The sequence below is a fragment of the Erigeron canadensis genome, chromosome 7 (assembly GCF_010389155.1).
Source record: "Erigeron canadensis isolate Cc75 chromosome 7, C_canadensis_v1, whole genome shotgun sequence".
Lineage (NCBI taxonomy): Eukaryota > Viridiplantae > Streptophyta > Magnoliopsida > Asterales > Asteraceae > Erigeron > Erigeron canadensis.
This window is the reverse complement of record NC_057767.1, coordinates 20950881-21022969: the sequence shown is the minus strand read 5'-3', so window position 1 is coordinate 21022969 and position 72089 is coordinate 20950881. Positions and strand designations below refer to the sequence as shown.

General features: G+C 34.9%; 6 protein-coding genes and 1 pseudogene across 7 annotated transcripts; 5 read left to right on the top strand and 2 right to left on the bottom strand.

Moving 5' to 3' along the window:
• Positions 1-1724: 1724 nt before the first annotated feature.
• Positions 1725-9543, bottom strand: LOC122606693 (cellulose synthase A catalytic subunit 2 [UDP-forming]-like). 2 transcript variants are annotated; one of them, XM_043779543.1, is made up of 15 exons: positions 9406-9543; positions 8370-8604; positions 8072-8292; positions 7542-7638; positions 7272-7446; positions 6623-6889; positions 5887-6232; positions 5640-5777; positions 5132-5257; positions 4833-5045; positions 4203-4560; positions 4072-4123; positions 3600-3780; positions 2808-3158; positions 1725-2602 (listed from the first exon to the last, which is right to left on the bottom strand). In XM_043779543.1, exons 1-15 carry the CDS (start codon positions 9484-9486, stop codon positions 2021-2023), a joined length of 3423 nt encoding a protein of 1140 aa, XP_043635478.1. In that variant the 5' UTR covers positions 9487-9543; the 3' UTR covers positions 1725-2020. The 2 variants fall into 2 exon arrangements, with proteins under 2 accessions (XP_043635478.1, XP_043635477.1); XM_043779542.1 differs by lacking the exon at positions 4072-4123 and having other exon boundaries at positions 3600-3796.
• Positions 9544-15838: 6295 nt separating this feature from the next.
• On the top strand, positions 15839-16618 carry LOC122609078. Its single transcript, XM_043782137.1, has one exon. The coding sequence runs from the start codon at positions 15839-15841 to the stop codon at positions 16616-16618; it is 780 nt and encodes a 259-aa protein (XP_043638072.1).
• Positions 16619-51701: 35083 nt separating this feature from the next.
• On the top strand, positions 51702-52097 carry LOC122609077 (egg cell-secreted protein 1.2-like). The gene has a single exon (XM_043782136.1). It carries the CDS (start codon positions 51702-51704, stop codon positions 52095-52097), a length of 396 nt encoding a protein of 131 aa, XP_043638071.1.
• A 4496-nt stretch (positions 52098-56593) lies between these two features.
• Positions 56594-58423, top strand: LOC122609076. Its single transcript, XM_043782135.1, has 4 exons — positions 56594-56915; positions 57168-57656; positions 57836-57985; positions 58233-58423. Exons 1-4 carry the CDS (start codon positions 56594-56596, stop codon positions 58421-58423), a joined length of 1152 nt encoding a protein of 383 aa, XP_043638070.1.
• A 61-nt stretch (positions 58424-58484) lies between these two features.
• Positions 58485-59773, top strand: LOC122609550 (ankyrin repeat-containing protein At2g01680-like). The gene is made up of 2 exons (XM_043782579.1): positions 58485-58915; positions 59020-59773. The coding sequence occupies exons 1-2, from the start codon at positions 58568-58570 to the stop codon at positions 59632-59634; spliced, it is 963 nt and encodes a 320-aa protein (XP_043638514.1). The 5' UTR covers positions 58485-58567; the 3' UTR covers positions 59635-59773.
• Positions 59774-60294: 521 nt separating this feature from the next.
• Positions 60295-67070, bottom strand: LOC122609075 (annotated as a pseudogene).
• Positions 67071-69064: 1994 nt separating this feature from the next.
• LOC122609074 lies at positions 69065-70066 on the top strand. The gene is made up of 3 exons (XM_043782134.1): positions 69065-69316; positions 69358-69550; positions 69624-70066. Exons 1-3 carry the CDS (start codon positions 69065-69067, stop codon positions 69941-69943), a joined length of 765 nt encoding a protein of 254 aa, XP_043638069.1. The 3' UTR covers positions 69944-70066.
• The last annotated feature ends 2023 nt before the right edge of the window (positions 70067-72089 follow it).

Sequence of the window (72089 nt, the reverse complement as noted above, 5' to 3'; positions counted from 1 at the left end):
TTACAAGAAAGGATACTATCTAGCTGACGGTATTTATCTTGAGTAGGCGACATTCGTCAAGGCATTTTCATGCCCACAAGACCTGAAAAAGAAAAAATTCAAGAAGTATCAAGAAAGTGCGCACAAAGATGTGGAACGAGCATTTGGAGTTCTCCAAGGTCGTTGAGTGATCCTTACACACCCCTCAAGGTCGTATAGTGTCAACAAGATTCGTCGAACCATGTATGCTTGTGTCATACTGCATAACATGATTGTCGAGGATTCGGGTTATGTAATAACCTCCTATGATCTAGAAATCCTAGCTGAGCCACCCCGTGTACCTGTTCGTACCTTCCGTGAGAGGATGGCGGTCCACTCACGCACCAATAAGGAGCTTCGAGACCGAGGGGTTCACCATGGTCTTCGTCACGATCTTGTTGAGCATATTTGGCGTCTCCCGTGATCTATTGTTGTTTGTCTTAGTAATAATAAATTGTGAAACTATGTTGTTCTTTTTATTTAATAATGTGTTGTTTTTTAGTATTGTATTGTATGTTTTTTTATTTAATGGAACTTTTAAGTGTGTTTTTATTATAAAATTGAAATTGTATATATTAGAGGGTTAAAAGTGTATAATTAAATAGATGGTAGAATATTGGGTTGAAAAGATAAAGTTAAATAAATAGTGAGTTCTAGACTAGTTCTGGCATTGTGGGTGTTTTGAGGGGATTAGTCCTTGGTTAGTCCTTAGGCTGATGTGGAGCTGATGTGATGCTGATATGGACTAGTCCTTGGAGAATGAGTGTCTACCACTGTGAGAGCTCTAAACGATACTTTATATTCAATATTTTTACTCGGAAAACAATCCATCCAATAAAATGTAGAACTTAACATCAATAGCTTTCCGTCAAAGAACTTTAGATACCGAAATATTCTATTTTACATTTAATTATCTGCTAGCAACTTCACACCAGAAATGGAGCCGTGAAGCATCCAAATTTTACTCACGAGGTCGGTTCAAACCTTGGTACCTTACGAGGTTTTTCATGAAATGGAGGTATATATATGGTTGGCAAGACTTTATGCATTGACTGCTAAAAAAGAATTCTAACTCCATGAAGAGATTATTTGCATGCAATATCTATTGTATTCTATCCTTGAGAGCTTTTAGATTGCCACACTTACTCAAATCATCAAAAGAGTGTTATTTATCAAGAATTAAAGAATTAATCAAAAGGTTTTCTCATATGTTTAATCGTTAGACACAAACTTTTCTTTTCCTTTTCCATTTTACTTGAATCTTAAAATGAGATACGATAAATTTTTGTTTAATTGCTAGACAAAAACCCTTTTTTCCTCTATTTTACTTGAATCATAGAATGAGATTTTAGTTCAAGACTTCAAGTTATGTCAAGTTAATTCCCACTTTTAAAAGTAAATGATAAATTCCAATTTCCAGATATACCTTTATTATTTACTACATACAGTGCAAATTTACTTCCTCAATTTATAAGTAGCTTTAACAACAAATTTATATAAAAGATTAAACCAAAAAAGTAGGCATACTTTTTTTTTAACGTTTTTTTTTTACTGATAGACGCTTAATTTGAAACAAACGACCGTTTAGATAATACGGAGTATATAACTAAAATGATATCTGTACAATTTACAGAGTTTGATAGTTATATTCATTTAGAGTATATTATAACACATCAAATAAGTTGAATAAATATAACAAAAACCAATACATTTTCAACTAAATTTTATAAAAGAGGAACATTATAAAATAATAATAAAATGACTAATCAATCTATGTTCTTCTGGGATTACAAACAGATAAGATTTCTGAAATCCATCCCTTAATCCTCACAAGACTCCCCAAACCTTTATATAATAAGAATCAACTAAAATCATGACCCCAAAAAGTGAACTCTCAATCTACCACAAAATCACCTGCCTGTTTTGTATCTACAAAAACTAACCAACTTCTCTATAATAATACTACTTCAGAACTGCCTGAAAGACCATTTGACTATCATACTCAGTTACAGTCTAACCCGCAAGGGTCCAATACTAGGCCGTCTTTACTAACAAATGGGTTGGACCGAACCCACACTAATGTCAGAATCGAAGATAAAAGGATTGTCCATACGAGTATTATGGTGGGAACAGTCCTTTGTTTTCCCATTACACCCTTGAGGAAAGGGTAGAGATGAAGAATGACCCATATCGCGAAAAAAAGTTTCCCAAAAAGTGGACCCCACGATTCGTACCCATTGTTGATTGCGTCAGAGATCCCGATAACTACACCGATGACATTAAAGGCTAATAAAGTCAATGGTGGGATCAAAAGACTGGTCCACTTGAAGATATAGAGCTCGGCAAAATCTCCATCATCACCACCTTTTGAGGTAACAGTGAAGTTTGTATTGACGCCAGCCAAAACTTTTAGTAGACCTTGAAATAGAGCAAATAGATGAGAGGAGACACCACCGATTACCCAAAATTGCTCGTTTCTCCAAAAGTCGTCTATACCAACTCCACCCCATTGTATCTCTAAGACACTTGTTATGGCAATTGATAAAAACATGAGCATGAAGATAATGCTAGCATAATTGCTTATCTGCAAGATGCAAAAGAAAAAGTACATTAGAAATCACTTCAAAATCATGCCCTTCGTTTATAACAATTGCAGACTTAAAAAAACGTTATGCTAATGCATACCCTGATGAGAAATATTGAATAGGACACAATTGGTTTAGATTGACGTGGCAAGACAATAATGTTCATTAGCATGATTGCGTAAGAATATTTCATATTATTCTTACCTCTGGAACAATGAATTTCCCGCTGAGGAGACAAACAGCCGGAAGCGTGCAGTAAGCAACCAATGGAACAGACGTCAATGGATAGACAACAGAGTTTATATATGAAAGCCTCTCCAAAGGCTTCAAACCGCACCCATAACCATACCATATAGGACAATGCTTACTCAACAAAATTTCAACTGACCCAAGAGCCCACCTAAGAACTTGGTGAAGACGATCGGAAAGATTAATTGGTGCCGAACCCTTAAATGCGGGCCTCTTGGGAATGCAATACACTGATCTCCACCCATGACAATGCATCTTAAACCCCGTCAAGATATCCTCCGTGACTGAACCATATATCCATCCAACCTGCGTTTTCAATAAATTTAAGAATACACATTATAAATATCTCTGAAAGCAGAAACTACCGATGGCTAATTTGACCCATTTAACTAAATGGGTCACCATGGGGCTATATGTTTTCTGCAACACATCATATAGATCAAATACATCAGGGGCCACCAGAAGTATATTTAAACGCTTAAAACACGTTAATTCATTTTTTTAAAAACATTTACTTTATAAACTAATAGTATACATTCTATCATCATAACTGATAATCATATTGATAAAAGTTGAAAAAAAAATTGACAAAACATGCTTGCAGTTAAACCCAACAGGACGTAAGCCAGATCATTTTGACCCACATCTAAACTTTCCCATTTTGATTCGATGAACAACATGCCCATTTTACAATCTCTAACACAGATAGAAACTGAGATGAAACTAATATTGTATTGCTTTACATACCTCTTTTCCCCATTCAGTTTTATCTTCATAACCACAACTTATGACATGAATAGCTTCTTTCAAGAGCGATGCAGACGATGCCCCAGGAAGAACACCACCGTCTTCTATAAGGGTCGAAGCAATAAACACAGGAGACTGCCCAAATTTCTTTTCCAATTTTATCTGAGAAATGGGCAATGATCTTTCACCATCTATCTCTGCAAAAAAAAAGTCCTACTTTGTATAAAAATAAAAACAAAAAGAATAAGACACCAAACCTCCTCAAAACCACTCATTTTACCTTCCATGAACACAGGAGATTGCCCAGCTTTCTTTTCAGACTTCATATGAGGCATGCGCGATGATTTTTCACAATCTATTTCTGCAAAATACACAATTTTTTGTAAAAAATAAAACAACAAAATACTCAAGGTTGAAACTGCTTAAAAACCATTCATATTTACCTTCAGAAGTTAAAGGATATTGTCCAAACTTATCTTCAGGCATTATGTGAGGCATGAGCAATGATCTTTCACTATCTATTCCTGCACAGATACCCACCTATTAACAAAATAAAAACGAAAAGTTTCTAAACTTCAAACCACCTAAAAATCAGTCACTCACCTTCAATCCCCTCTTCGATATTCTCTAGTGCATGTATTTGAGTTGAAGTGTCCATTATTTTCTTCATCTTTTTCATTTTCTTTTTAGCATTCCCTTCTTCGATGTTTTGTGAGTGTTTTTGTATTGAACTTTCCATCATCTTCTTCATCTTTTTAGTTTTCTTTTTTGCATTTCCCTTGATTTTCTTCTTTCTTGATGAGAAACAACACAAACACCATTGAGGCAAGCAATTGCATGTTTTTCCAGGAGGTTTCATTCTAACTGGCGCATCGAAACCATACAATGCCTGTCTCCTGAAAACACATCCGGTTCCAACATATATCGGTCCTTGGATCCCGTCCAGCCCTTTCATATTAATCTATCAAAGTATTACAGAAGATTAAGAAAGAAAAAAAAAACGATTATTTACAAGAATATTGAATATTCCAGTATGAACAACCAGTCTACCATAAACAGTAACTTTTTATTATCGTAAACTAAAGGATAGTCAATAGAAGAGTTCCGAGGTCTGCATTGCTCAATTCAGGATATGTTTCATGTCCAAAAATTAGCCAAAGTGACCTGTTATCCGCCTGGTTAATTTTAGACCTCTATATACTCACAATAGTACTGATGAGAGGAGTGGCTTACATCAAAGAAGACAACGTTGCGATTTGAGTATCTATCATGCCGATCAATCCCATCAAATCTTTGAGGAAATTGAACGTAGCAAATTTTCTTTCCGGATATAGGGTCCATCATGAAGCACATAGACTCCCGGAGAGCTTTACTATTATTTATATAGTGATCACAATCTACATTGAGCATGTAAGGTGCATTTGTAATAACAGCAGAGACTCGGATCTTCAAAATAGATTAAAGTTAGAGATGTTAAAAGGATTGGAAAGTATAATTTTTAAAAGTTTCGTACGGAATTGAGAAGTTCATACGAGAGCATTCATTGCACCCGCTTTCTTGTGGTGGTCAAATCCAGGCCTTTTCTCTCGAGAAACATAAACAAGGGGTGGTAATTCGTTTCCTTCAACATCTCGAACACCATCATTCCCTAAGAAAACCTGTTGAATACAATTCATCAAAAATAAATGGAGTTATCGATATGGTGGCTCCACATCCAAAGTGTATGTGCTACAACATTATCCAGATAATTTAGAATATCACTATGACTGCTAAATGTAAACATATTTTCGGCATGCTTATTAAGAAGTGTAGGATTGTACACACTTGCTCTGACGTGAAATACTTATGCATAGAATTCTAATATGCAGAAAATGTATAATCTTATACTGTTTTTCATATTTAGAAAAGTAACAAAAGCTTAAACATTTATAAGTGTGCCATTGAGAAAAAAAAAATCGATGAGTAACTAATTCCGAAACTTTCAAACAAAGCATATGTCATAAGATGAGAATTAATATAAAGACAAAATTATGTTAGCACCTGAATCATTCCAGGATGATCCCTAACGTTATTTCCGGGCCACGGAGTCCCGTCCTGCATAGTCCATCCATCTTCAGGAACCTTTTGTGCCATGGACACAAGCCCATTTATCCGTACCTTAAACTCCTCGTAATCTCTCTGTATTTCAAATACTTGGATAATAAGTCCATAACGCTTAACATTGCATCTGAATTTGAACATGGCTATAAAAAGCAAGACACAAACTTGATGGATAGTTTAAATTTACCTTCATAGCACGGCGTTCACAGACAAATGCAGGATGTACTTTATCTTTAAGATAATCAACCTTCTCAGCAAAATACCACTCAGGAGCACGTGGTTCTATATTAAATTTCTTGCAGAAAGGGACCCACTTTCTTGCAAATTCAGATGTTTCTGAGAGTGCTTCAAATGTAAGCATGGCAGCACCATCATCAGAAACATAGCAGGCAACTTTATCCACAGGATAATCCACCGCCAATATAGATAAAACCGTGTTTGCAGTGATGAGTGGTGGTTCTTTTAATGGATCCACTGTGCTCACATAGACATCTATAGGAGCTAGCTCAGAAGCCTTCCCTTCTTTCTCATACCTAATTACAAAGTATCAAACTTTTAAACACTACTTCAAAAGTTCGAATATAAGATAGCAAAAGTATGGGGAGACAAGTTGACTAACGGGTCAGACACTTTTGGACTTTCACGTCATACAAGTAATTTCTTATGGTATGAGACCATTTGGGACCAGATTTATGAGATAGGTAAAAATTGCTACCTCTAAATTTGCGAGAGAGGGACAGAGCCACGACAAGACCTACATGGAAGTTATGGTATTGATGTGCATACCGTGAATGTTCATAGTGCACTGCTTTGTAGTGTAAAAGTCGCTAAAATAATAATATTTTAGTGCATTCTGTAACAATATTAATAGTACATGCCTTAGTCGGCATTCCTGAATAGAGAATGGAAAGGGTTGCATATACCTTAATGATAATCGGTCCAAGTATGTTTCACGCTCAATAGGAAGCCATTTCGGAAACTGATCTAAGATCCATGAAACAGCAAACCATATCTCACAGATAACTGAAGTGAGCCACAATCCATATGCATCATTTACAGGATGAAGGATTCTATAATGGAAGAAAAGACCAAGAATCACCATACGCATTAAAATCACCATTCTATACGGATTTATCTTGCTTGAAGGAATCGGCAGCTTCCTTGACAGTGGTTGCCTTCCCTCATCCATCCTGTATGATCAAAGTAAAAAACAATGAATTTGAAACTATTAACATATATTTAGTATTCTCGTCATTCTTGACTAGTGTTATTCACTAGCTTGATCATACTTGTACTTGAAAACACAATGATTAAGGTGCAACCTTTTGCAATCTTGATATATCTTTTTTGTATCTATCATACCTATGGTAATAGTTAATGTAAATATTGTTCTTTTTCTTAAAACAATAAATATAACTGTATCACTTTTAAAGCTGAGAGTGTTTCATTTGTCTGAGAGTCAAAATGGATAGGACATGGATCTTATAACTTATTAACTACCAATGCATTCTTAAAGTAATCAATTGAGTTGTATTGACATGTAATTAAGAAACCATTCGATAAAACACCTACATGGGCAAATCTTCATCATCTAGATCACCATCATGCCCGCCACCACCATCATTCCCCTGGTGCTTCATTATCTGAAGTTTATCGGCCTGTCTTTTCCTCCATTCCTCCATTCTATCCTTCCATGCAACCGTTCCATACCCATAAACTGCTATATCTTTCTTTGGGTCCATTGTTACTGCAACGAAGAACAGACAGTCATATTAAGAGTAAACGAACAAGTATGCAAAACTTACCCTTGAATCAACACCAAACAAGAAAGTAAACACTTACAAGAGACTGACGAAGCGGTATCAAAACACTGTGTAGGATGAACTCGTTTCGAACGCCCCATGAATGGCGGGATGATTAAAGCATGACTATCATCATCCTTCAATATTGAAAGTTGTCACTATTAAAAGTTAGTAATTCTCCACTTTTATAACTGAATTAATTTTTCAGGTTTAGGTAAACAAATGCTGCTTCCCGACATTAATCAAGGGTAAGAAAAGAATACCTATGTAGCCCTTCTTTTCACCTAGATCATGAGAATTTTATTCCGTAATTTATAATCACCTCCCACATGCCCCGCCAGGTACCGTTGTTCTATAAGTGACATTTTGGGCCAATTTATTTTGTTTCTTATAATTAATAAAATTTACCAAAACACTCAAAAAGTTGATCACGGGACTTCAAACAGCAGAAGCACATTCAAACATAATCTCCTATTACCCATATTGTTACAGCTGATTATTTGACTCTAGTTATTTAATGTCACATAACCACTTTTAATATCACAAATATCACAATCGTGTTATTATTACCTCTTGACCATAAGTAAGAAGAGGCATCTCATGACTAGGAGCAGCACCATCTACTTCAGATGCGGTGGCAAAGACAGAAATATTTGAAGCATCAATATTTATGTGTGAAGAGTATTCATAAAGACTATGAGGATTTCTCCTGTCATTGTTTCGGAGATCAAATTCGTTAGCCAAATCATCAAATCCATCCTCTTCTTCATCGCCATCAACTCTTGGACTCCCTAGTTATAATTGTTTTAGTCCTTGTATTTACACAAATACACTAAGAAACACATCAAATGAATGAGCATATCAATACCTTTGATTCTTTTGAATCTGGTTTTGCATTGTGGGCAAGCTTGATTACCATCCCTTCTTTCATATTCATAGCAAGGTCTGCATATAGGAAATGCACATTCGTTGCAAGCCACAAATGGCTCATAGACTAGGTGGGCGGGCTTTTGGGCACATGGATAAGTAGTTTCAACAGTCATTTCGATCTCATCCCCACAAATCTGACATATCTGACCACTTAATTCTGTTACAGAATTCACCTGTTGAAGCAAATATGTTCTCAGTTACCCAATTGATAATTTTTTCAACTTTTCTATACTAATAAATTAAACAAGGCTAAGCTTTAAGGCAATGTGAATACATAACAAGATCATATTATTCATAACAAGAACAAGAACATCAAAAGATTTAAGCTTTAAGAAAATGTGGATATGTAGAAAAACAAAAAACAAAGATTAGATTAACAGCAAAAAATCAAACATGCAAATGGAAAATTTTCAACATTGTAACATAATGAGGTCAAGAACATAAAAAATTTTAAGATTGAAGACAATGTGGGTACCTAGCATTATTTGTAACTTAAAAAAATTTACTTCGCCTAATATAACATTGATATGTAATCAACCTTGACACACATAATTGTGTGACACAATCAAATTTCAATATACATTAACTTACAATAACGGATGCTGTTTTCCTTGTCAGGTTAACCGGGTAAAGCAAGTCTTTGACTTTGACTCACATATACCTGGCCGGGTATCCCCGCGCCTGTTTCCGAACCCCTTCCCTGGCCACCCCCCATGTGTTACCTATTAAAGTTTGAACCTTAAGTATGCCACCTATGAGATGGTTATACATTCACTAAAGATTACTAAACAACTACCAACATAAATCCGTAATGAAAGCACAAACTTTTCATCTTCTGAATGTAGAATATCAATGTAGCACTCAAAATGCACCGCTATATCTCAAATTAAATAACCAAGAAATTGTTCACCCAAATATAATATATACATATATATGTATGTATATATAATGCAAAAGCTAAAAGCTGAACATACCTTTGCATATTCATCAGCATTGATTAGAATAAACTCATTTCTGTTGTGTGAACCAGCAATTAGCCTTCCATGGGTATCCATTGTCTCAACAAAACACACACAAATAATTCACACACTTACACAAAACATAGATAAAACAAAAAATCTTTAACAAGAAAGTTTAAGCCTTTCAAATACCCTTTAGCAAGAACCCTTAAACCCTTATTAGAAATCAAATGTGTGACAATATTATATAAGTAATGTAGAATAAACCCTTTGTAATATTATTTTATTAAATACATTATTATAATCAAGTGGGATTTTTTATGGGATTATTATAATGAACAAAAATATATATTATGAAAAGGTGTCACCAGAAAAGAAAAAAAAAAGATCCACAAAGAAAATAAGAATTTGGTTGTGAAAAAATATTGAATAAATGCTTAATACTGAACAGATGGATACAGACAGATGTATAGATTTAATGGATCTTTAACAGAAGTGTGGGGCCCACATATGGTGGTGGAAAGTGGGTCCCCAACAAAATTGGTACGGTGGTTCTTGATGGACGGGGTAAAACTGTAAAAAAAAAAAAAAAAAAAAAAAAAATATACAAAAGACCAAATCTTGATGATGATGATGATGGTGGCAATGTGTTGTGGGGTTTCAAAGATTGTGACTTCAAACTTACATTCACTTTCTTACTGGCTTGAACAGTTTAAGGTTTTGGTTGGATAGTCACGTGCAGTCAACGTGTTGGGTTGACGAGGTTTTGTATTGTATTCTAGTATTTGTACTTCAATGCATGTGTAATTGTACATTGTGTTTTAGGGTTTTTGTATTTGTATGCATATACTTTTATTTTTATTTTTAGGGTTTTGTTAATGAGGATGTGAGTATAAATTATTTAAGTGAATTAAAATTTGTACTTTGTCATGCGAAAATTAAAGAATGGTTTTAATGTATAAAGCATATATAGTTGTTGACTCGTAATTTTTAATTTGATTCGAAAACCTAAATTTTGAATTGTGACTCAACTCGTAAGAGTCAGGACATTTTTATATACCACATAATATTGCATAATTATATATGTGTGACGTATTTATAAACAAAATATAAGTTAATTATGTTTATACATTAACAAAATATTACATATTTAATAATTTTTGGTCATAAACTTATAACTTATCTCCAAATTAATAGTAAAAGGATAAAAAAAAATACAAATATAACATATAAAATAATGTAACCATAAATATAATATATAATACATAACCATATTATAAAATTACAACAATCATAAGTTGCGACTCGTATTGACTCGTTCCAAATTCACATCGCGACTCGTAAGAGTCATGAGAAAAAAGAGTCGCCCAGCGATTCGCCTCGTTTTTGGTATAAATTGACTCGATTCGTAAGAGCCGATTCGTGACTCGTAAGAGTCTAATAACTATGGTTTAAAGTACTAGTTCTTATGCGTGTAATAACCTACTAATGACAAGCCTTATAATTGTCATTATAAATTTTTATTTTATTTTATTTATTTACTTAGAGATAAATGTATCTAAGGAATAAATGATATAATTCCTAAATTGTTGTTTTGTATGACTAATTTAACTATTATAGCTCATCTTTAACAATTTACTCCATGCAAACAATATAGTCTTCTTCGGATTTAAGTTTTATTGTTTTAAAAGAAATTGTAATTTTTAATTAAATGATAATAGAGTTATGCTATAGTGACAAACATTTTATAAATTAATTTTTACAAACATAAATGACATGTAAGGCAATATAATCAAATTATTGAGAAATATAAGAATATCCACGCTAACTAAAAGTGTGAGTAATTATAACAATTTTTTGTAGTTTCAGCCGTTTAAAATGAAATACAAGTGATTCATGTACAATAGTCTAATCGTAATTTTTTGACTAGTCTAATCCATATTACTATACTTGATGTAACATCCCGATTTATGTTATTCTATTCCGTTAACTTTTACGTTAGTCGAGGTTGACCTATAGTTAGAAGAATTACATAATCTAAGTAGATAAATATAGTGTTGATTATTATGTGTTGTATGTGGATAATTACGTGGTAATTAAGTAGATTAAAGTGTGTCATTCATGTCGAAAACATGTATTGTGTTCCCGTTAGTGTAGTTAGTCATTAAATGGAGTTAATATGTCATTATGAATTTTAAGTGAGGACATGAGGGTCTTTTTACATAATGTTAACAGATGATTAGGTTCCCATTAGTTTCATAATCAATTTTCATAAGCAAAAGAATTAGCCTCCATTGAACCTTAACAATTTCTTTACATTCGTGACAAATTGTGGAGATTTTGAAAGTGATTCGGGTATGTTTTTGGTGTGTAATCCGTCCCTTAAAGTATGTATCATCTTACTCATTCAATTGGGTTCAATTGTATGTAAACAAGTAATTATTTTTAGTCTTGAAAGGTTATAGAGTGGTTGGTAATCGATTAATCAAATTTGAGTTGTTTTTGTAAACTATTTTCCATATATTTGATTTCTGGAACAAGAGATTGTATAAAACAATCAATCACAGTCATAATCTGAATGAAGTTGAGTTCGGTAATGTGTCTTGGATCATGGAGATCATTTGGGGTCGAAATGATTTGGAAAATATAGGTTTGATAGGTCTGAAAATTAAGTTGTTTTCAAATAATCAAAAAAAAATTTTCATTTTAACTCTTCATGAGTTGATTCTTATCTTTCTTAAAGGCTATAGGTGTCTTGTGAATTTGATATGAACTAAGTTTTCCTTGATTTTGCTTCATAATATGTAGAAAACACTGATTTCTAAAAATGTTCAAATTCTAGACGAGTTCAACAAGTCAATTTCCAAAAATTCATAGAAAAAAAAAAGAAATCAAAAATAGTACTTAAGTGATTCCAATGGCTACTGCTAGATAAAAGGATCAGAAACAAAAGGCGAAAATTAAATGGGGCTGCGAAAGGAGATGAGAATTCCAAATTTTTTCATGGGGTTATTAATGCTAAAAGACACTCGGGATATCTTAAAGGGGTTAAACATAATGGTATTTGGATTGACGAGCCACACGACATAAACAATTGTTTTCGTGATTATTTTGTAAATAAATTTGAAGGTTTTAAAGGGGCACAGTTCAACATTGATTCGTCATATTTCAAAACCATTCCGTCTCATGATAGTGCTCAACTCCAATCTAACTTTTCCATAGACGAGATAAAAGATGCTATATGGAGTTGTGGTGGAGAAAAAGCCCCTGGTCCTGATGGATTTTTTTTCGGCCTTGTTAAAAAGTTTTGGAATATTCTAAAGGATGATGTTCTCAAGATGGTCTTGGAGTTTCATGATCGTGCTTATATCCCGGCCGGGTGTAATTCCTCTTTTATCACGTACCCTCATTCCTAAGGTGAGTAATGTGACATCCCTCATCTGAGCGTATTTTCCCGGAATACTTTTCCGATCGTTTATAGTTCATTCCGTTCATGTATGTGACTTTATACTAGAATATGTATTTTAAGAGCATGAACCTCATTAGACTTTAAGAATTTATTGATGTAATAAGTGGATTTATGACTTATTTTGACTCTTTGAGCTTTTAGACTCTAGAAAATTTATGCGTGAACTCGTGAACAGGAGTAATACTAGCTCTCTTGTGAAAATGCCAAATTAAATGAAATACTTCAAATATAATCAATTAAATATTTATTAAACATATATGGTCATATTTATAACCGTTGGAAATCTATTGAAAAGTTACACTTAAAAATGTCGACAAAAATGAATTAACGGGTCTCGAGTTTCTGGAATCGTCGGGTCAAACTCTTTTAAATGAAAGTCAAAGGGAAAATGATTAGTGCTATGAGAATATAAAAGCAAAAATAAACCCTAGCCTCCCTTTTTTCTCATTTCTCTCACAACTTTCTTACACTCCTCCCTCTCCTCTCTATCTTGGCCGCCCCCTCCTCTCTTTTTCTCTCTAGATCGGCCACCAACCACCATCATCCACCACCGTAAACCGCCGTCGAACCACCATCGGTCACCACCCTTTTTCTTTAAGTTTCTTTTTTTTTCTTTTAATATTTGGCTAAACTATGACTAGATTTAATCTTTAAAGGTTTGTTCTTCATCAAAACTTAAGAAATTCTTATATGTATATATAAATATATATTTTCGGATTTGATATGTATATGTGGTTATAAATCCGAAATCTTTTTATAAATATATTCTTCATCCACCGATGCAGAAAATGCTCCAGTTTTCCATTATCATATGAGGCCGAAAAGTTTATTGGCAACAGGTCGACACGTATAAATCGGGTTTCTTTTCTTCTTCCTCCTCTTACATACAAATGTTTTGTATATTATATAGATATTTTCGGTTATATATATGTAAATATATATAGATCCGGATTTCTTGACCAAAAACATATATATTTCGGTTGGATTTGAGTACATGTGTATATATATCCGAAAACCATTACAAATACATTGTGTGTGGCTTGAATCTATTCGGATCCGAGAACCTTGACCTGAAAACCTTTGAATTCGAAATTATAGCACCGAAAATCTTTAAATCCGGGAACTTTGATGCGAAATATGTCATCTTGGGTAGGTTTTGTTGTGTTTATTTATGATTTCGGGTTAGTATGTGTTGTTATGAACCGAGATCTAGCCAAAACTGTGGGTATATATGAATTTCGAATTATTTTTGGTCATTTTTGGTTAGATCTAGTTTAGTTTTGGATGGAAAAGTGATTTGGATTGTGTATCATGTTGGATCTAGACTTGTTCTTGGTTTATGGTTCGGTCAAAGTTGGTCAAACCTGCCGAAATGTATATATTTGGGTTCAAAATTTAATTTGAGTTATGATTTGTGTTTAGATCTAGTTTTGGGAGTCGTGTTCTCGCTGGTCAATGACAGCTTCATTTGGTATTTTTGGTCATGTTTGAGTTTAATTTGGACTTTTGGTAGTCAAAATTGATTAAGGTTTTTTACCCGGTCAAAATTAGGGTTTTCTAGTCAAAAGTCAAAATTTGGGCATTCTTAAATCAGATTTGGATTTATAAATGAGTCCAAATTGTTATAATACCGGAGTTAATATGAACATACATAAATTGATTTAAAGGTTAAATAATATGTATATATATAAAAGTATTACTTTAATATGGACTTATGACTATATATGTAAATATATATATATATACAAGGACTTTGTAAAGACAATACAAATCATACGACTTTCCAAACTTTACATATTATACAGGGACGTTCCATATTAATAATTGACGAAATATAAACATTAAAATGTGACATTATTCAAAGAATTATTTCATTTGGACAATTTTCAAGGACAATGAGACTAGTATATATATTATGACATATGACGAGACGTAATGGCACTTCCTAAGACACTAGTACAGGACATGGACTTGTGCAATTAAGTAAGTACTTATTGGGTGACTTGTGGACAATGTAGGACTTTTGGACAGATAGTGAGCTTGTTTCAGATGTATTTGACTGTTCGTGTTCTTGTGCGTTGATCTAGGGTACTTATACTTGTGTTGTTTCAGGTGAGTTTCGTAGCCCGTATTTTACATGTTTTGGGGTAAAAAGTATACTAGTTCTTTTTAAACAATTTTGTCGATTTCTGTTTATGTTCAATATTGAGCCTGTGCGTATAGAGTTATTTATGCCATTTGACGTGCTTCTGTCTGGTTGTATGTGTGTGATTGTGTGTTTGTGGTTGTGCTTTATGACGTGCTTTTGTGTGTATTGGGAGACTTGAGACTTTGGACTAAGGTAGGTACTGTAAGGCCGGACTTTGAGACATTGAGACTTTTAGACTTATTATGGTGTAACTCTGCTCGTTATATATTGAACTATTACTTGTTTATGTTTAGACTTAAAAAAATCGACAAAAGACTTTTTATTGACTAGACTTTTTGACATAAAACCTACGAACTCACCAACCTTTGTGTTGACACGTTTTAGTATACTTTTCAGGTACTTAGGCTAATCAGGGTTAAGGACTGCTATGCTAGACTTGGACTTTGGAGATTAGTGCTCCTTTATTATTGTCAGACTTTAAGGCTACATGCCTTGGATTATTTCTTTTATGGACTTGCTTGTAATAAGCTATTTTAGCATTGTTATGACTTGAACTCGTGTTTTGGGAATATATTCATTATATTCTATCTCATTTTAGAAGTATCTATGTAATTCCATGTCGTGCTGTACTTTTCATGACACCTCATGTTTCCGCCAATGGTGGGGTGTTACAAGTAACCTGATTCTTATGTCTGACTTGCTAAGGTTATTGACTCTATAGTCAGCCACGAGCAATCTGCCTTCATTAAAGGTAGACAAATTTTGGATGGCCCTCTCTTACTCAATGAGATGATTGATTGGTATAAAGGGAAAAAAAAAAAAGGAAATTGATGTTCTTCAAGATCGACTTTGTTAAAGCTTATGATTATCTGTCATGGGATTTCCTCTTATACATGCTTGAAGTTTTAGGTTTTGGTAACAAGTGGATCTCTTGGTTTAAGGCGTGCCTTTTCTCGGCTAGATTTTCAGTTTTAGTTAATGGAAGCCCCACGGATGAATTTTCCATTCAACGTGGTCTCCGGCAAAGCCATCCGATGGCACCTTTTCTCTTCATTATTGCTATGGAAGGGCTTCATGTTGCCATTAATAATCTCGTCAGAAATGGTCTTTTTTGTGGTGTGCAGATTAAGCAGGTCATGATCTCTCATCTTTTTTATGTTGATGATGTAATTGTTGCAGGTGAATGGTCTCAAAGCAATCTGACTAATATCTCTAATGCTCTAAGATATTTCTATGGCATTTCGGGACTTAAAATTAATTTCCAAAAATCTTCTATCATCGGTATCGGGGTGTTGCATGTGGAGGTTAATCAGCTTGCTAGTAAGATTGGATGTAAAGCTGAAAGTTTGCCGTTTAAGTATCTGGGTATTCCTATTGGTAGAAATTCCAAATGGATTTCTTTTTGGGAGCCAGTTATTAGTAAATTCAAAAAGCGTTTATTGGGTTGGAAAGCAAATCTTCTCTCCATTGGAGGTAGGCTCACTCTTATCAAATCGGTGCTTAGTTCTTTGGGCAATTATTATTTGTCTATTTTTCGTATGCCTAAGTTGTTATTAATTCTCTTGAATCGATTAGATCCTCTTTCTTTGGTATTGGCATTGAGAGTTTGAATGCTATGAATTTGTCTCTGTTGTACAAATGGAGATGACGGGGCTTAAACCAAGATAGTCTTTGGTCTCGTATGATATCTAGCATCCATGGAATGGACAGTTGTTTTAATATGATGGCGAAACATAAGGGCATGTGGAGCAACATTATGTCGGCTACCAACCAATCTCATGTTTTACACCCGCTCCCCAAAGAAGTGATTTGTAGGAAAATTAGGAATGGTCAAAAGACAAGATTTTGGAAGGATATATGGCATAGGGATTGTTCTTTCGCAACTAAATTCCCATGGTTATTTGCTCTTGATATGAATAAGGACTATTTGGTGTTTGATAGGCATCCAAATTTGGATTGGGTTTGGAATTGGAGAAGGAATATAAGATCGGGAAGTGAACAGGAACAACTTGATAATCTCCTATGTTTCTTACCTAATATGAATACTAGCAGGGACGATTCTTGGTCATGGAATCTTGATGGTAAGGATTACTTCTCTGTCCATCCGTAAACTCATTGATCACAATATGCTCCCTAACAATACCATTTATAGTTGGAATAAAAAAGTCCCCAAAAAGTCAACATTTTTGTATGGCTTCTTCTCAAAAATGGCATTCCTACGCATGTCAATTTGTTCGGGAAAGGTGTTGATGTGACTACATTTTGGTGCAACCTTTGCAGTTGTAACAACCCTCAAAATTCGACTAAGACGACTTACTTATATTTATCTAGGTATCTATCTCTAGAAGTGTATTAAGAAAATTGACCTTCTAGACATTAGGGCATGGTGATAATTGCCTTCTGGTACAATGAAATGCCCATAGATGATTAGTTGTCTTATAAATGTCATCCATAATAACTAAAAATTATCTAAGTCAATCTCAAGGTTTATGAAAAACGATAACAATTTTTGCAAGTATATAATCTAAACAAGAAAGTATCCAAGAATCCAAATAACTTAACAACTCAAATAATAACAATGCACATCAATAAAATTTTAAGTCAATTACATATGTATTGATATACTTACATACAACATGCACATATATATATATATAATACAACTTTCAAATAAGTCTTATAATTATAAAAATAAATTACAACTTTAAATATATATAAATATACTTAAACTCTTGTAAAAATCCACCAATCAATATACTCTTAACTCACTTATTCCTACACTCACACAAACGTATACATATATATATGCTTATACATATAGGTAAACACTAGTTAGGACCCAACATATACCACCATGGTTAACCAATACCGCTCACCACACACTTAACTTGACGAATGAATGAGCTCCCAACCCATTTCTTGCCCCCCATTCACGTGATTAAGCATGGGGAAAACAACAATTTCTGATTTTTCTCACATAACCCAACACACACACATCAAGTGTGCTCTCAAAACTCTCTCCAACTCTCTCTAATTTTCTGCACACTTTCTTCATCTTTTTTGGTTCAAACAAGGCAAAATGGAGCTTGAATCTAACTAATCTAATGTAATAATAAGTCCTATTGATCATCTATCATCTAGAGTCATGTATGGTGGAAGCTTGGAGGTGATTTGGAGGCAACAATCACCAGAAATCAGCCCCTAAAGTGGCTGGTCGAACAGCAGCAGAAAAAGGAGCAAAACATCTCCAATCTTCTTCTTTTCTTTTGATTATTGATTATCAAAGGGTACCCAACCTGTTTCTTTGTTTGTTCTTCATCTTTTCCTTCATTTTGTAGCTCATATTCCATTCTTTTTAAGCTTGTTACAGCCAACAAACCACTCATTGACAACCATCAAGAACAAGACCCAACAACACTCTTGATCTTCTTGTTTTGATCTTTAAAGGTTGTTAGCTTGAACTCTCTTGAATCTCACTTTACTAATCTTTAATTTCTTGAACTAAAAACACATAGATGTACACATGCATGCATATTTAAAAGATTGATCTAAAAGAAATATTGGTGAATGCAAGAGATAATAATGGATCTAGTTTAAAAGTGTTAGATCATCACATGTATGTTAAGATTTTCATTAATTTAGGTTTATTTTGATTTGGGATTTGAGATGGATGAAAATACAAGTTTAGTTATGATAAAAGTAGCTTAATATTCTGATTTTGTAGAAGTAACATCAAAAAGTATGAACACAGGACAAAAACAAGCAAGATGATGATCAAAATACAAAACCGAAATGCTAAATCTCACAACTATGAAACAAATAATTTTGTTCATAACATTGGCCATGGAATCTGTAAAAATGGAATAAGATGATGAAGAAAATAATAAAATAAGTTTTGGAGCATTGGGAATTAAGAAAATAAGGGTTTGGTAATTTAAATGAAGCAAAGTCATGATCTCTCATCTTTTTTATGCTGATGATGTAATTGTTGCGGGTGAATGGTCTCAAAGCAATCTGACTAATCTCTCTAATGCTATAAGATTTTTCTATGGCATTTCGGGACTTAAAAATTAATTTCCAAAAATCTTCTATCATCGGCATTGGGGTGTTGCATGTGGAGGTTAATCAGCTTGCTAGTAAGATTGGATGTAAAGCTGAAAGTTTGCCGTTCAAGTATCTGGGTATTCCTATTGGTAGAAATTCCAAATGGATTTCTTTTTGGGAGCCAGTTATTAGTAAATTCAAAAAACGTTTATCGGGTTGGAAATCAAATCTTCTCTCCATTGGAGGTAGGCTCACTCTTACCAAATCGGTGCTTGGTTCTTTGGGCAATTATTATCTGTCTATTTTTCGTATGCCTAAGATGTTATTAATTCTCTTGAATCGATTAGATCCTTTTTCTTTGGTATTGGCATTGAGAGACATCTATGGCCTTGTGTTAGGTGTTGATGATCCAAAGGAGTCAGTTTGCTTATTGACAAAAGCAAACGAATCTGAATCGTTGCTATGGCATAGAAGAATGGGACATATTAATTTCCGAAAGATGAATGATATTGTCAGACATGGTTTGGTTGAAGGTGTTCCCATGAAACGGTTTGAAATGGAAGACAAATGTGTACCTTGTCTGAAAGGGAAACAACAAAAGTCTGCTCATAAACCGAAGCAAGAAAATTCTATTGCCAGCCCATTTGAGCTACTTCACATGGATTTGTTTGGTCCAGTGAATGTAAGAAGTATCGGTGGAATGTATTACTGTTTGGTGGTTACTGATGACTACTCGAGATTCTCATGGATATTCTTTCTTCAATCGAAAGATGAGACTCCACAGATTTTGATCAACTTCTTTGTTGAAACTAAAAACGTTTATGGAGTTCGTATTTAGAGAATTAGGAGTGACAACGGAACTGAATTTAAGAATAAGACATTGGAAGTCTTTTGTTTGTCCAAAGGAATCCAACATCAATTCAGTACACCGTATGAACCACAACAGAATGGAGTTGCTGAAAGAAAGAATAGGACACTAATCGAGACAGCCAAAACAATGCTTGCTGATTCAGAGCTCCCTACTATGTTTTGGGGGGAGGCAGTAAATACAACTTGTCATATTATAAATAGGGTTTTCGTAGTTAAACATCATAATAAGACATGTTATGAGCTTTTACATAAGAAGAAACCAAATTTACAGAATGTTGAACCATTTGGTGTACCATGTACTTTCTTGAAGTATCTACCTCAGTCAAAGTTTGATCCAAATGTTGAAGAGGGATTTTTATAGGTTATAAACCGGGTACTCCAATTCGACGGGTTTACAATAAATTGACCGGCAAAGTTGACTTGGGTACTAATGTCAAAATTGTCAGTCATAAACCCGCTGTACATTCTGGAACTGGCAAGAATTTCGATTATAACAGTGTGTTTCGTTCATTACACGGTCCTGCTTCTTATTCAGATCCTGAAACAGTGGATGATGTTATCATTTTAAGAGATCATATGGATTATTCCACTACTCCCACATCTCCTCTTGCTCAAAATGTTGATACTACTCCAACCAAAGTTCAGTCTATTGTTATTGGTGAAGGTAGTAAGGACAAGAATAAGCAAATAGATTCAGATGACTGTGAACCCAAAAATACTACATCACTTACTCCGTCAAAGGTTTCACTGCCTGATGATGATCCTATTTCTAAAGAATCGAAAGATGATTTTAGCTCTCCTAAGTTTCATATTAGAACAAATTTAGGAGAAAGTCTGAATGTTGATTCGGTTCCTCAATATCGAGTTAATAAGGATCATCCGGTTGAAATTATTCTTGGTAATGCTACGGAACTTGTTCGAACGAGAAATCAGTTGCATAAGGAACTGACTAGTTTGCATTGTGAAGTGAAAGACACTTGGCTAATAACTGAGTGTTTATATTCTGGTTTCATTTCACAAGTAGAACCCAAGAATGTTAAGGCAACACTTCAAGATCCAATATTGGGTTGAAGTTATGCAAGAAGAATTAGCTCAATTTGAAAAACTTGGAGTATGGGAGTTAGTAGATGTACCTAGAAGTAAGGAACCGATTGGAACTCGTTGGGTATTTAAATGCAAACGAGATGACAAAGGGGTCGTTACTAGGAATAAGGCACGGTTGGTAGTTCAGGGGTTTGCACAATGAGAAGGATATGACTATAAAGAAACTTTTGAACCAGTTGCTAGGATTGAAGCTATAAGGTTATTTTTAGCCTATGCAAGTTTCAAAGGTATAAAGGTGTATCAGTTAGACGTTAAGAGTGCCTTTTTATATGGTGGAGTTAAAGAAGAAGTATATGTTCACCAACCACCAGGGTTTGAAGATCCGAATTATCCAAGAAGAGCATATCGACTGGATAAGGCTCTTTATGGATTACATCAAGCACCCAGAGTGTGGTTTGAGAAGTTATCGACACATTTGTTGACAAATGGCTTTACAAGAGGATCGATAGACAACACTTTGTTTATCAAATGCGGGAAGGGAGATTATTTAATTGTAGAAGTTTATGTGGATGATATCATTTTTGGTTCATCTAACACAAAGATGTGCAAAGAGTTCGAAATGAGCATGAAACAAGAATTTGAAATGAGTGCTATGGGGGAACTTCAATTCTTCCTCGGACTGCAAGTTGATCAAAGGAAAGATGGATTTTTCATACACCAGTCTAAGTATGTCGATGGCATCTTGGAAAGGTTTCAAATGTTTAGAATCCAAGACTTATGGTACTCCTATTCAGCAGAATCATAGTCTAGGAGTTCTTGATCCGAAAGATGAACTTGTGGATGCAACTTATTATCGTGCTATTATTGGCTCATTGATGTATCTGACTGCTTCGCGTCCAGATATTATGTTTGCTGTTTGTCTGTGTGCTAGATTTCAAGCTAGTCCGAAAGAGTCACATTTGGTTGCAGCAAAACGTATTCTAGGTTATCTTAAGGGAAACCAAGGGCTTGGTCTATGGTATCCTATGGGTGGAACGTATGATTTTGTTTCATATATTGATTCGAGCTTTGGCAGTTGTAACAATGACAGGAAGTCTACGACTGGAGGTTGTCAGTTTTTAGGAGGAAGATTAGTATCATGGCAATGCAAGAAGCAGACATGTGTTGCTTAGTCTTCATGTGAGGCAGAGTATATGGCTGTTGGTAGCTGTTGTTCCCAGGTATTGTGGATTCAGCAACAACTTCGTGACTACGGTATGGATTTTCTTGATAGTCCTATTAGAATAGACAATAAGTCAGCTATAGACATTACAAATAACTCTGTCATGCATAAGGTCACCAAGCATATTGATATTAGACATCATTTCTTGCGTGATTGTGCCTAAAAAAAGTTAATTCATTTGGAAAAGGTTATAACTGATGATAATTTAGTTGATCTGTATACCAAAGTATTTGATAAGACTCAGTTTGAGAAGTTAATTCTTCTCAATGGGATGAAGAATGCTGATTCATATTAAATCTCTCAAAGAACTAATTTTGTAAGTTTGTGTCTGTAAATAGCTAGAGTCATAAAAATACAAAAAGAGTTCTTAGTGTCATATAAAAATGAGAAAAATGAGAAAATGAGAAAAATATGAAAGAGGTTTAAGTTGATGTTGTCAGATGATTAGACGTGAGGATACTTAGCTTTTAAGTCTGCTTAATCATAATATAACTGCTTAGTTCAGTGATTACAATTTGGGATATATTGGTAGACACAAAGTAGCAAGGTTTCCTTAATCTGAACTTAATTTATATAATGTTCTTGAGGGAAACATATTTAGATATATGGCTGAGAATGCTTGCTTTTCAGTAATGAATTGATCTAGTCCTTAAATTTTGTAAAAGATCTAGCATTACTATAGGATTTGTTCAATGTATAGGCAAAAACCTCCACAAATTATGAGCATGAAAGTTAAATGTGATATTGTTTATGCAAATGAAATGAATGTTAATTAAGGGGATAATGTGGTCTTTGAGATTCGGACAAGTATGTCCCCGGGGTGTCTTTGTATACCTAGCCTAGCTTCAAACTTGGGATAGGTTGTTAGAAAGTTCGCTACATGGGTCTCATAGAAAATCACGGGTTCCTTATAAATAATGTAATGCAAAAGCAAATAATGTTAAATCACAAAGTAATTAAATTTAGTAATCTAAAAAGTGTCTCATGGTTTGTTTAAGGATGTTTTTGAATATATATTGAATAAGTGTTATCTTAGTGCTTGTATTGATTACGAAAGTATATATATTTGAATGTGGGTCACATAAGTTCGCAAAATAATAATGTGGCACGAGTAACTTACTAGGTTACATGGTGACTGTCCTTGGCTAAAGTAATACGAAAGTGTCACAACCCAAAGGAAATTGGAAGAACCTAGTGTTTAAGAGGACAAATATACCGGTAATCGCGGTTGGGTCACTGTTCATAACTAATAATAAGAGAATTATTTCTCACTTGCAGACGTATGTAAATGCTAATCTGATCTAATCCGCAGAAACTTAGAACTTTCTTGTAAATAAATAAAGTAGTTTAGTTTGTAAGTCCCAACTACGAATAGATGAGTGCTGAAGACACCTCTATGTCAACGGTAAGTGTACTTTGTAACACTTTCACTTAATCTGGACGTGACCAGTTTAGAGTGAACAGTGTACCAGGTTAACTGGAGTTATACTTATTAAGGTGACAAGTCAAATAAGTAAATACAATGCAACAAAGTAAGGTACAAATAAGTAAATTGATGAGACAATATGTATTTTTCAAGTGTATTTTATTTATGATTGTTTAAATAAAATACAAGGTTGTTGCGGAACCAAGATAATACAAAGATGTAAATATCCTAACAACCTATGAAATACAATTGATCTAGACTTGGAAATTCTCTTAACAATCGAAACGCTTAGAGTTGTGAAATGTTCCTTTTTGCAATTGAGAGAATATTGCACAAGTTCATCAACAATATTGTAGAATGCATGTGTTTGTAAAGTTGTTGAAATGCTTGGGCAAGGACCTCTATTTATAGTCGAAGGTTGAGCATTAGGATCTCAACTTTGACGTACAAATATGGTTGACAACACACAAAAGTATTAGTAGATAATTCTTTGTGTGTGTGCTAAATAAAGTAAGACAAAAGGTTACTTTATTCAACCACTCTACATCTTTGCACTTTTATCCATAGACAAGATTATTATCCGGGTAAAAGGATGTAGGGTAAAAGGTCCTCCTCGTAATTTGTGTAAAGCTTTGTAAAGGCATTTACAATGGAGGATCTCCAGTTGATTAATCTGGTAGAAAGTCAACTGGGCTTCGCTGCCATTGCCTTTCTCTTTCTTCCACTTGTTGTCTTTGACTTCAACTGGAATGTCTTCAGATTATTGTTCTTCAGATCTCAACTGGAGGAAGTCGTCAGTTGCATAAACTGTACATTGCAACTGGACTTCAAATATTTCGGACAATTCTTCATGCTCTCCAGATGCAACTGGAGAGATCCAGTTTTCAGCAAAACTGGACCTAACAAATTCCCCCTGATTGTCCTGAAATATTGCCAAGTATTTTCAAACTTGTTTCTATACAAGTGTAAGTTTGAAATACTTGTGTTTGATAAAACCTATTACTTTTCCAAGGCATTTTTATAGATCATCAAATGCCTTGGGTTCAAATTTAATTGTTTGTAGATCTTATCAGTTATCTAACTTGTGGATTACAACCTGGCAACTTGTATATACATAATTTTATAATGAAGTTACAAGAAAGTAAATAAAGTTACAAGCAGATAGATAGAAGGAAAACTTATATAGATGGCCCTTCGTCAGTTTTCCTTCTCTTGGCAACAGATGAAATTGGTTGTTTGTCTTCCAGGGAGAAGCCCAATCTTTCTTCAATATTTTCTTTGAACTTGATCAGGTTTTGCAATACATACTCCCAGCCTTACTCTGCCTTGTTCTTGTGTTGCCTTTTTTCCAACAAATTCAGCATCTCCACATGCTCTGAATGACCATACTGATAGACATCCGTTTTCTCAGTTGTTCTTTTGGGTCCACCAAAGTATTGAATCTCAACCAAAAAATGTTTGGCACCAGGTTTGATTGAAACCTTCACATCAGTGATCTTACCTTTATTGTGCCTTCGACGCTGTACATCAGATAAGTATGTGCGAGCCTCTGATTCATTGGTTAGTTTGATCTTGCTAGTGCTCAGTTTGTGAGTAGCAGCTCGAATGTCTTCAGTTGTGGGTTCAGATGGTTCTACCCAAGTCCTCAGGTTTACATCCCTTGACAAAGATTTTTGTTTTCTTCCCTTGGACTTGGGTGGATTCAATACCTGTTTGACAACTTTTTTTACTTGTTCAGTTCTTTTGAGAATCCCTTCAGTTCGTATCTCCTTAGCCCTTTCTACTGATACGTTTAAGCATCTGGCATTGTAATCAGCCTCATCATCCTTATAATGTTTATCCAGTTCAACCTCCAGCATTTCTCTCAAGGCATTAACAATCCTTGGATCTTCTTTGATCTTCTTATATTCCATCAGTTGTAAGCCAAGAAGTTGTGCGTCAGTGGTCTCAAAAAGAATGGGAGAGAGAGTTTTCCTTGATTCAAACTGGTTAGATTTCATTTGTTTCTTTCTCTCCTTTATGACATACCCAATTCTTTCCAGCTTCTGGCTTTCAGTTTTTGTTACTGGAGGCAACTGATCAACATTTCCAGTTTCTAACATTGGTGCATCAGTAGCCAGCTTTGGAGATTCATTAGTGGCAATTGCTTTCCCCTTGTCAACATTCCCCCTATCAACCACATCATCAAACTTTTCAATAACCTGCTCACCAGCATCAGTACTGGCAGCAACGACCATCTGAAGAGCATCAGTACTAGTCCCGGTCCAAACCACAATCTCCTTTTCTGAACCTGAAGCTTCAACAAGAGTGCGAGGGATACGAACAGATCTTTCCCCCTTGGCAACATCTAGTCCTTGCCTTATTGCTTCAAAATCGGCATGACTGGTGGGTAAGCGACCTAGAGGCTGCCATGATTCCATGTTCTTGCACTCTTTGAAGACTCCACATATAAAGCGAACTGTCCTCCACAGATGATTAATTTCTTGAGATTGAGTCATCACATTTCCACAAGTGGTGTCTTGACTCTTTTGAATTGCTTGAAGTATATTTAAATCATCTGGAGAAAGCCCAGTTGCAACAACTTCTCTTACAATCTCCTTCTCCTTGCCAACTTCAGTTGTCAGATTTGTTATTGCAGTAGAGTGATCAGCTACCTTGTTGGTCAGAGTGTCTAGACTGCACCTCAACCGATTGATCTCAGATGTAATGGGAGTGAGATCAACCTGGGGCGCTGCAGTCTTGATGATCTCAGACACCATCTTTTCCAAAAATACTTGTTCTCTAGCAGCCAGGGTGTCTTCAATCTTTTGACCAACTGAAGAGGCCAACTGGTTACCAAGCTCAGTCACATAAAGACCAGGTTTTTCAAATAACAACTTCACCTGTCTTTCAAGTTCCTTCAAGTCAACCTCTAAAGATCTGATAGTTGTATTCAGCAGGTTGGTAATCGAAGATGTGACTCCAGTTTGAGTAAGTGCAAAAGCCTCCCTTAAAGATGTTGCCAGTTGATTGGAGGAAATGACTAACTCATTTAGCTTTTTGAATACCAAGTCCTCATTTTCTAGTAAACTTGTTAATCCCCAAATCTACAACCTTAATATTTGTCAGATGTTCCTTGTTGTATTTGGAGAGGGAATTGGTATTTTTATCAAGTGTCTTTTGAATCTCCTCCACCCTCGTAAGAAGGTTTGAGAGATCGGTTTGTAAAGATACAAACTGGCTATAGGTACAACAGGAGGAGGTAAAACAATCGTTGGTTCTCCAGTTGCAGTAGCACCAGTTGATGGAAGAGGAGTTGTTGAAGAAAGAAGAAGAAGAGATTCAAGTTGACGTTCATGCTGAGAATGCTTAGGTGTGAACGTCGGCGACGGTAGTGTAAGTATGTGCCTATTTCTAAGCACAAAGAGTGAGTTAAGTAGAGATCTGGAGGCATGTGGTGGAATTCCTTGTAGAGATGAGTAATTTGGTGAAACTGAAACTTGTGGTTCTTGGGGCTGACAAAGGAGAGAATGGAGCTGATTAAGTACAGTTGCATCAGCCATCTCCTGGTCAGATTCAGTCTCATATGAATCCGAAGACTCAAGCTGAAACTCACCCTCATTTATGCCAAGATCCATAAATGTTGGGGGTGGCTGAACAAGTTATTCAGACTCCTGATGACAAGTTGTTCAGACTACTGATGACAAGTTGTTCAGACTACTGATGACCAGTTTGAGTTTCTTCAATGGTTTCATCAGTTCTAGGATCCGTTGCCGAAGCATCTTCTCCCTGGAAAGAGGTCACTGGAGCCTCAACTACAACTGCTCTTCCTCAGTTGCAATATCATGGGCTTCAGATTCTGGAACCACGATCATTGGCTGTGACTGGCCAGATGTAGCAAGTTCGGATCTGTTCCTTCGACTTTTGATAAACTTTCTCGCCTTTGGAACAGTCTGAATACCTATAGGGAGATCTCCAGGTTCGGCAACAGTTACAACACCAATAGACGAACTGGCGGCTCCCTCATTATTTTGAGGCCCGCCCAGTTGTCTTTCTGACTCACCTGGTGGTGGTGCATCAGTTTTAGAGAATGCCAGCAATATTCTCGGAGGAATCTGGACCTCATCAGTTGTGGACACAATGTTGTCCAGATTCCTCAACAATTCTGGCACAGAGTATAAAGATTGTGTATTTTTGTATTCTTCTCTGCCCAGAATTAACTTGAAACAAAGAGATAGAAATCGCGATAAGAGTATGCAAGGACCCCTGTTACCTTTCAACTTGAAGACAAGGCTTCTGAACAATATGTTCGCGAAATCTACCCTCAGTCCATTCCACAAGCAGTATGTCATCTCTGCTTGAAAGGAGTTGATCTGGTCCAAACCACCAGAACTCCCACCCAAACTTTCAACCAAGTGGACCATAAGGTACTTCCAGGATGGAGAGAGACCTTTCATAGTCATGGGTCCCTTGGTTCGTAAAACTTCCTTCTCCAGTACTTCCTCGTTACCCATGTCAAGAAGCACCTGGCGAAAATTGATGTTCTGGGAGATTTCAACTGGAGATTCACCTTGTCTCCAGTAGTTGAGGTTAAGGGCATCCCTCAACGTATCAGTAGAGATGGTACACGGGACTGACCCATCCTTTAAGGTGAAGGAGATGGATGAGCAGTCATCAGAAATGGTGGCCGTGTACCAGAACTTACATAAGTAGTCATGATATAACTTATGTGGGTTCAAAGAAAAACAATCGCCAAGGGGAGAATCACGAAGAAAAGATAGGATTCTCCCAATGAGTGAATCGGCTGATTGTTGCCCTTTCAAGGAAGCCAATGGGTTGTTAGGATTTAATTTAATCAATTTTGGATTTGGGCAACCCACGGCTGGATGAATGTTCCCAGATGGAACATACTCAACTGTGAGCAAGTTAACATCACGAGAACGAGAAAAAGATGAAGATTTAGGAGCCATTTGATTTTGATTGAAAACTGAAAATGAGAATTTTGGAATTTGTGTTATTGATTTATTGAGAAGAGAGAGAGAAGAAGCGATTTTGATGATTGAAGAGTAAATGAAGAAATTTTTGTGCGAAGTAATGGTAAGTGATTTTCGTGGGGGTATATATAGGCAATAAAATATTACCAACATATATACGAAAAGATATTTTAATCCCCAAATTTTTGAAATCGTTTATAAATTTGATTTTTAGAAAATTTGAAATTTAAAAACATTTAATACCTTCCATCAAGCATTTAATGCTATGACGGCTGGTATTCCCACGCGCCCATTATCTTCAACAATCCCCATAAAAAGTGCATTCGTTTTCAACAAAAAGTCTTGACACGTCAGGTGACGGTTGTGAGTGCGTTATAAACACTCGAGTACCATCACGTGTCACAAGAATTGACCAAGTAAAACATAACGTTATGAAATCTGGTTGACCACTAGTTTAAGACAAGACCAAACTAGCACACTGGGAAGATTTTTCAGATGCCAGTTTCAACTGAGAGGTTCTCCAGTTGCATTTTTCAAAATAAAAAAGAGTTTTAATTGGAAAAATATTTTGAGTCTTTCCCCCTAAAAATGTGATCCATTTGATCAAGGACTGGTCTTTGAGTACATCAAGGTGTTCAATCTCCAACCAATCAAGGATCACCTGGACCATTCTCAACTGGACGGCCTCTCTAGTTTAATAATGATTTAACATACCCAGTTCACTGATGAGATGTTTAAAAGTTTTCTCATCAAGAGGCTTCGTAAAAACATCAGCTAACTGTTTATCAGTGGGGATGAAATGAATTTCAACGTCTCCTTTCATAACATGATCATGAATGAAGTGATACCTGATGTCAATGTGCTTAGTCTTTGAGTGCATCACTGGGTTGTGAGAAATAGCAATTGCAATGGTGTTGTCACAAAAGATTGGGGTTCTTGTATATTTCATACCATAATCAAGTAACTGGTTTTTGATCCAAAGAATCTGGGCACAACAACTGGCCGCAGAAATGTACTCTGCCTCAGCAGTTGACATTGAGACCGAAGTCTGCTTCTTACTAGTCCAACTCACCAGTTTTCCCCCTAGGAAGTGACAACCACCAGTTGTAGACTTTCTATCTATCTTACAACCTGCATGATTTGAATTTGAATAACCCATTAGATCTAACCCTGAGCCTTTGGGATACCAAAAACCAAGGCTAGGGCACCCTTTCAGGTACCTAAAAATGCGCTTAACAGCATGCAAGTGTGATTCTTTTGGGTTAGCCTGAAATCTGGCACATAAGCATGTTGCAAACATTATATCTGGTCGACTTGCAGTTAAATACATCAGTGAACCAACCATTCCACGATATTCCTTTTGGTCCACTGGTTTTCCATTTGGGTCAGAATCCAAATTTAAAGGAACTGCAATGGGTGTGTTTTTCAATGGGATTGAATCAAATTTGTATTTTCTTATCAAATCTCTGACATATTTTTCTTGGTTAATAAAAATACCATCCATGGTTTGTTTAATTTGTAAACCTAAGAAAAATGTTAATTCACCCATTAAACTCATTTCATATTCAGTTGACATGATTTTTGAAAACTTTTCACACATTGTATCATCAGTCGATCCAAATATAATGTCATCAACATAAATTTGTACCAGCAAGATATTACCTTTTTCTTTCAAGATAAACAAGGTATTATCGATTGCACCTCTTTCAAAACCGTTTTTAAGAAGATGTTTAGTTAAAGTGTCATACCAGGCTCTTGGGGCTTGACGAAGACCATACAAAGCTTTGTTCAGTCTGTGTACCCAGTGAGGATGCTTCTCATTAAGAAAACCTGTTGTTTGCTTAACATACACTTCTTCTTCCAATGTTCCATTCAGGAACGCACTTTTGACATCCATCTGGAAGACTTTAAATTGCAAATGAGCTGCATAAGACAAGAATATTCTAATGGCTTCAAGTCTTGCAACTGGAGCAAAAGTTTCATCTAAATCAACACTCTCTTCTTGACAATAACCCTTGGCAACCAATCTAGCTTTGTTTCTAACAATGTTGCAATCTTCATCCATCTTGTTTCGGTAGACCCACCTCGTACCAATGGGTTCTTTCTTTAACCCTGGAGGACAAGGAACAAGTTCCCAAACATTGTTCCTTTCGAACTGGTTGAGCTCTTCTTGCATAGCCTCAACCCAACTTGGATCTGCCAAAGCCTCGTCAATCTTCTTCGGCTCAATCAGTGATAAGAAGGTGACGTTCAAGCATTGCTCACTTGTGGCTCTTCTAGTCTGAACCCCACTATCTGGATTTCCAATAATTTGCTCAATTGGATGAGCTGCAGTCCATTTAGTGTATTGACTAGGTTGATATAGCACAACATCAGTGCAAGTCACCTGACGATCTTCAACAGTTGTAGCAACTGGAGAGGGATTAGCCCAAACTATTTCAACTTCATCATCAGTGTCAACTGGAGTGTTAACATGATTATCTTCAAACAAAGGTATATCTTGAAGAACTGGAGAGGTTTGAGCTGGTTCTGATGTTGTTGTGGCACGTACATCTGATCCAATCACCAGTTTATGTGGTAAATTAAAACTGATGGAGGGATAGAATACTGTGTCACTGGAGCTTTTCTTCTGTGCAACTGGTTCCAAGTCTTGGTGACTGGAAACATCTTTTGGTGTAGAAACTGATTCATGAACTTGACCAGATACACCAAAATCAACTGGGACAACTGGAGATAAATCAAGGCTTGGTCGTTTATTGATTGCTTCATTTGATTCATCGAATGTGACATGAATTGTCTCATGTACCTTTTAGAGTCTATAATTATAAACTCTATAGGCCTTTCTTATATAAGAATAACCCACAAAGACACCCTCATCAGCTTTTGCATCAAACTTTCCCAACTGACTGGAATCGTTAAGAATATAAACTGGACAACCAAATACATGGAAATAACCAATATTTGGTTTACGATTCGTGAGGACTTCATAGGCAGTCTTCCTATGTCTCTTGACATAAACTGACCGATTCTGGGTATGGCAGGCAGTTGCCACAACTTCAGCCCAAAAACTGGTTGGAAGACCTGATTCAGATAACATACTTCTTGCAGCTTCAATCAATGTGCGATTCTTTCTTTCAACCACACCATTTTGCTCTGGAGAACGAGCTGAAGAGAAGTTTTGAGAAATGTCAGTGTCATTGCAGAATGATTCCAATTCTTTATTTATAAATTCTGTACCATTATCACTTCGCAACTGGCACACTTTCTTGGTATACTTGAGCTCAATTCTTTTGATGAGAGAGATGATTTCACCAGGTGCATCACTTTTTGATCTGATGAATATCACTCAACAGGACCTGGTGTATTCATCAACCACAACTAAAGTGTATCTCTTACCAGCTTTAGTTTGAACGTTCACTGTACCAAAGAGATCCATATGTAACATGTGAAGAGGTTCAGTGATACTGAAGTTTTGTCTGGTCTTGAAACTGGCTCTTTTCTTCTTGCTCATCTCACACCCTGGACATGGTTTTTCCTTTTTAAAGGAAATTAAAGGTATCCCATCCACCAGTTGTTTTCTTAACAACTTATTAATATTTTTGAAATTAAGGTGGGATAACCTTTTGTGCCATAACCAGTTGGTGTCCTCATCAGCTTTGGCATAAAAACAATGCTCTTTTGGAGCTGGTTCCATGTCCATAATGTACACATTTCCTTTTCTTGGTGCAATCATCACCACCTTCCAATCCTTGTTAAATATGGTACCTTGAGCAATATCGAACAATACCTTATATCCATCATCACAAAGTTGACTTACACTTATCAGGTTGTATTTCAAACCATTGACAAATGCAACCTTTGTGAACTGGACTTGTCCATTGTCAATAACACCATATCCTTCAGTTTTCCCACATCCATCATTACCAAATGTCACTGCCGGTCCATCTTGGACAGTGAACTCTTCCAGCAGGGGCTTACATCCGGTCATAGTCCGGCCAACAGCGCTGTCCAGATACCAGATATTCTTTTTTCGATCGCCCTGCACGCCCAAGTAAATAATTAGTTATTTTTGTGAACCTATCTTTTATTGATGGGTCCACCAGACTTCTCTTGAGAAGTCTCAGTAGATTGACTCGGGTTGGAACTTGAGGCTGAAACTGGAGGATTATTTCCAGCTTCAGGAGTAAAAACAATTGGTTTGATGGGAACAACAACCTCCTTTTTCTTTTCAGATTTTTCTCCTTTCTGAGCAGATTGTTTTTGTTTTTGTTTTGAAGGAGGGGTTTTAACAACTTATTTTGCAACTGAAGAAGACGAAGCTCCTTCTAGATTTTTGATTCTGGCAGTACAACTTTGTACTTGCCTTGATAAATTTTGGAGTTTACTCTCCAGTTTTATCAAAAAGTTATTTTCATCAGGCTGCTGAACCTTGGACTTAGGTTCAGCGGAATTTTTAGTCTTGGGAGTCTTGGGCTCTTTGGACTTTTGAAGCAAAGGAGCATCACCAGCTTCCTTTTTAACTGGAGCTTTAGCCTTTTTGGCTCCAGTTTTGACCTCAACAGGGGTGGTCTCAACGGATTCAGATTTTGCAATGTTAGAAGAGTCATATGGAGTCTCAACTCTAACTGATTCAGGCATCTGGTGAATTGAAGGTAAAACAGCTGCCATCTGGAGATCACCAGATTTCCAGGCAGTTTCTTGAGCATAAATGGTTTTAGAAAATGCATCATAATTTTTACTAGATGCTTGTACCCAAGATTTGATAACCATCTGTTCTTTTTCAAGATCATATTTTAATTTTTGGTTATCAAGATCCAATGCCTCAATTTTCAAATCTGATTCCTTGAGAGCCAACTGGACACTTTGTAAATCACTAAATTGATTTTTCATGTTATTTAGCTCAGTTAAAACAGTTTCAAGATATCTTTCACAATCAGTTCTTATTGTTTCAACAAATAATAAATCATCATTTAATGATTCAGCAATGTCCAGTTTCAGTTCTGTATCCAACTCAACATCATAATCTCTTACCTTCTTTAAAATGATGTCCACCCATCTTCCAAAAACAACATCATCTTTCATCACTGGTTGATGATTTTCTAATGCCATAAAACACACATCTCTAATCTCTTCATCATCATCAGATGAGTCATCAGAGAGTTTCCATTTCCCTTTAGTTTGAGCCATCATGCACTTGTTCTTTTCTTTCTTTTTTTCTTGTTCAAGAGATATGAGGGAAATCTGGGCCTTAAGCTTCTTATATTTGGCCTTATAGTCATCAGATTTAACAAAGTTTGGGACAGAGGGACCAGTTTGGTTGTTCATCTGACTAGATCTGCATTCCTTCATGAAATGACCTTTCTTACCACACTTATAGAAGGTAAGATTGGCCTTATCCAGAGAGTTGGAACTGGAAGCATTATTGGACCCATTAAATCGATTAGATTTATGCTTAAACCTGTTAAAGGTTTTGGCAATCATGGCGACCAGATCATCATCGTCAGTTTCCTCACAACCATCACTAAGATCAGTGGTTAGGCCAGAGTTCAGTAAGTTGTTTAACATCTCCTTCATAGAATGTGTCTGGACATTCTCAACAGACATTAAAGCAGCACAAGGTTGCCCAGTTAAGCTGGCAACCTTGGAACTCTGAGCATGGTTTAAAGCACCTTGCTCAGCAATAACCTTGCAGCATTGTTATCTTCAGTGAATCTGAAGGCTCCATAGAGGGAAGCAAGAGTATGGATGTGCAAGGTCTTACCTTGTCTTAAGACAAGAACCATGTGTGCCCATTTTGATGGCAATATATCACAAAATTTCTCAAGAAGAATATCCTTATCCTTCTCCACTCCCAAGCCTCTAAGTTGATTAATTAGGCTAGTAAATTTGGTGTAAGTACCAGTTAAACTTTCATTGGGAAGAACAAAAAAGGATTCATACTTCTTGTTTAATGCAACCTTTCTGGTGGCAATGGTGTCATTTCCTCCTTCAAACTGGAGAACTAATTCATCCCACATGGATTTGGCACTGGGAAACAACACAAGTGTTGGAATTAGTTCCTTAGGGACAGCAGCAAGGATCATGTTTTTCAGTCTGGTATCAAGGTCAACCAGTCTGCGATCCTCGTCAGACCAATGTTCTTTTGACTTTTCCTTGGTACCTCTTCTCCCATTGGGTCTAGAAGAGGAGTAACACCACTAGACATGGGTATATATGGTCCATCCTTGAGGATTCTCAACATATACCTCTCTATCCCACCAAAATGCAAAAGCATCCTGGCCTTCCATGTACCAAAAGTCAAACTGCTCCCATCGAATTTGGGAACACGAGTGTTAGAGTAATGTACATGGACGTGGCTGGCTCCAGGTGTAGGAGGAGGAGGAAGAGGGTTGGTATTTAAAGGAGTTGTAAAATTAATATTCTGATTAGTTTCATTTTGGGGACCAGAACCATTCTCACCTTCAGCAGACATCTTAGCAGACCTAGGTTATAGAATTGATACAATTCAACCTGCCTGCTCTGATACCACTTGTAAGTCCCAACTACGAATAGATGAGTGCTGAAGACACCTCTATGTCAATGGTGAGTGTACTTTGCAACACTTTCACTTAATCTGGACGTGACCAGTTTAGAGTGAACAGTGTACCAGGTTAACTGGAGTTATACTTATTAAGGTGACAAGTCAAATAAGTAAATACAATGCAACAAAGTAAGGTACAAATAAGTAAATTGATGAGACAATATGTATTTTTCAAGTGTATTTTATTTATGATTGTTTAAATAAAATACAAGGTTGTTGCGGAACCAAGATAATACAAAGATGTAAATATCCTAATAACTTATGAAATACAATTGATCTAGACTTGGAAATTCTCTTAACAATCGAAACACTTAGAGTTGTGAAATGTTCCTTTTTGCGATTGAGAGAATATTGCACAAGTTCATCAACAATATTGTAGAATGTATGTGTTTGCAAAGTTGTTGAAATGCTTAGGCAAGGACCTCTATATATAGTCGAAGGTTGAGCATTGGGATCTCAACTTTGACGTACAAATATGGTTGACAGCACACAAAAGTATTAGTAGATAATTCTTTGTGTGTGTGCTAAATAAAGTAAGACAAAAAGTTACTTTATTCAACCACTCTACATTTTTGCACTTTTATGTAACAACCCTCAATTTCCGACCTAGACAACTTACTATCTTTATCTAGGTGTCTATCCCTAGAGATTTATTAAGAGAATCGACCTTCTAGACATTTAAAGCATAAAGATAATTGCCCTCTAGTCCAATGAAATACCATGGATGACTAGTTATCTTAGAAATGCCATAACAAATGACTATAATGATTCAAGACAATCTCGAGCTATAGATTAGTTCTAATTGAACTCGATGAAATGTCTATAAACAAAAGAAACTTTATTTCAAAAAGTTAAGTTAGAATAAATAATAAAGTAAGACTCATGAGTTGAGATAACAAAGATAATTATTCATAAATGTCCAACAATTCAAACACCAAATTAATTAAATTACATTTGAACATAAAAATATAATGAACATCTTAAAAATATATTTATAAAACTATGATGTACCTAAAAGTGTTTGAACAACAATAAGTATAACTATATAAATGTAAAATAAATACAAGTTTATAAACTAAGAACTAAATAACAAATTGAAACACAAGAGTTATGAATATACATATACATATACACAGTTATATATACATACATATGTATGTAATTATGCCTTAAAAATATTAAATGACTAAGTGATAAACCTTCATGGGTGAACCTACACTAGATATGGATATACATACACATAATACACAACAAAATTTGAAAAATTCTCTTCCTTTTCCCCTCACCAAAACCAGCCCTATGCCACTCCCCATGAAACTCCTCCAATCAAAATATATCCTCCTTTACACTCCCCATACACATAACACACCCTCCTACACACTTCCTCATGCTTTCACACTTTCTCTCACACACATTTAAGTCATTCTCTCTCTCTTTCTTTAGAAAAATTCTGCATTCTTTTCCTCCTCCCTCTTCTCTTATTTCGGTTTACACGTCATCAAAAATGGAGGTTATATCTCTAATATAATCAACTATAATAATAAGGGTTTAAGGTAGATTAATCAAGGGTTGATTGAAGATAGGTTTAAGGGTTGTTTCAAGCTTGGATTAAGGGTTATTGGGAGCACATAAGCCACAAAATTTTCTGCCAAAAATCATCTCCAAAACCGAATCCAAGAGGGGATAGTCTTGGCTTTGAAATGTGATTAAGAAACGTGACGGATGTATGATGGAGCGATTGATGGGAAGTACCCATTTTGGATAAGTGAATATAATATGCGGCATATCAAGGTGAGTCACAGCCCCCTTTCAAACTATTTTATGTGTTCAACTATCGGGGTGAAAAGCATGATATGTAAATGAAAATTGCTTTTATATACATATATATATGAAATGATTTTTGATAATATGATTACGAAATGAAATTGTTTCGTATGTTCAATGTGATAAATGCTTCATGATGAGCTTGAGTTCTGTCAACCCGTTTTCTTTCGGTACACTACTATTTACTCCGAAAGTGGAGGCCTGTAGTTAGAGAGTTGCGCAACTAGGATTTGTCCACCCACCCAACGTGTAACGGTGGGATGTTTGGTTGCCTTTGTGACGGCCATCATTCCCAGTCCGACCACGCGGTGTTCTAGCTACCTTATATTTAAATGGTCGTCTCCATGGCACGACCCTATTATTATTAATACGACACTTGATTGACAGCTTGTGCCATGAAATGAATTATATATATTGTTGGACTTGATAAAATGGTAGTAGTAGTGGCTCAAGCATTTACTCATCAAAATTATGTAAATTATGCCTTTGTGGCTAAATGAAATTAATATTGAATTATGCTCTTGTGGCTAAGTGAAATTGATATTAATATTGTTGATAATTGGAAATTGTTTGGACATACGGATTGGGTATCGTCCCTCATATGATATCTTGAAAGACGTTGAAATTGGTGATATTGAAATGATTTTGGTAACCGAATGATTTTGGTATGATATACGATTAATCGATTTATATACTTTTTCTCTCATGATGATTTGACAAATGAGAACCTGAAATTTTACTATAGATTTTCCAAGTCTTGATATGACATTATGGTATTTGGAAACTTGATAACATGATATGAAAATTTTGTCGATCATATGGTTTGGATATTTCGAAATGTAATAGTAATCAGTTTTCTAAGTATTAAAACGGTGATGTACCAAGATTTATATAAAAACCTATGCACTCACCAACTACGTTTTCGTAGTTGACACTTTTTCTTCATGCTTTTCAGGAAATAAGCTTAAGCATTGAGGATTTATATGCTTCATGATTATTTGCATTGCACTTTGGAGTCAAAGATCAAACCTTGTGATAGGCAATGGAATCCGCCTTGATCATTGTAGTATACTACTTCATGTGCTTGTTATTTGTTTCGTGAACTTAATATTCAAGTACGGTGGACGCATTTGTACTTGGAAATTGGTTCACATGCTTGTACAGTTGTAAATTCTTTTATCAAATAAAACTATGGTGATTGTTATTTATAATCCTTTGTTTTGAATACTCGACTTTCTGTACATCTCATTGTTCCGCCTTAGTTGGGGTGTTACATTTTATCCACAGACAAGATTATTATCCGGGTAAAAGGATGTAGTGTAAAAGGTCCTCCTCGTAATCAGTGTAAAGCTTTGTAAAGGCATTTACACTGGAGGATCTCCAGTTGATTAATCTGGTAGAAAGTCAACTTGGCTTCGCTGCCATTGCCTTTCTCTTTCTTCCACTTGTTGTCTTTGACTTCAACTGGAATGTCTTCAGATTATTGTTCTTCAGATCTCAACTGGAGGAAGTCGTCAGTTGCATAAACTGTACATTGCAACTGGACTTCAAATATTTCGGACAATTCTTCATGCTCTTCAGATGCAACTGGAGAGATCCAGTTTTCAGCAAAACTGGACTTAACATAGTTTTTACTTTTTCTTTATTTATTTTTATTTTTTATTTTGTAATAAGTGTCAGTTTGTGTGTCAAACTAGTTCTTATTGCATGAGAGATTTAATAAGCATAGAAAGTTATGATTCTTAGTGAATTATATAAGTCTTGTTGCTTACGTTATTTGTGTGTAAAAGATGGATTTTTTAATTAATACATAAGTTGTTTAATTTAGAAAATGAAATGATTTTGAAAATTGAAAAGTCAAAATATTTTAGAATGTGTTTCAAGTAAATTTTTGAAATTTCAATTGTTTTTTGTTGATAAGTATGCTTGACGAAGATTGGACTTGCCTTACAACTTGGAATGATTACTAGGTTAAGATGTTGATTGTTTTGCATATTTATGATATTTTATTGATTTTGATGCATTGATGAAATTTGTTAAGTGTGCAGGTTATAACTATCAAATTTTATTGTGACCAATTCGACTATGAAAGTGCAGAATGCATCATAATTTTCAGGGAAAACATATTTACGTGAAACATTGGTATTCATGTGAATCATGAAGATTATAACCTAAGACTTAGTGTGATAGGTTATATTTGTTTTATCAAGATCACAACCTAAGATGTAATGTGATAGGTTGTTGATATGATAATTTGATGTATTTGTAATGCATTATACATTAAATGTGTTTTGATGTAACTTTGCATTTGTTGAATTAAACATCAATGAAGAAATGATCGATTTTATGTCAAGAGTAGAATGTAAAATTCATTTGATACATTATTTTGATGACAAGTTAGTACGGATGATTTCCGATTGCATATTCGAGCAGATACAAGTTTTCGATAATGACTATCTTCAGGTTTATGTTTTCTGAAAATTTTGTCATTTTTTCCTTTTAAGTACTCTGAAAAATTGACAAAATTTGGCTAAGGAAAGCAATTCGTGTGAATTAAAAACTGAAAATTAGAAGTCCTTCGTGCTGATGTCAGCAAGCTCGCGCTGACGTAATCACGCAGCCCACGAACTTGGTGTTCGGCCCGGCCCACGAAGCTCCGAATATAAATATGGGTTTTAACACTTCATTAAGTGCCTTAATCGAAATTTAACCTTAAGTAAATCACACGAACTCGTCTACCTCGTGCGCACTATTCATCTGTTTCCTTTTCGATTGATTCATCTTCTTTTCATGTTAATCTTCCAGATTTGTTGGTATATACTCGATCTAGGATAGATTATTGATGTTTTAACTTCAAAAATCATCGGATTTAAGCCGTTATAATGCTCGATTATCGAATTTTCCTTCGCGTGAACAGTAACTTGGACGAACCAAGAATTGAATCTTTGATTTTTGATGATTTGGACTAAAATTGGACTTAAAATTGGATTAATTGATGTTTTTACACCTTAAATCTAACAAAAGTTCACTTTAACATGTTTAAAACCAAGATTAATTGGAGAATTTATGGTTCGATCACTATTCACACGAAGTAGATGAAGAACACGAAAAACATATCACTTCGTGATCATATAAATTGAATTCGTTTCGATTATTGATTTCTGGGCATGGAATTTTGATAAACAAGTCCAAGTTGATGATTTATGGATTAAATCGTCAAATGGAGATGTTTTTTGCCTCGTGTTTCTAGGTTCACGAAGAACACTTCGTGCTGACGTCACACGAAGGTAGTCGTGACACTTAGAAAAAAATTTTGAAATTTTTTTTCTAGCCTTTCTTTTCTTGTCGTTTTTTGTCTGTTTTTGTGCAGGTATGGCAGGACAAGGTGCTAATGCTCGAGTGTTCGTCAAAGAGCACAATGCTACGATTGATCTCAGCATTACTCAGTCGGGATGCACACCAGAGTTTCACGGTGTCCTTCGGTATCTCGCACGCTCTCGTGTTCGCTTTGCATTGACTGAGAATCCTCCGTTCATCATAAGTCTCATTACTGAGTTCTTGAACTCAGCCAGATTGGTGCAAGTTGGTGATCATACTATGATTCGCACTATTGTTGTTGGACGTAACATTCAGTTTACTGCTGGAGACTTAAGGACTATTTTGTACTTAGGTATTGATGATATGGAGCAAGGTCTGTTGAGTTTGAAGAAAGCTTTTGTGACGGTGCTCTTTGGCATATGGGATATGTAGGTGATATTACTCATCCTTATCGCAAGAATCGTCTTCTAGGCAAATGGAGATTCCTTGCCTACTACTTATTGAGATCCCTTAGTCATCGGAGTACATGTCATGATCAATTGAACATTTTACTGCTTCTCAGATGGTTGCTCTTGTGCTGAACAAGCCTTACAACTTTTCTTAGTACATATATGATAATTTTGTTAAGCAGTTGAGAGCTTTTGGAAACGATAAGAAATTCTTTCTTTTTCCAAGATTTGTGATGATAATCATTCGACACAGAATAGCAGATTTACCTATTGATGGTCCTACTTTCAATTTGGGTCGCCTGACTCATAACGTGTTTGTTGAGAGTATGAAACGCATTGCAGGTCATGGTGTTCCTGATAATGTTGCCAATCCACCATTGTTCGGACACTTATCAGTCCTAATTATGTTGCACCTCGACAAGGTTGGGAAGATGATGAATCTGTTGTTGTTGTTGCTGATGATCTGGCTCAAGAAAATCCTCTAGAAGAGCGATCTGATCAGTTTGAGGGACTCAATGATGTTCCTCTGTATGCTGGAGATCTGGAGAACGATCCAGATATGGATGCTCTTATGCAGGATATTGATGATCCAGCAAATCTTGTTCCACCAACTACTGGAGTTTCTACTTCTATATTTGCTCCAGTTGGTGATGATGTTGGTCTTTCTGAGCTACCAGATACTGTTAATGCTGGTGATGACTCAGAAGATGATGAAGAAGAGGTAAATAGACTACCGAAGAAAAGAAGAAGACAAGGAAAAGGAGTTGACACTGTGGAGAGATTGTAAACTTCTCAGCGATCTCAGACTGAAGTTGATAGAGATTTTGCTGCATATCAAGCTGCTATGGAGAGGTCTCATGCACCTAATATTGGTGATACTCCATCAATTGCTGCTTTAAGAGCTTCTGTGTCTGAGATTCCTGTTTATGTGCCTACTGCTTCTGCTGGTGTTGTTGGGGAGAGAAGGTCGAGACCAAAGTTTATTATCAAAAGAATTGGTTCTCGTGCACAAGTTGTCACTGAGGCTACAACTGTTACGATTCCTACTGCTCCGGAGTCTAAAGTTCGTCAAGAGCCAGCGCCGACAGTTGTTGCTCCTAGGCCTTCTTCTGCTCCTATTCAGGCTACCGTTCCTGTTTCTACTGTCATGGGACGTCTGTTGGCTCCTTTGCAATGACCTCAGATGCCTCCCACGGGAACTTTCAGTGCTCATATGCCTTCATTTGAAACTGCGATGCCACCTCATGCCTTTACATCTGATGTTGCTTCTACTTCACGTCCAGTTGATCCGGTTCAACTGTAGCTAAGTCGTTTGTTTTTAGAGAAGAAAATGTTAGAGATGAGGGTCACGGCTTTGGAGAATCAGCTAAAGCTCCAAGCTGCCAAGCATCAAGAAGAGATGGATTTGATGACAGCACTTGTTCATTCTCTTGGTTCTAGACTTGACCAATTCTTGGCTCAAGGGGGAGATAAGAGTGGTTGTAAGGATGATGAGCTAGCAAGGAAGTCAAGAGATGATGATCATGAAGATCAAGATCCAACTCAAGGTCCAAATCAAGCACAACCATCAGTTGGTGAGCCAGAGAATAGGAATCAAGGTCAAGATGCTGATGCTGCTATGGATACAGAGACTGCAAACATTCAGGGGGAGTCGCCAAGACAGACAGAGTAAGAGATTGCTGGTATAGCTGGTGCTAGTACTTCTGGGACTCAAGATAAAGGTAAAGCTGTGATGGTTGCTCCAGATGCAGATCCTGATGATCTTGATGATCCAGATGATGATGATGAGGAAGATTCCAAATCAGGTAACTCCAATTCTAAGTCTAATAGAATAGAAAGGGAGATTCGAGATAAGTTAGTGAATGATCCTCATAATCATGGCGATAAAGAAAATCTTAGCAAAGGAAAATCTACTTAGGATAGTGAGTCAACTAAGACCGATTCTACTACCAATGCCTCTATAGAGTCAGATTTGCACCCTTTAATTGTGCATAGACTAGAAAAGAGATTGGGTTATGATCCACAGGCTCAAATGAGAGCTAGAGCAGAGATTATGGATTATGATGATTATGATGATCCAGGATCACTTAGGGATCAAATGAAAGAACGGTCAGGGTTAGCTCATACATCGTCAGAGTCAGATTCGGATTATGAACCTTAGTGCTAATGATTTTTGTATTATTAATAATGATTATAAGATAAATATGAATGTAATTGTTACATTATATTTATGATATAATAATATTGTTGTAAGTTAAAATAGATAAAGATTATAAAATAAATATTAATGTAATTGTTGCATTATATTTATGATATAGTATTATTTATTTTAATTTCTTTTATGTATTTATACTATTTATTATGTTTTGACTTATGAATTTATGTTCTTTATATTTGTATATTTGAATTGTTTGAATTGCATATAAGCTTCAAAAGATAGGTGCATTGGACGATCTTGATGCTGAAGATGACTTAGACAGTATCAATAATGAAGATATGGAAGAAGGAGAGTTCATCACTTCAGAAGCTGATAGAAAAAGGTTGCTTGATATACCTTATGACTTTGATCGTGTCTTTAATGAAGATGAAGTCATTCAAGTTGAACCAATAGCTGAAGTAGAACATCTCAATCTTAATTAAATCAGACACAGTCCAGATGAACCTAGGAACGCAACAAATTTGAGGTTTGCTGTATCTGCAAACATAATTGATGAAGAACATGATACTATTTTTGAATTATACTGGAATATTGATGCTACACGAGAGATTGATCTTAGAAGATTCAATATACCTCCGGTGCAGCATGACCCTGAGTTTATTATTGATCGAAGGGTTCCAGTGGTTGTAACTCGTGTTAGTTTTCATGTGGGTGGAAATTTGAAACCATCAATGTTTTGGGAGTTTATCTCAGACAAGGATGCGCCCAAGTACTTTTTAGTGATACAAAGTTGGTTCTACGATCACATAATCAAGTTGTTCATTATCAAGAGAAAAGAAGGATGTCAGTACATGTCAATGAGTCAAAGACACTTCCATTCTTTTAGTGATTCTGATATGTTAGATTTGGGAAGACGATGGTTCGTTAATCTTCAGAGTAATGGACTTGCAGATTTCTACTGGAATAGATTCAGAGATGAAAGAATTAGGAATTGCAGTGATAGAAGTCTGAAGCCAGAAGAGAGGTTGATTAAACCTACACCTTTGAAGAAGATTAAGAATCCAGATGGCACATTTCGTTTTGTACAGCGAAGGATTAAATGTGTAAAGAAGGTTCCCACTATCAGATGGGATCAAGATATGCTGACAAAGATGACATTTTGGCAGATAGATACAAGTCAGGCGAAGCACAAATGTTTGTTGATGATTCAAAGAAACAGATGTTGCGACACATGTATGATCCAATGCAGGTTGTCAACTTGTCAAGGGTGATCAGAGAAGACTTTTGAATACACCTTGTTCAGCAGTGGAATTTTGGAGAGTTGAAGAAAGGCGCTATCGCAACATTCTCGCTCATTGTTTACAAGAGAGAATTCATGCGAATAGCACAAGACTTTTGTTTAACGGATGACTTTGGAGTTCAAGTTTTTGAAGACTTTAAGGAAATCTAGTTGCAACTGTCAAGGGGGAGTCTGTAGATGCAGATTTGTGTGACAATAGCAACATAGATTTGATTATTGTTTATGTTTTAGTAACTATGTTTGTAATCATTTAAATAAGAACCTTTGTTGATATTTAATGATTACCTTTGAACTTCAATATTATATCTGTTTATAGTTTGTACTGTGTTTGTGTATTATATATTGTTTTGCAGGTACACGGACGTAGAACCAAGGTTATAAGTGTCTTAGTATACTTAAACGGCGGTTGAACGTTATGTACGGGCAAAATAAAGCATCCAAGAAAACGCACCTCGTGCTGATGTCAGCAGCATGTTGTGTGGACTTCGTGCTGACGTCAGCACTACCACAAGGTCGTTTTGGTGGATCGGGCTTAAGCCACTTCGCGTAAATCCCATTTCTACACGAACCCTAATCATCTTAGTATAAATACAAACCTAATCTACGATATTAGGTAATCAATTGTTAATAAACAATCACGAATTTATGAATCAAGGCAGATTGTTGCTCGTGTGATCTTCAACACGAACTACAAGCTCGTGCACATCCTTAGGTTGATTAATTGCTCATTAATCGACGGAAGGCAATAGCAATCTAGTTATCTCAAGAGGATTCTGCACTCTTGACATAACGAATCGCGTCTTATTACGATCCACGCAACCATAGGACCTTACAGTCCTTGCGAACGATCCTGTAACTTATCACTTAAACTATACTACACTGACTGGGTTCTCTGCTCGTAAGTGTGTGTGTGCTTTCAGATAATTACTTGTACAACAATTTTATAAATTTAGAAGCAGAAATAAAAACCACCATTATGGGGTTTAAGTTGTATTATTGAATGGTTATGAGCTTAGGTGTTGTGTTGATGCTTAATTTAGCTTGTGATTGGGTTTCGATTGATTTGTGTGGACTTGTTGACATAGTACACTAGACACGATTTAAGTTGTCATGTCACATACACATTAATGGCCCTAGTGTTGATGATTAGTAATGGGTAAAATCCATTAGTATTGAATAAATATTGATTAGTAGAAATGGTTGCAATCTAATTGTGTAGATAAGTTGGGTGGATCAAATCCGCTAGTGTTGATAAGTCTTAAGCACTTTGAAAGAGTTATGTTTAACCCCAAGTTCGCCTATTTAAGCTAGTTGTACTGCATTGATCACTCGAGGGCAATGTATATGTTTCCCTTTTGACCTAACTAGTGTTGGTAGAGTAATTCCGGCTAACGTGATTGACCACGAGTGTTGTAAGTCCCAAACTGTATGGATACCCGAAGACAACTCTATGTCTATAACAACGACTGACAAGCTTCATTGCTCTGATATCTAAACCAGTTTAGTAAGATAATCTAGATTTCAGTTTGGTAAATAAACTTAATATAATTGCAAGAAGCAAAATGACCGAAACTATATAATACTAATTATAATCAAGTAAATGGCAAGGAAACACAATGTACTTTTCAAATATATTATGTTAATTATGTTCAATAAAATACAAAGGTTGTTGCAGAACCAAGATAAACATCTAAGTTTTATATCTTAACAACTTTAAAATACAAGTGATTGAAATACTTGAAAATACTCAAATAGATACAAACACTTAGATATGTGAAGTGTTCAAACTCGAAAGAATATCTTAGAGTAAACTACACAAGTTTCAATGCCAAAGTTTCGAGCACTTTGCAACTTGTGAAATGCCTTCTATGTATAGGCAAAGTCCGTGATGATGTGGACAACGGTTGTAAAAATATGTTTGAGAGAATTTAAGAAATTAAATTTAAATCTTTAACATGTGTAAATAAAGTATGTATGTGAAAGTCACTTTTGATGTGACGTCTCACCTTTATTTTCAACGCCTTTATACAACCTTGTACTTTTTCAGACAATATGGTATTATCCGGGTAAAGGTTGATAAAGTGAAAAAGACTTGCTCATAATCAATTGAAAGGTTGTAAGTATTTTACACTGAAATGGCTTCAGTCTTCGATCAGTGTAGAATCCTCTTCTGAGCTCCGCTACTGAGATGATTCTCTTTTTTCAATCTTCAGTCTTTGACTTCAGATGAATGTTTCAGTTGGCTTGATCTTGACTGAAGTGAAGCTCAGTGAACATTTTGAAACTGAGATGTTTAAAAACCCTGTAGAAGTAGTTTCACTAAACTTCAATTACTTCTGGCCAAATTACACTTGCTCGTTTTCGACCTAACAAGTGAGGTAACAGGTTACTCTTTGAGTTGGTTATGCCTATCCATAACGACAATGATAGACCAATGAAAGGTCTACCCATCTAGTCGGGTGTGAGGTTCCCTATTTGGCTAGGTGGCCACCTCACATAACTTATTTGTGCAGATCTAATTTGTCATAACCTGTGTGTGGATTGAGTAGCATTTGTAGTTATGTGGCTTGTTTTGATAATGGAGGATTGTTAGACACATTCTAAGATTCGATAATCCCAATGATGTAGATTGTGTTAATATTTGTTGTGCATTTTTGTATGCATAAGTTATTTCATAGAGTGATCTAACTTACAATCCTTTTTTCTAAGCTAACCTATTATCTCACTTAGCTTTAATAGTTGACACTTGTTTTCTGCAAATGTATAATGCCCTTAGGTTAGTCGTTGATTGGTGACTTGGTAGCTCACTGGCAATATGGGTAGCATTTATTGGAGTTTGTGGATATCTGCTTTAGTTACCCATAGCTACCTTTATTTAAGTAGACAAATTTATTTAGTTGTTTTGCCGCTATTATGTTAGTTGTGTTTTCAGTTGATTGTGAATTTCATTTGGAATTATTGTGATGATAGTTGTTGCTGACACCTTTCCAGACATTTATTATGTTTTACTAATTCCGTAGGAATCAAATGAGATTATTAACTTTGCTTCCGCATGTCATGTTAAAAGTTAAATTTTTTTATTTTAAAATCCATACTTTTATAAAGCAAAATATACAAGAGAAAATTGATACTTGCAAATTTAAATTTAGAGTAGTACTTTAAATAATACTCAATAAAGCTTTTGATTTGTCCCAATAACCCTTTGAAATCATATAATACCTGGAGTAAAATGAGAATAAAGTTGAATGCAGGCAAACTTTGCTTGAGAGTTGAGCATTAAACAATGAGAATAAGCATTTCCTCACCAAGCCTACGAGAGCGTAACACTTGTTACAAAGGATGTTAAGCATACATTTGTTTGTTATATACAAGCAAAGTTAAACACACAAAAGTGGACCTCACCTTCTATTAATCAAACTATTTTTATGAGAGATCATAACAAATGTAAATTATTAAAAATAAATGACATAATAAGGTGTGAGAATGAACGCTTAAAGGGTTTTGTTTAATAATGGAACAAATGGAAATCAACTAGGCAATTTATTTAAAGGGTTTTGTTTTCTTATAATAATAATAATAAGTAGCGTATTATATTTGTTAGAATGAACGCTTATTAGTAAAAACTTTTTTTACTATCATCATAATTGTAAAATTGATTATAACTTTTAAGTTAATATAGATAAAACTAGATTTATGCTTGTGTTAAATACACAGTTTATTTATTTGACAACATACAAACGATCTCACAACTTAATATTTTTACATAATACAATTAATGAAGTTATTTAGAACATACACTCTCAACTCTTAAAATAACTAATATTTCCCTTTACATCAATTACGTTTACATTAATAACCAAACGTTTACCGCCACCCCCATCGTCGTCGCCACCACCTACCGTCGCTACTGTTGCCACATTGCGCGAATATCCTTTAGTGTATAATAATATTAAAATTAGAACGATACGTATATGACAAACATTCCAAGACATCATATAATATAGGGTAAATTACAAAAATCATACCTGAAGTTTGTTCGAAACTACACTGGTCATACCTACAATTTAAAAATTACGCGAGACATACCCAACGTTGTTAAAAACTTACACTGACCATACCTATCGCTGACGGTCATCTATTTGACCGTTAAGTAAAGTCACGTGCCGTGCATGTGAGGTATCAAAATCGTAATTTCTAGTATATACTTCAGGTATCATTTGTGTAATTTACTCTAATAAAAAATTATTAAGAGTTCAAGAGTTTTATTTATACTTCAATTATTAAGTTGGGTAGATATGAAAAAGAGAAAAAAAGAAAATAATTTAATTATGAAAAAAAAGGTTTTTTTTAATGAAAAATGTATTGAGAAAAATAATTGATACAAGAATGCATTTATTATTACATATATCATTATTATTTTGTATAGTAAATATAACAAGGATGATAACTATAAATAAACCACTAAAGATTTACTTTTATATTATTATTATTATTATTATTATTATTATTATTTTATTTGGTATGATTTATTCTTTTTATGGAAACCTATATATAAAAAGATACAAATTTTTTTTTTTTATAAAAAAATAATATAACTTTTTCATATGGTTTTTGTCATCCTTAAAATTAGAGGGGTAAAGCAAAGTTGAAGACTCGTTACAGTTTTAAAATATTTCTCAAATTAGCAATTTGTAGCATTTTGAGTTTGGAGTTCCAGAGAAAAACATGTTTTCTGTTTTGTGCATCCATCTTGGATGAATATTCTTCAAAATGATGCATCCAATAAAAAATGTGATTTTTCTGATTTTGACGGATCAATGTGTTTTTAAACACTTATATAATGATAATTAGTTATGCACTATGTTAGTTTTATGGACTTTTAATGCATCAAAATGATGTATTTAAGTATTCTCACCGTTTTTATTTTAAAAGTGTTTTTCCCGAAGTGTTACTATATATATATAAAATTTAATATAGAATATCTACCCACTTTAATAATTAAAATATAAATATAAATATCTTAATATTTTTTTATTACAGTAAATTACACAGATGATACCTGAGTTAAATAAAATATAATAAAATGATGGTAATTTTTAATAGCGATATTTTTTTTCAAAAAGACAAAAAGTATATTGAACGTATCTCTCGGGTTTGAAATGCATTTGGACGGAAGTACCAGAAGGCGGGAATAATTGGCGCAATTTGGAAAAACGTATAGTTTTGGAGATGTCATTTCATTTACTCTAGCCTCTAAGAAGTTTTATTCTTATTTATGTTTTAAGTTTTTATTTTTGAATGGTGAATTTCGTTTGAAACTTTGTGTTGCGATTTGATAACGAAAGGTTTAACATACATTGTCTTAGTCGGGTCCGTGTTAGAGAGCTCACTCGAAATAGAAATGTCTATTTAAAATACTCAATGGGGGAAAAACCTCACACTAATCCGTCCGAAAGCACAACGATTAATAGGAGTAAATTTTGTCCACTCAGACTTGAACCTTTAACAAAGTTAAGCTCTCATAAAAGGATTACATAAATCTCAAAATTGACTGAATGAAGATTCAAAACTGAAACCTATAAGTAATTAGGAAAACTTCAAACCACTACAACAACTCATCACTGATATTTGTGTGATCTAAGTAACAAAGCAAATTACTAATTTTTTTTTTATACAAAATTGAATTCTTTTAACTAAAGAATAAGAGCATATCCTTTTATTTAACATTAGGTAATTAATTCCCTTTAAAAATATAATTAAGTTTATGGTTTTTGGGGAAAAATTCAAAATATAAATTTTAACATAAATTTGTATTAGTATTTAACTGTTAATAATAATTTTGTACCAAAAAATTAGTATTTTTAAGTTTCACGTTGAAATTAACTTTTTGACTCCCGATATGAAATATCCAGCTTTCACACAATTGAACGGGCTTAACAAGCGGTTGATGTTTCACGATTAAATGACATCTTCAAATGTAGACTTTTTTTTTAATTACGTTACAAGTTATGTATATCAAAAGACATGACAATTCACTTCAAACATAGACCTTTTCTTAAATTTTTTAGCCTTTAATGAAACCAATACGTTCTTAGACATTTTACTTTCATTACATCCTATCCATTAATCTACCAAAAATACTCGAAATAATTTTCAACCCACACTTGTACAATAGCTACACTACCCTTATAAATCTAAAATTTTTACATTAATAATTATCACACCACGTTTGCCATCTCGCCAACATCGACTCCGCTATCAGTCTATTTCCCGTCGGCGCTACCTCCATAGCCGTCACATCGGGCACGCATACGTTTAGTTTCATTGTAATAAGTTTACTATTTTGTGGCCTTTATGGTATATTAGCCATTCACGTATCTTTACTTTCTTCAGCAATTTGCCGAAGCTTTTATTAATAGAGTTTTGTTAATGATAACCTTTAAGGCTGTCAGTATTAATTAATTTGATGCATTAAAATTTATACTTTGTCATGCGAAAATTCAGGGACGGTTATTGATATATAAAGTACTACTTTTTGTGCATGTAATAAGCTTTTAATGACAACCCTTAAGACTGTCATTATCATTTTCCTTATTAATAATATTAAAGCTGTTAAAAGAAGAGGTAAAGATATTCAGGCAAGTCCTATATGTGTCCTAAATTTAGTATGTCAAAATCTTGTTTATGAAATTCAGGTATTCGAAATATACGGTATTTAAACATCTTGTAAAAATGAATAAGGTTTTCACACATCTTGCAACTTTATGCTTATAAATCAATTGATAACTTATCAACTTTATGTACGTTTTAGAAATATAATAATCTAGTGAAATGTTTCTTTTTTTTTAAAAAAACCAGCAGATCTGAAATTGGGCAGCGTTGGGTCTATAACGGGCTCTGAATAAGCCCACTATATAACTACACTAGTGATTATTTAAAAGATCATAAAATACATCTTTTTTAAATAACTTTTTAGAAAAATATATTTTTTGGATAACTGCTTAATTATTACGGAGTATTATAATATTTCGAAAGATAAAAGCTCAAGAAAATAAAATATTTTACTTTATTTATTATGTGACTAAACTCTAATTAAGGAGCAACTAGTTTCGTATCATCATCTTAATGTCTTAGAAATGTCATCATCTACATTATATTATATGGAGTAATAAAAAAGGAAGTTAATTAGCGTTCATTAAGATGATACATAACATAATTTTTTGAACCTTTGTATTTCTCTCATTTAGTTAGCCATCAACATTTTATTAAAAATCAAATTAATATGAAGTTTATTAATTTCGTTACATTAAATTTTACACAATTTCTCAATTAGCTACGACTTTTGGGTTTCTTTCATTTAACTCATTGATATATCATGTACGTACATACCATCTCTATATATACCCTCCATAACATAAATCAATAGTTCATTCTATAACCCCTTGATCAAAACCTACATTTTCTAGTACGTTATTTCTCTAACAAATGGCTACAATTAACATTCTTCCCACTCTACTTCTACTATCATGTATTGTTACCTTCCAAGTTGGTTTAGCATCTCGAAACATGCATTTGGATGAGCCGCCTAGCAATCACGATGACCTCGTTTCTAGGCTTTATGAAAAAAAGGATGGTGGGGGGCTAATCGACTGTTGGAATGCATTATTGGAGTTGAAATCGTGTACGAATGAAATTATACTTTTCTTTCTTAATGGAGACAGTTACTTGACTATGGATTGTTGTAGAGCAATTCGTATGATAACATTCGGGTGCTGGCCTTCAATGCTTACATCTCTTGGTTTTACTTCAGAGGAAGCTGATATTCTTCGAGGTTATTGTGGTGGCGCCTCACCGATGCCACAACCATCAATACATGCTTAAGGGCCTAACGTACGTGTGATATGATGCAATTGTGATGTGTGATCAATTGGAGAAAAGTGGTTTAGACTGTGTTAAATAAAGAAATTCAAGTGACTAGCTTGAATATTACTGAAATAATTATATTTATGTTTTTGTTAATTAACCTTAATATTCATGAGTTCATGCTGTGTGACTTGCATATTGTGTTATTATATATATGAGCTTACATCTTACCTTCTTCGATCTCTTTAAAATGATTAACCACCCATACATGCTTCATGAATCATGTCTACGAATATTTGGCCGGGGATGAGCGGAATTTCCCTTAGTCTTGATCCCGATTGACCTTTGGTCTCGATTCCAATAATCCGAAGATTGTCGGTGGTCAATATAATTAATTTTTGGTGGTTTCTGAGATTAATATCGGAAAAAATAGTGTAAAAATACCTACCATGGTTTGTTAATTTCGAACTAGACCATCATACTGAAACTGGTGCATAATGATATGAGTCCATGCACAGAAACTGGTGCATAATGATATGAGTCCATGTACATTTCTACGTATCAAAATATTTTTACTTAATTTACTTAACATTTTTATTTTAAGTTGTAACGTCTCATTACATCAAAATTGGTAAATGCTACATTAGACCTTTTAATTTCATACTAATAAATATGAAAAATTAAAGGAGTTAAAAAAAAAAACCTAATATTTATCAAATCTCCGACATTTATAATTGTGAAACAAAAATATATAATATACAATTTTGTTCACATTATAAATTAACAAATAATAAAATTAGGGATTAACAATTATGCTGCTATAGGGGGATTTTATATTCATACACATGATTTTCAGAGGAGAGATTGTGAGGGAAAATTTAGAAGCAAGCTGCTTCTAGTAGCATTTTTACTTTTCCTATAAAATTATTATTTGTATTTTTAAATGTGAGAAAATTATTATATTTTTATCACGTACGTTAAGGGCCAAAAATTGACATTGTTTGCTTCTCGAACTTAAACGAATTAAATATGAAAGACGTAACTAACTTGAGGGTAAAAAATATAATTTACTCATAAAATTTACACATAACTCTCTAGACTATTATTAAATCTCTAATTTAAGTTCCACATTGAACATAATGGGAATGAGTTGTAGCAAGAATGGGAATGGTTTTCAAACCAACATCACACCAAGCTTTGAGATAAATTTAATGGGTTTGATTTCTAATCTATAATACCTTATAAAAAAAATACCTATTTTTATATTAGGTAATTCTACCTTTGAATTACCGGATTTGCCCTTGGACTTTTTTGTTTTTTTTCTTTCCGTAACTACCCAAAATCTCTAATAAAACAGACCGCCTTTCCCACTACTGCCGCCGCATTGCGCGGGTACCATACTCGTTTTTCAAAACGCAAAACCCACTAATTAACCAAACACCTTATAATGTAACCATTCCCGTATTGTTATTTTAAATCCCACGATCTAAACACATCCTAAAAGTGTGAACTGCTTTTCTGAATAAACTAACAAATTCATAGACTCGTAACTTTTTTTAAGATGTAGGAAAATAATATGTAGACATGGCTCATGAGATATTTGTTAAGGCTTAAGGGAGTGTGAGGTTTCTATAACCTCAAACTTATGGAGTTTTGACATGTGGAGTCTAAGAACAGAGTGTATTTTCCCTTTGGAGTAAGGATTCTCATAATCCTCAAATTAAATATAGGTAAAAAATTTTCCTTTTAAAAAACTAAAGGACCATTGGGGAAGGTGAAAGAGTCGTTAGAGTGTGTGTGGTTAAAGGAAGAGTGGGCGTTTAAATCTGGACGGAGGAGAAAATATTTTTGCCCAAAACGCCCTTGGGGGCAATGTAACAGACGTTATGGGGGATTTACGTGCACTTTTTGGTCGTCCCAGGGAAAGCTAACACCTCACTCCCTTAGCTAGGTCTGATAGTGTATTTATAAATTAGTATCCAATGTTGCAAGAAAATAATGTACTTTGCTTGATGCTTGCACTTATTATTGTTATGATGTAATGCATGTATTACATATACCTAAATCTATACTATATTAGTGCTTCTAGTTTGCTCCACTTTTTCAAAGTTATCGATAACCTCAAAATGTCTATTCCTTTTTATTAATTATTTAAAAATATTCACTTTAATACTGATAAAGTTTACTTGAAATACCTATGATACACTAATGAACTAAATGTACAACATCTACCCTAAACTCTAAAATAACTAATTTACCTTTTTTACATAAATTACTTTTACATTAATAGCCGCATTGATAACGCCGCCGTCACCACCATTGCCACTACTGCTACCTGCGCCACCCCAGTCATCCGTCACCACCACCGCCGCCGTATCGCGTGGCGTATGGCTAGTATATATATATATATATATATATAAGAAAATGTACATGTGATAACTATTTGAATTGAATAAAAACTCATGATAACCTTTAAATTATAACTTGACGCTCACGTGTCAATGATATATGTGAACATATTCGTTCACATATTAATAGATCAAGTTACAATCAATATTAACTATGCTCATATGTGAATATTTCTCACATGAAAAATACACACACACACACACACACATATATATATATATAGGGAAGTGAATATGGGGTTGTCCCCCATCTAAGCTTAGATGGGGAACCCCTCACAATTTGTTTTTTTTAATCAATAAATATCATGGGGGCCCATCATTTGTTTAAAATACAAATACTAATAAAATATTTGTGTGTGAGGGGTTCCCCATCTAAGCTTAAATGGGGATCAATCCCATATTCACTTTTCCCATATATATATATATATGGACAATCAAATAAGAACATTTTTAAAATAAGAACGGTGAGAACAACTTAAAATCATCATTTTGATGCATTAAAAGTTCATAAAACTGACATAGTGCATAACTAATTATCATTATTTAAGTGTTTAACAACACATTGATTCATCAAAATCAAAAAAATCACGTTTTTTGTTGGATGCATTATTTTGATGAATATGAATCCAAGATGGATGCACAAAACAAAAAACATGATTATTTCAATTTTGACGGATGAATGTGTTGTTAAACATTTAAATAATGATAATTAGTTATGCAATATGTTAGTTTTATGGACTTTTAATGCATCAAAATGATGTTTTTAAGGTGTTTCCACCGTTCTTATTTTAAAACTGTTCTCACAGGAGTGTTACCCTATATATATATATACATATATAGGGAAAAGAGAATATAAGATTGTCCGACACCTAAGCTTAGGTGTGGAACCCCTCACATATTAATATTTTATTATTTATTGTTTAATGAATAAATGTTTGGGTCCCCATGATTTTTATGGTTTAAAAAATTAATATGTGAATATCCGACATCTAAGTTTAGGTATCTAACAGCCTTATATTCCCATCCCCATATATATATATATATATAGATACATATACATATACATATATATATATGTAGTGAAAAGTTATTTTGAGAACCTTTTTTTTGCGAGAACTTTTGATAACTTTTCAAATTAAGCTCAACCGATGATTATTCTTTACATGAAAATTGTTTTTTGAATAACTTATGTGTAATTTTGAAGTTTATAATTGCGTGAAGGCATGAATTATCATCTGTTATACAATTATGTGGAGATTTGGATTCTTGATCACATGTGCACGAATATTGCTATGATTACATGTGATCGACTTACATACATGTGATCATATCAATATTCGTGCATATGTGATCAAGAATGAAAATCTCCACATAATTGTATAACGGATGATAATCAATGCATCCACACAATTATAAACTTCAAAATTACATATAAGTTATTCAGAAAATAGTCAAAAAATAACTTTCATGTAAAGAACAATCATCGGTTGAGTTTGATTTGAAAAGTTCTCAAAAGTTCTCGCAAAAAAAAGGGTTCTCAAAATAACTTTACCCTATGTATGTATATGTATATGTATATATATGTGTGTGTATATATATATATAAGTGAGATATGAAAAGAATATTATAGCTTGCTGATAACATAAATTAAGCACCAAATAGTACGTATGTACCATAGCATTAAGAATGACTTGATATGAGGTTAAAGTAACCAACCTTCTTTTGTCTTGATGAATTTTGTTCACTGCATTATATATAGATTGCTGTATTCCTAGGACTATTTATGAAGTAACAGTTTAAGGAAACTCAGAAACCTAGTAAGTAAATTTTACTCACCAATGAGCTCCTACATTATACTCGATCGTATTGTTTTTTGTAACATATTTGTACATGAAATGAATTAATTTTTCAGTATTACTCGTCTATACTATTTAATTTCTAGTATGGTGACGCCTAACTTGATGGCATGTTCACTGTGGATTTCGTTTTGATGATTATTAACTTTGGTACATATATATAGGATGACAATGGTTGATCATTTATTAATGTATGCATCTTTATAATGGTATTGCAGGGGAGTTAGGGGAGAAAAAGCTATATTTAACTATGGTTGGGATTGTACCTGAAGTATTCAAAGAAGAAAACTATGAGTTTTGGAAAACATGCTTAAAAAGTTACCTAGTTGGTCATGGTCTATGGGATGTGATCGAGAGGGAAGCTACACCAGCTGAGGGGGAAAAATCACCAGAATGGAAAATGAAGAATGCTCGAGCTTTACATGCTATTCAACTCGCGTGTGGATCACAAGCTTATGCCAAGTTCAAGAAGAAGACGCATGTTTCGGCTAAATTTGCTTGGGATCACTTGGCTGAGTTGCATCCTAGCCCATCCCTCCATACCAAAGATCAACATGACCAAGATGTCTCTGGTGAAGTACTTAGTTTTTTTTTTAATTAGTTTTGTCTAAATTAAATAGTGTACATAGTTAAACTTTCACTTTGTGCGGGCTGAAATGGAGGGGTACGTTCATGTAGGAAGTGTCTTTAAATTAATACACTACTATAGACACTAATACACATTATTTTGTAAATTATATACTGTGCATGCCAAATTGACCCGATTATAATCAATAGTTAAAACTGTGACTTTAAGAAAAGTATTTGATATTTTTAATTCACAGAGGTTCAGGGGCACTTTCAATATGAAGAATTATACCAAGCTGTGGAAGCGGATGACATTAATCAAGTGAATGAAATTCTCAAGAAAGACCCAGATGCGGGAAAAGCAGTCGTTTCTTCTCATGGAGATACGGCTCTTCACATTGCAATCCTCTCAGATAAAATGAATATTGCACTAGCTTTGGTAGAGAAGATGCCCCTGCAAGGATTAGAAACTTTCAATGAATTTGGTGCCACTCCACTCTCTCTAGCCGCTATAACCGGGAATATTGAATTGGCTAGAACCATGATAAACAAGAATCACAACTTGGTTAGCTTAAGAAAGGAACATAATGGGGAAAGTTCACTCCCTGTTATTGTGGCTTCAATGTATGGTAAAAAGCGAATGGTTCAATATCTCTACTCCGTGACTCCAAAAGACGTGTTAGATCCCGAGAATGGATTAGATGGTGTGTTGCTTTTAAATAGTTTGATCACTTCAGAATTATTTGGTGAGTAGTTGACAACTTTTGAATCCATACCGTGTTTTAATTAGGGTTTGTTTGGTTCACAGAATGTTTTTGCAAGATTGACGTTACAAATCTGTCAAACCAAACGCCCCCTTAGACATCTAAAAGTTTTGATTATAATATTTCATAAACTGACATTTTGCTTGATCTAAATGCTGTAGATGTTGCTTCTATGCTACTCAAACACTTCCCCCAGTTAGGAGTCATCCCGGATCATAATGGCAATTATGCTCTTCATATATTGGCACACAAGCCTTCTGCATTTGCAAGTGGAAGCAAGTTTTCATTCTGGAAACACTGGATCTATGAATGTGAGTAATTACATTTTTTCTATAACCATATATGGATTAAGTGGGCCAAGCACCCCCTAGTCCCCTTACTAGTTCCACCCTGTTGATAAATAATGTCACATATGAAGTGAGTTGATCCATGATTATCTCTAAACTGTAAACTTTGTAAAATTGACGTTAGAATATTCATGGACAATAGATCTAAATGATCTATGTCGTATTTCATAATGAAACCTTAACTGTTTACTTAATACGAGTATCTAAATAGGTGTGCGTATACATTCTCCATGGGATGCTGACACCCAAAGAACTAAGAGGTCAAATGGCTCTGAACATGGAATCGATATCCATGATGAAGAAGAATTCTTCAAGCGACCAAGCTTACTACATCAGCTGGGGTGGATCCTGCTACGATCGTTTGGTATATATGCAATACTTTGTACGCACTTCTGTATATGACAATATGCATGAAAGATAGTATTGTTCATTTAGCTATGCGATATTTTACTTGTAGTGCCTGATATCAAGCATTTACATGATAAAAAGTTGGTAAATGATGAAGCAAGTCATCTCCTCATCTGCATTTTCAAAGAAATAAGAAACATGACTAAGTTACAACTTGACAGTATGGACATTGACAAAGCCGTACACGTTGCAATCAAGGATGGGATAGTCGAGTTCGTAGAGGAACTTCTAAATTACAATCCTGAATTCATATGGAGGAAAGACAAGAAAGGAAGGACCATCTTTTCACATGCCATCATTTTTCGCCAAGAAAAAATATTCAGCCTTTTCTATAGACTTGGGACTAAGAAAAGCTTAGTAGCAAGTCGACATGATGTATTCCATAATAATTTTTTACATCTTGCAGCAAAGCTCTCTCCTCCAGCTCAACTTGAGCGTGTATCAGGAGCTGCCTTACAGATGCAAAGGGAACTACAATGGTATAAGGTAGCGCATTTTTTCAATCTCATTGAGTCATTTCTTTGCGATAGCTTTAGGGGTCCTTTTGACTGGATCAAAGTTTTGTAATTTATTTCAACTAATAATTTTAGGAGGTGGAAAGCTTAGTACAACCCAAATTCAGAGATGAAATGAATGAAAGTCACAGGAAGCCTCACACGCTATTCACAGATGAACACAAGGATCTAGCAAAAGAAGGAGAAAAATGGATGAAGAACACCGCAGGATCAAGTATGATTGTGGGAACTCTTATTGCTGCAGTCATGTTTACAACCGCCTTCACTATACCTGGTGGGAATGACCAGGTTTCCGGTCGACCCATAATGTTGCACACCGACAGTAAGGCTTTCATGGTCTTTATGGTATCAAATGGACTTTCTCTCTTTGCGTCATCCACTTCAGTTTTAATGTTCTTAGGAATTCTCACTGCACGATATGCAGAAGATGATTTTCGGGTTTCCTTGCCTACCAAACTCATCTTTGGAATAGCATGCCTTTTCTTCTCAATAGTTACCATGATGATTTCTTTTGCTGCTGCAATGTATCTTATGCTCCATAAGACTTTATCATGGGTGACCATACCGCTTATCATTCTCTCTGCTTTTCCCGTAGTTCTCTTCTCTGCACTTCAGTTCCCTCTCCTGATCGAAATGGTTAGTCGTACATATTGGCCCAGTATATTTGACAAACATAATAAACATATATAACTTCTCAGCTCCTGCAAGAATCATGTCCACTGCCTTCTTTAACTACTGTCATAATGATGTCCAAACCTATAACAGTATGGTCTTAAGTCTGAGTGAGTTTATCATTCTAATTCCATATTGGTATATTCAATAAGATAAAGTGTCTGGTTCAATTTAGATTAAACTTGTGTGAATTCTATTTTGTCCAAATCTTTTGTAAAAGTTGCATATCCAAATAATAGAATCTAATTTTGGCAAAATCATTCTCTCAATTACTAAGATTTTTATTAGTGTGATTTTCTATATGCTGTTTCCACAAGATCCTAGCGATTTCTCATGAGCTATTATTCATTTCCTTGATGCTGTATAATTTGTGGATTAAGATTCTGACATTATCTGAATTGGAAATAGGCTATCATCATGTTCATCACGTCTGAATGGTGTTAATCTGTATTTTTCATTAAGGACCTGTTCCACATTTATGTATACATATTCTGCCATGGAACATGAAAGTTTGATCTCTTCGGTCCGAGTCATACTCAGATATGTGACTTCTGAGTGAAGTCTTGGTAGTTGGTTCCATCCTATGTGGACTCTTGTTGACAATTAATTAATAACAATTTAGAATACTAATACTGATACAACTGGGGAAAATATGCACAAACCACCCCATTGGTGAAGTTATATATTACAAGACTTATACAACTCCTTGATCACCAGTGCTCTAGCCTTATTGGTAGTAAGAAGGCACAGATAGACATGCTCTTCAAGCTCCTCTACTTGTTTCCTAAACCAAACATCGCTCTTCTCGAGCTCCCTCAAAACTTGTGAGCAAATTTTATCTTCCCCATGACCCTATGCCAAATACAAGCCTACTATCCTTCTATTCCGCTCAAAATCATTATGAAGGCGAATCACAAGACGACTCATAGTATCAAAGTCCTTCTTTAAGATATAAGTACCCTTCATTGCCACATCAAGCTGTTCTCCATCTCTCCTTAGCAACCTACTACTAAATAGCTTTAAGTTTCCAAGTTTCTTATTCAATGGTTTCAAGGGTAGGCTCAAGATTACCGGTCCTGTGACAAGTGCAGTTAGGGTGTGAGCAGCTAAAATCGTTGCGGCGACTGCAACCACACAACAAGCTGTTGCTACACAAATTCTTGAAGCTTTGTTAAAGCAACTTATCAGCTTCATCTTTTTAATAATCTTTCTCCTCTTTACTTTCATTTTTTGCAATGTCAACGAATACTTACTACAAATGACCTCAAAATCATGTTTGCTGATATCAGAAAAAATATTTTCACAACTCGTGTCATTGCATAACTTAGAATCAGTAACACCATTGATAGTTGTAAAATACAAGTGGGTCATTAATAAATAAATAATAAGTCCAGGGGGGTCAAGTGTAAAATAGTTGTTAGTTTGTTATTTCTGTTCGTAGTCGTTAAGTGAGTCAACAGCCAGTCAAAGGCAGTTATCGTTTCTGTTGTATAAATACTCTTCGTATTGCAATATAATCCACAATTTGTGTGTGAAATATCCTCTCTCTATAGATTCTCTCTATCATTTGGTATCAGAGCTCCGTCATTTCCGGCGAGCTTCTGATCATCAATTCCGGCGACTTTTTTTCCGATCAGTGTTCAGATTTAGGGTTCCGGTGATCAATTGATTCCCTTCCTACTGAAATCAATGGCTCCAGACACCAGAAATCAGGATTATGAAAGGATGCAAAAAGAATTTGCTCAATCTCAGAAGGATTTAGCTTCTCAAATCGAATCTTCTCTGAATTTAAGAGCTCTAGTTGAAAATTTAACAAAAGAAATTGAAATTTTAAAAAATACTCAACAAATAACCGTTGAAGAAGATCGGAGCACTAATAAGCTTACTAAGCTTGAATTTCAGAGATTCAATGGTGATAATGTTGAATCATGGCTGTATAAATGTGAACATTTCTTCAAAATTGATGGAACGCTTGAAAGGAGTAAGGTGCGTTATGCAGCTATTCACATGGATGATAGAGCTTTGCAGTGGCATTTAGGCTACATGAATTCAAGTGACACAGCTATGGAAGATATAAAATGGACGGATTATGCAAGAGCCATAACTGCTAGATTTTCAAGTACTTTGATGGAAGATGCAATGGGAGCTCTTAAGGCACTCATTCAGGGAGGTGATTTGGACGCTTACTGTGATGAATTTGATGCTCTGCTCACTAAGGTTAGCCTTACGGAAGAGTATACTATTAGCATGTTTATTGAAGGCTTGAAACCTGAAATTAAATGTCCTCTGCGCATGTTTAAGCCAAAAACTTTAAGAGATACATATATTTTAGCTAAATTGCATAATAATAGCAACAGGACACTGAATAAGGCAAATACATATGCTAGTAGTTATGGATATAAGGGTGGAGGCAATAGAAATGTTTCACAGTTGACTAATGCTGCAAAACCTCCATTATTAGTGGCACCTATAAATTCTGCACCATCCAATGCCTTAGTTCCTACTACTAGACTGTCTAATAAGTTCATGGATGAGAAAAGGAGCAGAGGAGAGTGTTTTTATTGTACTGAAAAGTTCACTCTTGGCCATAGTAGGATCTGCAAGGGAAAAAAACAATTATTCATTGTGGAAGTTGAGGAATATGGTGAAGAGGAAATTTGTGAGTTAGATAATGTTGAATTGCAGAAAAATAGGCAGGAACTAAATGAGAATGGGGTGCAAGAGATAGAGGTTATACTTAAAAATCCAGAAAAACAATCTATGGTGGTGCAGGGAGATCCACAAATATCTCTCAATGCTTTAATGGGAATTCCTTCCTACTCCACAATGCAAGTGGTGGGAGCTGCAGGCACTAGGAAGTTGCATATTCTGGTGGATAGTGGCTCCACACATAACTTCATGAATGCACCTCTAGCTTTGAAATTAAGATGTCCTACCTATCAAATTCCCAGTGTGAGAGTGAAAATTGCAGATGGCAACAATATGCCTTGCATGAGTCTTTGCAGTGATTTTTCATGGATGATGCAGGGTGATTGGTATAAGGCAGATATCTTGTTAATTGAGCTCAACAATTATGACATTGTTTTAGGGGTACAGTGGTTAGAGACTCTTAATGACATCATTTGGAACTTTAAGCATTTAACTATGAAGTTTAGCATAGGTGGACACCAGTTTGAGTTGAAAGGAGTTAGCCATCAAGGAGTGAGTTTATGTTCTTTGGAGAAGGTAAACAATTATTTGGATAGACCAGATGTGGTGCAGATGGAGTTGTTTACTCTACATAAATCTGAAGGTGACCATAAGATGTATCAGCCTATCTTGTTTGGCTATGAATCAAAAGGGGAGTTGGAGGCTATATTAGACTCATATAATGATGTGTTTGAAGTGCCAAAAGGATTACCTCCACAGAGATCTTGTGATCATAGAATTAGACTAAAAAATGAGAATATTACCATCAATAGTAAACCCTATAGGTACCCAAGAGCTCAGAAAAATATCATTGAGTCAATGACTAAGGAATTGATGGACTCTGGAGTAATTAGAAACAGCAACAGTCCTTTTGCTGCACCTGTGGTATTGGTTAAGAAGAAAGATGGCTCTTGGAGAATGTGTGTTGATTATAGAAGGTTGAATGAGGCCACAATTAAGGATGTTTACCCCATCCCACTTTTTGAGGAGTTATTAGATGAATTGCAAGGGGCAGTCATTTTTTCTAAGTTGGATCTAAGATCTGGTTACCATCAGGTAAGAATGTATGAGCCTAATATATATAAAACAGCATTTAGAACTCATGAAGGGCATTTTGAGTTCCTAGTGTTATCTTTTGGCCTAACCAATGCTCCAGCCACCTTCCAATCACTCATGAACAACACTTTTAAGGAATTATTAAGGAAATGTGCTCTAGTTTTCTTTGATGATATACTGGTATATAGTGGGAGTTGGGAGCAGCATTTAGTTGATGTGCAAAAAGTGTTGGAGGTAATGAGAAAGAATGAGTTAAATGCAAAAAGGACCAAATGTGCTTTTGGTGGAGAGAAAATAGAATATTTGGGCCATATTATTACAAAAAATGGAGTGGCTACTGATCCTGCAAAAACTCAAGCCATAACTGAGTGGCCTAAACCTGAGACAGTGAAGCAGTTAAGGGGATTTTTGGGCTTAGCTGGGTATTATAGGAGGTTTATTAAAGGATTTGGAATCATTGCAAAACCTCTCACAGAGCTGTTAAAAAAAGATGGGTTCCATTGGAATGAGGAAGCTGATAATGCCTTCAAACAACTTAAAGAAGCTTTATCATCACCACCAGTCCTTAAATTACCAGAATTTGATAAACCTTTTGTCTTGGAGACTGATGCATCTGGGAAGGGAATGGGGGCAGTGTTAATGCAGGACAACCATCCAATTGCATTCATTAGCAAGGCTTTGAATATGAGGCAACAAAACTGGTCAGTATATGAAAATGAGCTATTGTCAATAATCATGGCAGTGAAGCATTGGAGTCATTACTTATCTCAGAAGCATTTTATTATCAAAACTGATCATCAAAGCTTAAAGTATCTCATGGAGCAGAAGATTGTAACTCCCCTGCAACAAAAATGGTTATCTCAACTGTTGGGGTATGATTTTGAGATTTATTACAAAAAGGGGAGTGATAATGTGGTTGCTGATGGTCTTTCCAGAGTTCAGGGAATAGCTATCTTTCAGATAGGGGTTAGTTCAATAGATCCATTACTGTTGGGAAGGATTAAACAGTCTTGGCAAGATGATGTGGAAATGGCCAAGGTCATTGACCAATTGAAACAGGGGAAGCACATTTCTAATAGAGTTTGGGAAAATGATTTACTTAAGAGGAAAAATAAGATAGTGGTGGGAAAAGATTTGGCATTAAGGAAGGATATTATGACTTTATTCCATGCTTCACCAATTGGTGGTAGAGGTGTTCATAATGTGGTCCAAACCAAGAAAACCGAAAAATCGATCCGATGTTGGACCGAAACCGAACCAAACCGAAGATATCGGTCCGGTCCTCGGTCCTATATATTATTGTATTTTGGTTCTCGGTCCGGTCCAGGTATAAATCATTAATATACATGTTTGGACCGAAGAACCAAAAAAAGCATACATGTTGCACTTTGGATTATAGTTTCCTTTTATTTAGCATATACAAGAGATATGCATTCCTATGATTAGCCTACAAAGTATACGTAGTGGCTCATAAGTCATAATATTATTTTCCAAGTTTCACAATTCATATGCGTAATTTACATATTATTATGCAAGTTTCAACTTTCTGGAACTAGCAACCACATTACGTGATCATATAGAAAAATAGTAAGCTTAAGCTTTAATTATATCTCAATATCCTTATCCAAAAAGTAATAGAGTTGGATTAAATTTTTAACCTATTTGAGTATGTATTTCGATAGATAGAATTAGATATATTAAAGTTACACTATCAATAATAGCAGAACATATAATAAGGTGCATGCAATAGTTTGTTATCAGTTTATCACAGTCACAAAAAGTCAACAGGTACCTACGCACCACAATTGAATCGATTTCTACTATAAATTCTTGGTTTCGGTCCAAGCATGTAAACTGGAAAACCGACAACAAATCGAACATGGACCGAAACGAGTTACATGGTCTGGTCCTCGGTTCTATATTTTGGACCTTTCAGTTCTCGGTCCGGTCCTCTAAACCACTGGTTCGGTCCGGTTCTTGGACCGTGAACAACCCTAATTGGTGGCCATTCTGGTTTGGGTCCCACTTTAGCTAGAATCACTGATCTGTTTTATTGGAAGGGTTGTTATAAGGATGTCAAACAATTTCTTAAGGAGTGTGTAGCATGCCAGAGATCCAAATATGAGCCGGTTGCTTACCCAGGGTTATTGCAACCTTTGCTTATTCCTAAAAGCATTTTTAGTGACATTTCTATGGATTTCATCTCTGGATTACCCAAGGTTCAAGGGAAAAACACTGTATTTGTGGTAGTAAACAGACTGACCAAGTGTGGGCATTTTATGTTATTAAGTCACCCTTATTCTGCAGCTACAGTTGCAAAATTATTCATGGACAATATTTTTAAGCTGCATGGTACTCCAAATACAATTGTGTCTAACAGAGATCCAGTGTTCTTGAGCAATTTTTGGAAGGAATTTATGAGGTTACAAGGTGTTCAGCTAGCCATGTCATCTGCCTATCATCCTCAATCTGATGGACAGACTAAAGTTCTAAATCGGTGCTTGGAAGCTTATCTCAGAACCATGTGTATGGATGCTCCTTTGGAATGGGTGAAATGGCTTCCTTTGGCCCAATGGTGGTATAACACCTCATGGCATTCATCCATTAAGATGACTCCCCATGAAGCTCTTTATGGAGTCAAACCAAATCTGCACATTCCATTTATACCAGGAGATACTGATATTATGGCAGTGGAGGACTTACACGGAGATAGAGAGAATATGATTCAGAAATTAAAGCAGAATTTGGCATGTGCAAGGAATAGAATGAAGCAGACTGCAGATAAATCCAGAAGTGAAAGGACTTTTCAAGTTGGGGAATGGGTCTATGTGAAGTTGCATCCCTTTGCACAGCAGTCTCTCAAAGGTCATCACAATAGAAAATTGTCTCCAAGGTATTTTGGACCCTATTTGATTCTGCAGAGGGTAGGTCAGGTAGCATACAAGCTGGACTTGCCAGATGATGCTCAGATACATCATACCTTTCATGTTTCTCTCTTGAAACGTGCTCAAGGATCACATGTATTGACTGGTCCATTGCCTCAAGGTCCAAGGTTTTTATTGCAACCCAGAGCAGTAATTGATAAGAAGATTACAAGGCGTGGCAACAAGATGACAGCTCAGTTACTCATTCATTGGGATGGATTGCCAGTGACCGAAGCATCTTGGGAGTATTTGGATGATATGAAGATTCGTTTCCCTGATTTTCCTTTTTGAGGACAAAAAGCTTTAAAAGAGGAAGGTATTGATAGTTGTAAAATACAAGTGGGTCATTAATAAATAAATAATAAGTCCAGGGGGGTCAAGTGTAAAATAGTTGTTAGTTTGTTATTTCTGTTCGTAGTCGTTAAGTGAGTCACCAGCCAGTCAACGGCAGTTATCGTTTCTGTTGTATAAATACTCTTCGTATTGCAATATAATCCACAAGTTGTGTGTGAAATATCCTCTCTCTATAAATTCTCTCTATCAACCATCAATTAAGTTAGATGAATAATCTTCAACAACTATACAGAGGATTTGTTGAACTGGGGCATGGATGGATTCAACTTTGAGTATAGATTTTAGGAGCTTGGTGCACATATTTGATGCTTAAGAAGTAATTACAAAGAAGTCGAGTATGAGGGCTTTAGTATTGGAATGTTTTGATATGGTTCTAGATTCAAGTACCGTATTTATGGTTTTCTGAAACAGAACATGTTTAATACTCCTCATTCACATTAATACTTGATCTGTTACTATCCAAGAGTTGCTTTTCTGAAACAGAACATGTTTAAAAAATGTTAAGTTAAGACCAAAACACATATACGTATAATTTAATTGACCGATCAATGTTTAATTATCTTTGTGATTTTTTTGTTCTTCAATGGTGGTAAGTGGTAACATTACCCTATAGCAATTGTGGTGTCACCTAGATAATCAACTATATTTTTTTGTTATAGATTTTAGTTATGTTCATATGTTGGGATTCTTGTCACGAATTCGTAAAGAATTCATAACTAACATAGGCGATAAAATCACTTGATCAATTATTCTGCCGAATCATCTACAAACTATAGGTCTCCAAAGGAATGAGATCAGAAGAAATATGCAAATGATATATATGTTTTTTCATGTCACACTTATACATTTGAATATAGATGAATGATACAAACAAAACAGAGTTATATATGTACTAGACACATGTCCACGCAATGCGTCGGTCTGACGTGGCTTACGGCGACAGTTATGTAAAAGGGTACTGTAGTTATTTTAAATGTTTAGGGACATATATGTCGTAAATAACTTCATTAAAGGTATTATAGATATATTAGACGGAGATATTAAATTAATGAATAAACAAGAAAGATAGTTCAGGTAAATCAGTTTTTTTTTTTTTTTAATTTGGATGATTTAAATGGTTTATAATGTAGTACTGTATATAAATAGAGATGATAGATATGTGTATGCTTATATATATCCACTCAAAGTCATACCTTTGTTAGTCTTGTTAGTTGTACATCGTGTCCACATCTTGAGTTTTGATACAAAAAGGCATTCCATCGATCATCCGGTACGTTTAGTTTATATTTTTAGTCTATAAATAGAATTTGGGCCGATTGTGTTTGCTTCAATAATATTATCAGCAAATAGTGATAGATCATATGAAGCGGTAGTCCTGCTCCTTCAATTGAATTTTCATCTAGCACCTTGCTAGATCCTTGTTTATGAAATTAAAGTTTGACTACTATTCAAAAATAAATTTGTTGTTCCTATGCAATCAATAATACATTAAGGAATCGCATTTCTTAGATATGTATAGTGCTCCCATAGGTTATTGATTGTTACATGATCAAAGCAAAGCAGTTATAAAGTGGGAAAAAAAAGCCGTTTTTAAGGTTGTGTAACACGTAATCTGGCTACTTTTTTTTTTCCAGCGTAGATATCATCTTTATCTAAAAAAACAAATTATGAGGCAATTGGACAAATTTTGTTGCTATCCAACTTGACAAGAATATTGAAAAGTATTTGTACGGCCAATCCGGTTGCTTAGAACGGGAGAATGGGTGAATGTGGTTTTTATCCAGCGATTCCCTTACGGTAAATTGTGCCTTTTGTACGCCAAATATGTATGTGTGTATATGTTGTTTTGATTAGCTATCCTTCCCCCTATTTATAGGGGGTTCATGACTTAGCTCTAGTAGGGTTTTTAATGGGAGTATATCTTCTCCAAAATATATGATACGGTGCTATCTTTTCCTTTAAATATGGGGGTTAACGATAGGCACGTATCTTTCCTTATTTATCGAGGGACAAGTTTACCTCTGGGCATACCCTGCGAGTTAACGTCTGGGTAGGTACATCATCAAGCCTCCCAATCTAATGGGGTGACTATTTGAAGATCATTGTATTAGACTCCTAGCGTGTATGTATCTTCTAGCCTTTTCAGCCACCTGTTGTAAAGTGTAGGGGCCTTTGTGAAAATTGTTTTGGTAGGTTTGGGGTATTAACTTCATTGAGTTAGTGGGCGCGTATCCCTATATTTTGAAATCAATTGACGGTCTTCCCTTTCGTTGCTTCATATAAATATCTTTCTTTTTGGTGGTTAATCATAATTAACGCTTCCAATATTTTGATCGAACTTCCACCGCTTGAGAGAATCATCTTTTTCTTCAAAAGGTACGATCTCTGCTTCCTTTTTCTTTTCTTTCAATAAAACCCTAGATTTTATGGCGAAGCGTGGTATGGCGAATACTAGGTTTGTTATTGATGCCGATACCCTTATGGATTTTGTTAATGAATACTTCTCGGGTCGTCATACATCTTTTCTTCTTCCAAATCGTAATCAGAATGCTTTGAATATGCCCAATGGGTTTGTTAATATTTGTGCCGCCGACGATTGGATAACCATAGCCAACAGGCCAAAGATTGAGTGTATCATTAAGGGTGGTGTCGATCTTCGAGATTGGAAGGATGAGTTTGTGTATATGAACCATAGTTTTTTTTTTCCCATCATTGTGAGTGCTTGTATGAAAGAATTAGGTTGAAAGTTCAGAAAAATGGTTTCTTTGGTGATGACATACCAAAAGATGATTGTGGTGCCATTTATGATATTTTAAAGGAGGAGGGGTTTGTTGTTCACCAATATCCAGAAGGAATTTCATATAAGGCTGGTCTTATTCCTGCTCTTGCTGAGGGAGGGGAAGAGTTTGATGGTATGCCTCTTTTGTATTGATTTTGTTGTGATTTTGTCAGCTCTTTTTCATCATTTGCTTGTTTTACTTGTAGATATGTCATACTTGCAATACGTGAAGAAAGGTACCAAGGAAGTTTCTGAGATGCCCAATCCAAATGCTTCTGCTGCTGGTGGCAGTGTTGGCGAGCGTACGGGTGAGAGTAGTGAGGTTGTGAGTCGTCCTCCCTCACAAGTTGATGCTATTGATGTGGATGCTCTTCCTGATGCTAGAAAGAAGAGAGCCAACATGCCTCCACCAGGTGGTGGTTCCATTGCTGCTCGCATGAAAAGAGGCAAGATTGTTGTACCAGTGCTGCTAGTGCTACTGGTGAAGATGTGGAAGAAGGTAACAAGATGTGACATCCGTCACTAAAATTTGTAATTTATTATAGTCTCTAACTTGAGTTCTTAATTTTTCGAGTAGTCAATGTGCCTATATAGTATAACAAGCATAGAAATGTGGTGATCATTCCAATATGTTGTTTTTATTACTTGGATTCCGATATTTTAGGATTTAGACATTTGATCTTCCTAAACAAAGACGACTATAACTACTCCATACTTTTTAGGCACGTAGTTGTTAGTCATGTTCACTTTCAGATATTGTTAGATCTTTACAGATTAGTTATTTGTACCTTTAAGTTATAAGCTAATGAGTTAAATGATGATAATAATAAGATTAATTATTAAGGTATAACATGAAATATTTATTTAATATTAATAAGGTCATCAAATATACTAAAGGTGCACAGCATACTACATACGAAAGATGAAGGTTGTCCCTCCTGTTAGTTTGCTTCGGCCAACAATAGCGAATTAAATTCCCATATTAATGCATGTTACAACAATAAAGATAACTATAACTTCATGAATCAAATTTATGGAATGACTAGGTATCCTCATCAAACACATATTAAACAAGGGAAATGCTAAATACAGTCTTAAAGGCTGTATTTAAGCGTGTATAAAAAAACTTGTATCTTCCATATTAAAAGTTCACCCCCTGATTTTCATGGTAAATGTACAAATAAATTATGCACCTTAAACACAGCCCTAAAGGCTGTATTTAGCAAACCCCTAAACTAAATATAAGAAGTACGTAACAAGTGAGAATGCAATTCAAATGACGGTCAATAGGAATTTTAAATTCTTGATCATAATAAGTAGTATCTATCTATCTAACTCAAATACTTATCTTTACCATACAAGATATATGTATACGTCTTATTAGTTAACAAAGCAAAAACCCAAAACAAATTCGATTTTGTTTCTCAGCCGTCGAACAAAAAGAACCACACACCACAAAACTAATTTTCTTAAGCACTCAATTATCAAGTAATCATCCTAGAGAATTCTTGGATTTTGGTGAGTCAAAACTTACTGTACATTATTATTTTATTTTATTTTTATTTTTATTTTTTAAAGATCTTATCTATAAAAATCTATAGTTAAATTCTTATACAATTATATTTTATTTTGTCAAGGTATCTAAGAAGTGACCATCAATCTTGAGGTAAATTACTTATCTTTTCTTTTCATATATATAAATTTATTTTCATCTTTTATTATAAGTAACCTATTTTGATGAATATATATTATGGTAAAATTTATAATAATGAATGAAAGGGTTTTTTTAAGGTTAAATCAAAAGCTTGAAGTATAAATCATATTAATGTTAAAATTTTACGTATTAATTGTAGCGTAATAATTAGTGTAATTTAAGAAATCCAATTTTGAAGGCATGAAAATCATAATAACATATTTATATAGGTGTTGGAAAGATTTGAAAGTTTATATATAGATATTTAGTTGTAGTAGTCTTTAAATAGTAGGTTGGAATGACTTCAGAATCTGGACAGATTCAGTTTGTTAACTTCAAATAGTCATATCTTGGTCAATTCTAAGAACCGGAAGTTTATGTTATTCCAGAAACATGTTTAAGATGTTAAGAGTTGATAGCAAAGAGAATGGATTTTTTTTAAGCTTTGAAGGTCTTTAACTTTTATAAAACTTTTCTGTGCGCAAACAGTAACTTTTCTGACTAGTCTGTAATTATCGACGTTTTAAAAATAGTTAAAGTACAAAATAAATTCTGTCAAAATTCATGTATGTATCTAACACATAAAAGTTACGGTGGTAAAAATTTAAGGTCTTGGTTAGTTCGTTTTATCCAAATTAAAAATAGATAAAGTTACCAAAAATTCTAGTTAATATGAGCTTGTAGAATTTAATCATAAATCATCAAGACAAATACTCTATATTAAGTTATATGACTTGTAACTTAATAAAATATGACAAATCATTTTATGAGTACTTTGAGAGTAGCCATATGTGTATTTCATCAGATATGAGTTACAATGGACGGTTATTGACCATGTCTATAATTGTAACTTGTGCTTATATATGTTGTGTAGATTCTAGTAACTTTTTGGACTTTGCACAACTACTTGCTGGTTGAGGTGAGTTTCGTGACCCCTTTTATTTTATTTCTTTGAGGAAAATGATGCTCAAAACACTTT

Coding starts and splice junctions, on each gene's coding strand:
- LOC122609077 (XM_043782136.1), top strand. CDS start 51,702: ATGGCTACAATTAACATTCTTCCCACTCTACTTCTACTATCATGTATT.
- LOC122609550 (XM_043782579.1), top strand. CDS start 58,568: ATGACTAAGTTACAACTTGACAGTATGGACATTGACAAAGCCGTACAC. Junction 58,916..59,019: donor GGGAACTACAATGGTATAAG/GTAGCGCATTTT, acceptor TAATAATTTTAG/GAGGTGGAAAGCTTAGTACA.
- LOC122606693 (XM_043779543.1), bottom strand. CDS start 9,486: ATGGATACCCATGGAAGGCTAATTGCTGGTTCACACAACAGAAATGAG. Junction 5,258..5,639: donor ATCATCCTGGAATGATTCAG/GTGCTAACATAA, acceptor TGTATTCAACAG/GTTTTCTTAGGGAATGATGG. Junction 5,046..5,131: donor CGGGTGCAATGAATGCTCTC/GTATGAACTTCT, acceptor TCTATTTTGAAG/ATCCGAGTCTCTGCTGTTAT.
- LOC122609074 (XM_043782134.1), top strand. CDS start 69,065: ATGGCGAAGCGTGGTATGGCGAATACTAGGTTTGTTATTGATGCCGAT. Junction 69,317..69,357: donor GAGATTGGAAGGATGAGTTT/GTGTATATGAAC, acceptor CATCATTGTGAG/TGCTTGTATGAAAGAATTAG. Junction 69,551..69,623: donor GGGAGGGGAAGAGTTTGATG/GTATGCCTCTTT, acceptor TTTTACTTGTAG/ATATGTCATACTTGCAATAC.
- LOC122609078 (XM_043782137.1), top strand. CDS start 15,839: ATGTTCTTCAAGATCGACTTTGTTAAAGCTTATGATTATCTGTCATGG.
- LOC122609076 (XM_043782135.1), top strand. CDS start 56,594: ATGGTTGGGATTGTACCTGAAGTATTCAAAGAAGAAAACTATGAGTTT. Junction 57,657..57,835: donor GATCACTTCAGAATTATTTG/GTGAGTAGTTGA, acceptor TAAATGCTGTAG/ATGTTGCTTCTATGCTACTC. Junction 57,986..58,232: donor GAAACACTGGATCTATGAAT/GTGAGTAATTAC, acceptor GTATCTAAATAG/GTGTGCGTATACATTCTCCA.